The sequence below is a fragment of the Nuphar pumila genome, chromosome 8 (genome assembly GCF_984573655.1).
Source record: "Nuphar pumila chromosome 8, dmNupPumi1.hap1.1, whole genome shotgun sequence".
In the NCBI taxonomy this organism is placed as follows: Eukaryota; Viridiplantae; Streptophyta; class Magnoliopsida; order Nymphaeales; family Nymphaeaceae; genus Nuphar; species Nuphar pumila.
This window is the reverse complement of record NC_143256.1, coordinates 15,176,717-15,248,805: the sequence shown is the minus strand read 5'-3', so window position 1 is coordinate 15,248,805 and position 72,089 is coordinate 15,176,717. Positions and strand designations below refer to the sequence as shown.

Sequence of the window (72,089 nt, the reverse complement as noted above, 5' to 3'; positions counted from 1 at the left end):
CTTCTTAAAAAAAATGGTGCTTCCCAACGCGTTTCGGAAGCACAACATTTCGTGCTTCCACTAGGCTAGGTGCTTTCGGTAACTCTGATATATATACTTTAAAGTTAAGTCAACTTTGGTTGACTTGGACTAGTTGTTTGACTTATGGTCCAATGGTTAGTGTGGTCTCCCTTTTTCTCTCCTTTAATCTCTCTCTTCTTCCTTCTTTTCTCTATAAATATGGGTGGGTGGGTGCCTTTGTAAGGTGAGGGAGTGATGAGTAGTTTTAGGCAGAGTTACTGGAAGCACCTAGCCTAGTGGGGAAGCATGTTTCGGAAGCGTAAAACGTCGCGCTTCCAAAACGCACTGAGAAGCGCCAATTTTTTTGAAAAGCGCATTTCCCATTTATGGGAAGCACGTTTCTCTTTTATGGGAAACATGCTTCCCATTTATAGGAAACACACTTCCCATTTATGGGAAGCACGCTTCTCCTTCGCTTTCCCTGCATTTCCTCCCTTTTTTTGTATTTTTATTTTTATTTTATTTTTCGCTTCCCCCTCGCTTCCTAGGTCGCTTCCAGATTCACTTCTGGTTCGCTTTCGAGACGATTCTTGATTCGCTTTTAAGTCGTCCCATGTTTCCCGCTTCCTAAAATTTTGAAAGTGCCACGCTTCCACTTCACATATCGCTTCCCGCTTCCTCGACTAGCAACCATGGTTTTAGGCTTCTTGTGTGTTTTTTAGTGTATTGTAATGAGGATTAAAATGTATTTTTTTTGTATTTTTACTGTTCTTTATTAATGAAGTTATTTACTCACATTCTATTGTGTTTCATTTTAGTTCTTATGTTTTTGTTCAAATGAATTATGTTTTGACCCTCGGAGTCCATTATGGAGGGTATTGGGATCCGTGCCATTTTGTGACAAATATAACCTCAACCAGGTTTATCCAACTGCACAGAAAATATGAAAGAATTTTCTATCAATACCAAAGTAAAGCAGACTAAAGCACACAATGAAACTTTGGATTAACACTTCCACTCACACCTGTAATACAGACAAGTACAGCCCCATCAGAACCAGTATGGTGCTGGAGACCATTAGAATATAGGTAAACCAGATTGTATAAAACTTTCATTCAACAGATAAATGAATGTGCTTCTTCGATCAACCAAAAAACAAAAAAGTAGAAGAAAAACTCTCCATTAGTCAGGCATTTGATTATATGATTAACATTTAAATTTAATTGTGTTCCAATTAAAATGTTCATATTATCAATCTAAGAATCTGAAAAAGGAAAAAGTAGATATCATTCAATGTAGATATTTGCATCCTAAGTCCACCACTAGAAGTATAATTATTAATCAATAATGAAAATAGCATAGGAATATCATAAATACCTCTTTACTGTCAGGACTCCAACTAACAGCATAGATGCTACCATTGTGACCTTCAGCAGATAGCTCCCCAATCTTTTCTCCTGTCCTCCCATCATATAGTATACCTTTCTTATCTGAACTTACACTGATAAACTTGCTTCCATAAGGAGAAAACCTTACACAATTGACAAAGTTGGAATGTTCCCTGCACTTCAAACAATAATGTTTCCTTTACATACTACCTTTGTTCGGTAAGACACAATCAAGAACATCTTCCTCAGAACATTATATTTTATTATGGCCACAAGCCTACATTGCTACAATGCCATGAATGAGTTTTTTATCATTGACATAAAATTAAAATAATGACTACATTTCTCCTACAAGAAATTTTGAAAAAAAAAAAGAAAAAATACCAAGCACTCGATGTTAATTAATATGAACCCTAGAACATTTTTCCAGAAGTTTTGCATTGGACTCTGCAAATCAAGGACACGACTGTTGCTCCAAAATAAAGAGTATGCTTCAACAATTAATGGGGAAAGGCATCTTGTAAACAATGTAGCCAAATCACACCAATGCACAATATTTGATGGGCCAAACAAGCAATGCAAGGAAACTTGAATAAATGTTATGTTTCTGCGTTCTATCTTGAACCAAGAGGCTACCATGAATTAAAATCTTAGAAGGATGAAGACATCTAACACTCAATCCAATTGCATCGATCAAAAGATGGCAGGTTTAGTGGATACTTAAGGGAAGTTTTCCACTTTTTCACTTTTTCTGTTTTGGTTAGCTTAACTGGAGTGCAGACCAGTGAATTAATGAGGTAACAAAAATAAAGGGTTCATATACATCATGATGACCAGTTTAGAGGTTTATCCCAGGGTTACCGGAAGTACCATAGGACATGGGGAAGCATGCTTCTCCGAAGCGTATTTCGGAGGCGCGAAACGTGGCGCTTCCAAAATGCATCTTTTTTTCCTTTTTTTGTTTTTTCCTTTTTTTGTTTTTTCCTTTTTTCGCTTCCCCCTCACTTCCCGCTTCCGCTACCCGAATCGCTTCCCCAACTGGCAACTCTGGTTTATCCTTTGAAGTACAATATGTTATAAGGAAGCATTACATGAGAGTCAAAATTGATTGGCTAGTGAAGTCCTTTTTTGTATTCAAGACCCAATAGGTCAAAAGATATAGTTATGAAGGGCATTTTTGTAAACTGACTTAAATTACCTTTATAAGGGTCAATATGAGAGGGATAGGGCACGATTCCAGCCCCTATTCTCTTTCTCCCTTGTCTTTTCTCACTTCCTCTCTTTTCCTATATCTTCTTCTTCCTCCTCACTCACTCATTTCTCTTACCTTGTTTCACAGTTCGCACACACCACATATTCTTTCACACATCAAAGGAACATAATCATGTTACCATCAATCTGAAGATGGTATCAGACCAGATGAAGATATGAAGGGCAATTTTGAAGCATACATCAACCACAAAATGACAAGGGGATTCATGACCTGCCACATGGGAGCTCCAATCAGTTTTGGTTGCATTCATGCAGATAATATTTCAGAAGATTTTGGTTAGGGAGCTCCAAAATCCAAAATTCAGTTTTTAAACATTATAACAAAAAGTATTCTTAGGTATTTCCAAAAAATCTATGTAGTATAAACCTCCTTCTTTACAGCCTTCTCCAATCAGCTTCCCTGAGAGACGATCCCGCACTCATAAACCAATAGAAGAGAAAGAAACATTATACCAAAGGTCACATAATTAAGAGACAAATAAAAGATTTAGGCTTAACTTGGGAATATATCTAATTTTTTGAATAAAAAATCTCTTTAAAATATTTTCAAAATTTCTTATTCCCTTTATCTCAAGAGATATTCTATCAACAATAAAAAACATTTGACTCGCTTGAGTTATGACATCCAGATAAAATATCACAATTTAGTGTCATATGAAATGAGGCACATGAGCCAAGAAGCCAAAGAGACTTACTGGGATCAAAGATGCCAACAGAAGAGACCGTAGCTTCGGTTGGTGAAGCTCCTTTGAATAGAGGTTGAAGAGCTTCTACAATTTGAGTCAAGGACATGCTCTCAATAGTTGATTCTTGTGTAGCTTTGAATTCACTTGACTCTTGAGCAACGGAGGCTACCTTCTTCTCATAGGGTATCTTTAGTTTAGGACAATATATCTTGACATACCCCGGTTCACGACAATAATAGCAAATAATTTATTTTTTTTTTCAAACTCATTGTCTTGCTTTCCATAGCTATCATTGTTTGGTCTCTTATAATGTGATAGTTATAATGTAGTAGTTGGTAAGCATGGACATGGTTTCTCAGCCTAGACACGGCTATGACCGAATTATCATCATCTTTAAATGTCTTTTTTTTAGTCTATTTTCTTTTATACTTAGCTCTTCAATAGAGAGAACTTCTCCTTTATGAAGAAAAGCCGATTTAGTAGACTCAAACTCCGGTCTTAGACCATTGATGAATTGATAGAAATGTTTCACATCAATTTGTCTTTGACGGAGTTCTATGTCTTTGGGATAATGTCCTTGTGACTCAAGAAGAGCAAACTCATTCCAAAGGTCGAACAACTTACTAAAATATTCTCTAATACATTTTTCTCCTTGAATCATAGTGTGTACCTTGTCTTACAAGTTGCAAATGTGGGTAATATCTTTAAGACTATGTCACAGGGACTCTTCAACTAGGTGCCGCACTCACATCGCACCCGCACCCGATGCGATCAACCTGACCCTGGGTGCAGTCAATGCACCCAGGGTCATTTATGTCCAACTTTTTGCCGCATCCCCGCACCCAAGTTTTTTTAAAGTGTCGCACCCCTGCCCCTGCACCTGCACCCATGTGACATAGATTTAAGAGAATACATTTTCTTAAGATAGTCTCATGCAAATATTTATTTGCATGTTCAAATTTAGCTAGACTCAAGCACTTCTTGATATCAAGACTACTAATGACCCAAGACATAATCTTGGCATGCCCCATTCTCCATTCTTTCCATTTTTTCTCATATGTGGCCATAGCCATAAAGATTCAAATAGAGATACATGTTTAAATTACTTTGAATAGAAAGCTAATCTAGTTTGATCTAATTTCAAATCTAACAAATATGTTAATCAAATCCTCAAACTGTATGAATCCATATGTATATATGAAACTTAAACCTTTATGAATGTGCAATTAGATTTTCTAGAGAAGCGTCATTTGTTAGTAGCCTTTTCCCTTATCGGTTAACTTACTCTTTTATCATTTATATATCCATAACCTATGTTAACTGTTAAGAAAAAGAAAGTTTGCCAAGCCCCTCATGTTCTTGTCATATTTTCTGCTTTTTGCCATTTTTATAACCTTCCAGCCTTAAACACAGAGGGAGAGAGACCTAAATTAGTAAGTGTTCCTGATGTGCTCAGACTAGATTCATAACTATATCGCTCTCATGAAGGGGGCTTGGCAGTTATAATGTATTTTGAAGCAATATTATCAAGATATGAACTGTGATATGGAAACCAGCAGGGCCCATCCTCTAGGACAGAAAAGCTCTCTAGTTATGGCTTGAAAAATCTGTTTAGATTTTTGGTAGAAAAAGTGGTAGTCCTGTCCCTACAAGAACAAAGATCAATTATATTAAAACATTTACCTAGACGGTGCAGTTAATTTAAACCTGTGTTGGCCATTTTAGGAATAATAGTTTAAATGTTATCTTCAATACCCTGATATATTCCCCTTGGATGTTATTAGTTAATTCTCTTACTAGTTTTAAACAGACTACACATCAGATAAAGGGCAGGTATACATCTCCCTCACTAGAGCACATAATTCCTTACAATTTGGAGAAAATATTATTTACATCATGTGCATTGCTTTTGGAAAATGTCATTCAAGCATGAAGATACTAGGAACACTTATTTATACCATGATTTTATATTCCATTGCAAGTTAAACGTTATAGTAATGTTTCAAGCCAGAGTGCACTCCTAAAGTTTGAGAATGGTCATTATTTACTTAAAAGCTAACACATCATATACTGAATAGCTATTAGAATTTCATTTGCTTCGACAGGCTAACATGTCACGCTTCAGTTCCTGCATTGGATCCTCATACCTTTACCAAAAAAGAAAGACAATGTACCAAAGGATTCTTCATACAAAACAATTATGTTAAAACAGCTGAACCTTTAGCAAATTTGCACTATCCTTGACCTAATATAGTATAAATCAATCTCTTAAAACCATAAACAAGACTAACCTTTGTGACAGTTTGAACCTAAATGGTGGTCCCTCATAGAAATTCACCAAGTAATCTTCTCCACATGTAACAATACGAAAAGGTCTTGTAGGCTTGAATGCACAACTTAAGACACGTCTTGAATGACCGTCAAACTCACCAACAGTTGATCCTGAATCCCACCTACAAACAAAAACAAAAAATACAACAAAGAGAAGGAGATCACCATGACAAAGATGGATTAAACTATAAATTGTGCAAAGCACAAAATACAACCGAAACAAATTTAAATGTAAAATATCAAGGCAATCTCAATCAAACTTCACATATGGTAAATAATGCTAGAAAAAAAAAAGATATTATCTCTATCATAAACAGAATGTCAATGATAGAAAGACAAAAAAATCACCCTTTCCTTACTCTTTGAGGTATCAAAAGAAAATGGAATTAGCAACATTATGCATGCTTGCTTTGTCATTTTTTAATTGTGTGCAAATGATTCAATTATAAATAATAAAAAAACTACATGTGACGTGCACTAAATGGAATTAGCAACATTAAACTGTTTAAGAGAAAAAAGTTTGTTCGGTTCTGAGTGCCAAACGTGTAAGCCTGTTAGGTTATTAGTGGACAGGGTCACACGCATTTACTTTTTTTTTCCCTTTTTTTCGACAGTACCATTGGGATTCGAACTTACAACCAACACAAGTGACGTGCACTAACTGCTCTTGCCAGATAAGCGGATCTCCCGTTGGTATCTATTTTTTTTCTATTATATTTTTTTATAACCCAAAGAAGAATAAAAAATCATCACCGACGGCAGATTGTCGGTCCCTCATATTTTGCTTGCACTCTGAGACTAGGCCATGGGTTAGATTTAGATGGTGCATTCATTTATGTGAATCCATTGGCATTCATAAACGATAGGACGAACTCGGTCTGGATTCAAGTGGGTCCGGCATCCTACTCTGTCCTTGAGGGACCTTTTACCAGACTGGCTTTTGAGAAAGCTACGATTCCGAGTCGACCAGACGTTTGCTGCATGGATTGTCAAAGTTGGGCCGCATTTAAAAAATGTGACGCCTCTTTTTCTAGTCTTTTGGCTACGATGAAACAAACATTTAGCGGCGTTTTCTTGTCAAGGAATAGGGTTCTGCGGCACTTCTTTAGTGGATTCCTCTGCGGCGGAAACTAAATGGGACCCACATGAGAACAGTTTTTCGAGAAAAATGAGAGTTAAGTGTGTAAAATGACACACCCGTCGAGGCATTTTTCCATACGCCATGTTTGTTTTGGCATTGTAAGTTCTGCAGAAACGCACGCCCATCGATGCATTTTTTGCGAAAAAACTTGAATTTTCCATGACACACAAACACCCCCTTAAACATCACAGTTAAAATTGTCATGTTGGCATCGGTGAGTCTCAGTTTTTTTTTTGTTACCTTTTCTTTCTTATTTTTAATAAGCAAGATGGGGTTAGGCCGACTCCACCCGTTACACTACATACCATTGGGTTTTGAACTTGCAACGTTCCATCACATGGTGACTTGCACTAACAGCTCCTACCAAACAAGCAGAGCCCCCGTTGGTTACCTTTTATTAATCCTTTCATACTTCTCTCAATTAAATTGAACTGGCAAGAGCTTTTAAAAATCGATGCCTATTTTTGTATGATAGATCATTCCCATCCATGAAAATGGAACAAACAGGTCTTTGAAATATAAAAAACATTATTTTTTGACAAAATATTATTATGTAATATATACAAATTGGGGTCTCAGGTTCATGGCGTTATCCCTCAACTTGCTCATCAAACAGCAAAAAAAAATAAAAAGAAAAAGACAATTCTCCCTCAATCAACACAGCTTATTTGTCTCTTCTGGTTCATTTTTTATGTTTGTAAATGTAGCTATGAGAAACTCAAAGTTAACCAAGCAATGGGTCAAGTCAAGCTAGATGATGGGTTCAGGGCTAGTCAAACTCTTCCTATTTATTTCTTGTCCTAAGTAAGATTATGTTAAGACATTGCCAAAATACATATTTGCTCCTAATTAAGTGAGTCATTAGTAGCCAAAGCTGTGTTGTTGGTAGGAGCTGTCAGTGCATGTCTCCTTGTAGTGGGAAGTTGCAGGTTCAAAACCCAATGGTAGGTTGAATAACTGATGGGGTCTGCCAAACCCCACCTTGCCTTTCAAAAAAAAGAAGTGAGAGCCATTAGTCTCTTAGCCTAGTTGATCATGTCTCATTAATTTATAACCTTAGGGAGACTGGTCATGCCCTTCAACGGACAAGATGGCGTGGATGCCAATTCCTTGGGTGGTAAGTCATGGATACAAATATAGTAAGTAGCAAGTCATGGAGACGTGGATTGGTATCCCCAAAGGGTTTTGTGTAATGGAAGGGCCCTTGGCTGCTAGGCGGGTGGTTAGAGTTTCTCACAAATGTCAGCCCCTTGCATTATGAAGGGTAAGGGTATCATGCCTTTAGCTCGTGCCGAAGCAAGACGACTCCCTAAAGACAAGGTGTGTCTCAGGGGGTTTACACCGTGGTATCAACGGCTGAATGTGCGATATGCATAGCCAGCGCAGGGTCTGATTTCGCAGGTGGTTTCAACATTCCTCATAAAAAAAAGACTTCTTGATGTTTAATAGAGTCTTCCTTTTATATATATATAGTTAGTTAGTTAGTTAGTTAGTTAGTGGAGATGTGCATACAATATATACATAGTTAGTTAGTTAGTTAGTGGGGATGTGCATACAATATTAATGAGTTGAAATGAGCAATATCTCATAGCTCGTGTTATTTTATGTGAATCTTTATAGATATGATCTACATGGTCTATTTGGTTGGGATCAAATTTTTTGTTTCATGGGAATCCAGTTTATGCAAGTGTTTTTTTTTGGTGATTCAAAAATCAATGGTCACAAATGCTCAATTTTTTCATAGCTTAAAAAAAGTTTCTTTTGTTGAAAAAATGTGATCGATATAAAACTCGGTTGTTAGAAAAAGAACACCGTGGATTATCATGGGTTGTAGATTTTGGACCTTCTTATAGTTGGACGGTCCCTCTTCCTATATATAGAGCACCTACTCCCATCTAGTAAAAGGTTTGGGTTTTCCAAATCTTGTAGTTTTTTTTTTTGTTGATAAGACCTTATAAATGTGATCTATATGCATTTTTAAACAGAAAACAAGTTTTAGATCATGCGATTGTAATCATTGTATAGGTTTTTTAAGACCTTAAAAAAATCAACGGCCTAAAATGTAGCAAAGTTTCATGATTTAAAAAATCTTATTTTATGTCCAAAAACATGATCCGGACATGATTCTTATCAAATAACTATGTTGAACACGGAGTCCGATTGAGAAGATACTACATCTATGATTTTACTATGTGTGTAGGTAATCCCGAAGCAGCTTAGCATTACTTTATATATATATATATAGGAAGATGGATCCGTGCTAAACCGCATGCTAAATGGGTTTTTGGGCTTCTTCGGTGCTTTTTATGCAGTTTTAGCTCTATAAATGTGTTGGGCATGGTGGATTTACTAAGGATCCACACCTGGAATAATGTTTGGAGCCTAAAAATTTTACAAAGATTTTGGACCGTTGTTTTTTTGAACCTTATAAAAACCCACCCATATATTGGAATCAAATGCTTCAAGAGCTGATCCCTATAAATCAAGTACATAGATCACATTACGGTCAGAATTTAAAAGTAAAATGAAAAAAAGGACAAAAAAACCCATTTAGCATGTGGTTTAGCAACAAATGAGTTTAGCACAAACTCATTAATATATATATATATATAACCTTGGTTCCATTCGCAGGTAGATCATAGATCAACCACCAATGGGGTAAAATTCTGAGGTCAAGACTTTCGCCCTCGCGCCTATGCTGGGCTTTGGCTTAAGTAATTCTTGTTTGATTAAATTTCACAATTTATCCCCTACTGTTTGGTGCACTGAAATCTATTGTCAAACAACCGAGGCATAGAAAGTAAGGTCGTAGCTCTAGATCATAGGGTTTTATTGTTGTTGTAACTTGCAATTAATGGGAAAAAATCACAATCACATTAGAAACGGTTGAAGGCATACATGTATACATTATGTTTACACTTTAAAGTGATAATTTCCTACTAAAATTCTAATATATGATACAAAAGGGCAGCCTTTAATTTTGCTCCCAATACATCACTAAGCCATGCCTGCGTATGTCAAATCAACCTCTTTCACTTTCTTACTAATATTATATTTCCATGCCTCTCTCTCTATTTGGTAGATTTTTTTTTCTATAAACTTGAGTAAGGCCCTGTTTGGAAGCTGTCAGTATGTGGCAGGAATGGAAATTTTTGTGTGTATATTGTTGGGGTTAAAACGGATGTACTGGGTCTCCCCACGAGTGTGAATTGATGGAAACAATACGACGATGACACTGGTAGAAAAATAAACCAAAACAAACCAGTAGCGAAAATAAAAACAGCACACAACGATTTACGTGGTTCTCTCTCAACTGAGGTACGTCCACAGCGACCAATAGGTCAACAACTTTTACTATCTTCAAACAAAGATTACAGAGTGGCCAAAAGGCATAAGCCTTACAAATACACAAGGTGTAACGAAATGAACAAGAGGATATACCTCACTGAGGAACAAAGAACGAATGATCTGAAGAATCAGCTTGACAAAGTTGTCCTGAAAGAAGTATCGTAGCACTTCTTGCTTTTTGTTCCCTCCGCACCTTTTCGGTGCCCTAAAAGTGTTTCTCACACTCTCTCCCTAATGTTCTGCCTTTTTTGCTCTCTTCCGCTGCTTTTGTTCTCTCATCCATCCCCTAAATAGAGGACGAGACTCGCATTAAATGTGGAAGACTAAACGTCCTGCATAACTTACGATGTGCCTGAAGTGCCTTATCACAAATCGCTATCCAGTGATAACCACAATTCGTCATCCAGCTGAAGCACATAATGTTAACCACAAATCGCTATGCAGCTGAAGGCACTCACCACAAATTGCCATCGACAACTCGCTGAACCTCAAACTCTGAACAACTAAAGCATCATTCAGCTGAGAGGACTTCTACAAATCACTATCCAACGAATACTCCAAATCGTCCTCGAAAAGATCAAGCATCGTGCTTAGAATTATGCAGCGATACTGAATGTGCATCGAACCAATGGATCCCACAAAGGAGGAAACCGCAACAATTCTCCCCCTTCCCGACTTATGTGGAAGCTTCTTCCATTCCTGCTAGGAATCGACACTTCTCATGCTTGTCCTTGGTCAGCATATCTGATGTATTGTCATCAGTATGCACTTTCTCTAGTTGCAGCAATTTTTTATTCAAGACATATCGAATCCAGTGGTATCAAACATTAATATGTTTCGATCTTGAATGAAACGAGAAATTCTTACTCAAATGAATAGGACTTTGACTATCACAATGAAGAACATACTCTTCTTGCTTCAAGCCCAACTCTTGCAAGAATTTCTTCACCCACAACAATTCTTTACTGGCTTCTATAATGGCAATGAACTCAACTTCTATAGTGGAGAGAGCTAGACATTTCTGTAATTTCGACTGCCATACAACTGCTCCCCTGCAAAAGTAATCAAATACCCAGAAGTAGACTTTCTACTGTCTACATCACCAGCCATATCAGAATCTGTGAATCTATCAAGAATGGGTTCACCCTTTCCAAAACACAGACTCATCTTTAATGTGCCCTGAAGATACCTTAGAATCCATTTCACTGCTGCCCAATGTTCTTTCCCTGAATTTGACAGAAATCGACTAACAACTCCAACAGCATGAGCTATGTCTGGTCGAGTACAGACCATAGCATACATCAACGAACCTACTGCCGAAGCATAGGGAATTTTCTGCATCTTTGTTCCTTCTTCATCATTTGTAGGACATTGTCTTGAGCTAAGTTTGAAATGGCCTGCAAGTGGACAATTAACAGGCTTTGCTTTGTCCATGTTGAACCTCTCAAGAACCTTTCTGATATACTTTTCTTAAGATAACCATATCATCTCATGTGATCTGTCATGAACGATTCTCATCCCAAGAATCTGCTTTGCTGGACCTAAATCCTTCATGGCAAATGTCTCACTTAGCTCCAACTTTAACTTGCTAATCTTGCTGATGTCTTGGCTCACAATCAGTATATCATCCATATAAAGCAAGAGAATGATAAAATTACCATCTGGAAATTTCTTCACAAACACACAATGGTCTGTGGAGGTTCTTGAGTATCCATGCTCATTCATAAAGAAATCAAATTTCTTATACCACTGCCTTGGTCTTGCTTCAATCCATACAAGCTCTTCTTCAACTTGCAAACTAGGTGCTTTTTACCCTTGTCAATGAAACTCTTAGGTTGCTCCATATAAATTTCTTCTTCCAAGTCACCATATAGAAATGCAGTCTTCACATCAAGCTGTTCAACTTCCAAATTCATGCTTGCAGCTATATCGAGCACAGTTCAGATGGAGGGCATCTTCACAAGTGGTGAGAAGATCTCATCAAAGTCAACTCTTTTCTTCTGAGCAAAACCTTTCACAACAAGACGTGCCTTGTATCTAGGTTGAGAGTTGTTTTCATCAGTCTTCTACTTGAAGACCCATTTGTTCTTTAACACCTTCTTCCCTTTAGTTGTCTTTACCAGATCAAAGGTGTGATTCGCATGCAATGAATCCATTTCTTCTTTCATTGCCTTAAACCACTCAGACTTGTTTTCATCCTCCAAAACTTCTTCAAAAGTTTCTGGCTCACCTTGATCTGTAATCATCACATACTCATTTGATGAGTATTTTCTGGATGACTGTTTTTCTCTAGTGGATCTCCTTATCGGAGTCTGAGGAAGTGACTCTTGGGGTGTTGGCTCCCCCTCAATTTCTGACTCAACACTTCCTTCCTTTGCATCATTGCGAGGAGGTGGAATCTCCTCCACGAAATCATGAACAGTTGGCGCATCTAGGGGATCTAAATCAATAAGATCACCTGTACTGGACTTTGATGGCTCAGACTCACCAATGTCTTCAATGGTCTAATCTTCCAATAAGACAACATCTTGACTTCTGACCACCTTTTTATCAATAGGGTCATACAGTCTGTAGCCAAATTCTTCATGTCCATAGCCAATGAATATGCATTGCTTGACTTTTGGATCAAGCTTGGACCTCTCTTCCTTCGGAATGTGAATAAATGCTCTACAGCCGAACACTCTTAAGTGTCCATAGAAAGGTTCTTTTCCTATCCAAACTTTCTCTGGAACATCTCCCTTCAAGGGAATAAAAGGAGACAAGTTGATAAGATCAATTGTTGTCCTCATTGTCTCACCCCAGAAAGATCTTGGCAATTTAGAGTGTGACAGCAAACATCTGACTCTCTTAAGAATGATGTGCTTCATCCTCTCAGCAACCCCATTCTGTTGAGGTGTCATCCTTATAGTTCTTTCATGCTTGATGCCATGATTGGTGCAATACTGATTAAATGGCCCAATGTATTTGCCACCATTATCCGAGCGAACACACTTCAACTGCCTGCCAGTTTCTTATTTAGCCATGGCCTGAAAGTGCTTGAATACATCTAGAACTTGGTCTTTAGTCCTCAGTGTATAAGCCCAGACTTTCCTAGAGTGATCATCAATGAAAGTCATAAAGTACAATGCACCACCAAGTGTCTTGACCTTTAAAGGTCCACACACATCAGAATGTACAAGATTTAGAACATGAGATTTTCTAGATGCAATGCATCTATGGAAAGAAACTCTATTTTGTTTACCATGGAAGCAATGAACACAAGGTTCCAAAGATGTACCTGCTGCACCTGTCAGGAACTCTTTCTTAACTACGACTTGCAGCCCCTTCTTGCTCATATGCCCAAGCCTTCTATGCCATAATTTTGTGGACGAGCCAGTCTCCACAACATTCACAACACTCTTCCAGATCTTCGCTTACAAAGTGTAAAGGGAACGAGCCTTTGTTCCTCTGGCTATCACCAATGAGCCTTTGGTTAGCTTCCACCTTCCATCACTTTAGGTGTTGTTATAGCCCTCATCATCTAACTTTCCAGCAGAGATCAGATTCAGTCGGATGTCTGGTACATGCCTCACATTTTTCAGCAACAACTTACAGCCAACACTTGTTTCCAAGCAAATGTCGTCCATGCCAACAATCTTTGACACATCTTCATTTCCCATTCAGACATTACCGAAATCACCTTGTGAGTAGGAAGTGAAGAAATCAACCCGTGAGGTAACATGAAATGAAGCTCCAGAGTCAATCACCCAATCGGTCTCCTGATCGATCAAATTTATGCTAGTGCCATCACAGACAACCATGAGCTCTCCATCTGTGACTGTGGCACCTTATTTTTCTTCTGAGCTCTTCTCTCTGTTCTACTCCTTAAGCTTGAGCTTCTTGCACTGTCGCTTCATATGCCCCTTCTTGTGGCAATAATAATACTCGACGTCTTTCTTTGAGCTCGAGTGTGAGTGGCCTCTGGATTTGCCATGGTAGTGCAAAGCCCTGCTCTTACTTCTGCTTCTCCCCCTGTTTTCAATCACAAGCGCCTTTGAGGTAGAAGGACCTAATGACTTTCTCCAGGACTCTTCATTCAACAGACTGCTGGTAACTTTGCTCATCGTTACCATTCCATCAGGTGCAGAGTTACTGACTGTGACCACCAAGGTTTCCCAACTCTCAGGAAGGGAAATAAGAGCAACAAAGTTTGTAACTCATCATCAAAAGTGATTTTCATTGTGGCCAACTGATTTACAATGCTTTTGATCTCATTCAAATGCTCTGCAATAGAGCCGCCCTCTTTATACTTGAGGTTCACAAGCTTTCGAAATAGAAAGGCCTTATTCACTGCTGCCTTTCTATCATAAAGGCTCTCTAGTTTGGTTCAAAGACCATGCGTCAAAGTTTCTATGGATACATGATGAAAGACACTATCATCTATCCATTGTCGAATGAAACTGATCGCCTTTCGGTCTAGTTTTTTTCATTCGACATCTTTCATCTCTTCTTGTTTGCCTCTCACACCGTCTATGGGTCCATCCAAATCTTTATAACCCAAGAGGTCTTCTATTTTAGTTTTCTATGCCATCCAGTTTGTGCCATTCAAACTGATCATACGCCCAATGTTATTCTCCATGACTTCACACACAAATATACTAACCAAATCTCTGATACCATGTGTTGGGGTTAAAATGGATGTACCGGGTCTCCCCACAAGTGTGAATTGATGAAAACAATACGATGATGATAGTGGTAGAAAAATAAACCAAAACAAACTAGCTGCAAAAATAAAAATAGCACACAACGATTTATGTGGTTCCCTCTCAACTGAGGTATGTCCACGACGACCAATAGGTCAACAACTTCCACTATCTTCAAATAAAGATTACAAAGTGGCCAAAAGGCATAAGCCTTACAAACACACAAGGTGTAACGAAATGAACAAGAGGATATGCCTCACTGAGGAACAAAGAACGAATGATTTGAAGAACTAGCTTGACGAAGCTGTCTTGAAAGAAGTGTCGCAACACTTCTTGTTTTTTTTTTCCTCCGCACCCTTTCGGTGCCCTAAAAGTGTTTCTCACACTCTCTCCCTAATATTCTGCCTCTTTTGCTCTCTCCCATTGCTTTTGCTCTCTCATCCATCCCTTAAATAGAAGACAAGACTCACATTAAATGCGGAAGACTAAATATCTTGCATAACTTACGATGCGCCTTATCACAAATCGCTATCCAGCGATACCACAAATCGCTATCCAACGATAACCACAAATCGTCATCCGACTGAAACACATAACGCTAACCACAAATCGCTATGCAACTGAAGGCACTCACCACAAATCGTCATCGACAACTCGCTGAACCTCAAACTCTGAACAGTTGAATAGTCATTTAGCTGAGAGGACTTCTACAAATCGCTATCCAGCAAATACTCCAAATCATCTTCGAAAAGATCAAGCATCGTGCTTGAAATTCTGCAGTGATACTGAATGTGCATCGAACCAATGGATCCCACAAAGGAGGGAAACCCAACATATATCTCATCAAAGGGTGTTATTCTATAATATCTGCCCAACAGGTCTCCCGCTAACTCGAGTGAGCATTCAAATATTTGTCCCACATTCGTTCGTGAAGGTACTCTTAATGGATTGAATGCCATATCAACTGGTGTCCCATTTTGCAAATAAGACATATCCGGTCTAGGCAATTTTTTTGAAATGAAACTTTTTTTCCTATGACTTCCGACTACTTTATCGCCCACTTTGATTTTACGGGAGATTTACCACTTCCACATGTGCATCTGTTTGGAATGCAACTAAAAAGTTGGAAATAATACTGAAAGAACGTTAGGAAGGTTGTTGAAGCAGTCACCTGTGTGAGATCTGGTGTAGTATTTGGTAACTACCACCTCATGTAAGTGGGATGTAAAATGTGGAATTGGACGTGTCAAATACCATCTCACTTGCATCATTTCTTACAACTCCATCCATCACCAACAATTCTGGTGTTGGTATTCCCACTCTGGCTACTTCTGACAACTAGTTTCCAAACATCGCCTAAATCTATGAAACCCATCCATTTGGATGGGCAAAATTTCATGTTTATGCATCCGCACAAATATACGTGTGGTGTTGTAGTTTCAGTTTGGGTTACAAACTCTGTAGCGCATGTACAAGAGAGAGAGAGAGAGAGAGAGAGAGAGAGAGAGAACATTCACCATTCAACATTACCAAAATACATCCAACAAAATATTGGATGGGAGAGACAAAAGAGAAACATAAGAGCAAAACAGCCACAATCTAGATGGCGATTGTACATAGTTCAGAGTACAAGTCAATCAGCCCCTCCCCCCTACTATGTAATTTAAGAGCCAGATACACATCAGACATGACCCATTGTCGAAGCCTTCCGAAATCGAATTTGATGCCCCTGAAGAAGATGTCGTTTCTTTCAGTCCATATGACCCACCATGCTGAAAGCAACCAAACCCGCCACAGTAATCTCCATTTTTTTTGTGTCGTACAATCCTGGGACCAAGCAAGAGGTCCCGAATAACGGAGCACGGACGAGTTTGAACAAGTGGCACACCCCAAGTTTGAAAAAATAAGTCTAAAATGACCGAGCAGAGCCAAAATAGGTGAGTCGTGTCCTCTACAACCTTCTCGTAAAGAACACACATGCTTGGAAATTGAATCCCTCGTTTCCTGACATTAATTTGGGTTTGAACACGATCCGCCACAAGTCATGCCAAAGCTTTTGCCCTTGGAGCTGGCTCCTTACCCCACATACAATCACTGGGAAACCAGTTCATCCCGGATGGCAACAAGGAATGGTAAACTTGCTTAATGGAGAACCTATCTCCGCTCGCCATGGCCCAGTGAAGCCATGTCATGCCATGGACAGGCCTAAAATCTCTGCCACTGAAGGATCGAAGTGTCTTCCGCCACTCTAGCCAGAGGGACGAATGACACACTGAACTGGGCGTGGAAAGAAGGGATTCATGTAGACTACCATATTTTTGCCTAACAATCATAGCCCAAGAAGATTGAGATGTAGAAGCTTCCCAAGCCCACTTCAAGACTAAAACGATGCTCCTCTTTCTCATAGTTGGAATCTCTAAGCCACCTTGGTGCCTCGGAAGCACGATCTGTTGACAAGAAACAAGCAGGTACTTTTTCTGCGACACATTCCCAGACCAAAGGAAGTGCGAAAGCAAACGATTGATCGTCTGCTCTACTGTCGTCGGTATAATAGACATGCTCATTCGAAACTCTGGTAATCGGGCTAAAACATGGCGAATGAGCATCACTCGTCCCGCAAAAGATAAATATTGAGCCTTCCAAGCCTGCAATCTTCCTTGCACCCGCTCTATGGTAGACATCCAAGTAGAAGTTCCCGCTGATTGTAGAGAGTGCAACGATGGACCCAAGAAATTGACAGGAAGTCGGATATTGGGCAGTTGAAGATCCTTGCAGCAGCCGATTGGAGAAGAGGGTCAGCATTGAGTAAGACCAGAGCGCACTTACTCTCGTTCAGGCGAAGGTCTGAAATTGCAGCAAAGACTTTAATAATGAAGTACAACCTAGACATTTGATTAACATTCGCATGTCCAAATATTAAAGTATCGTCTGCATATTGAATTGTGTGACCAACAAAACCAGGAATGCCCAAGGATTCCAAGAAGCCTGTTTCTTCTGCCCTTTTCATGAGAATAGGTAAACCATCTACCGCGATATTAAAAATGATAGGTGCTAGAGGACAACCCTGTCGTACACCTCTAGCCAACTTGAATTCTTCCCCTCTCATTCCATTGATGCAAACTGATGATACGGATTTTGTGACCAACTCCTTAACCCATGCTATAAATCGGCTGCCAAGCTTCATATTTGTTAGAGATTCAATCAGAAAATCCCATGCCATTCTGTCATAAGTCTTGTGAAAATCCAATTTTAGCATGAAGTGCGGTGATCCAGTCGACTGTAAAGAGTGAAGAAGCTCAGTTGCACAAATAAAGGATCCTTGCAAACTTCGACCTGGAATAAAAGCACCCTGGTTCGGACAAAACAAGTTGATCAATGACAGCGCGCAACCGATTAGCCAACACCTTAGATATAATGCGATACAGAGCACCCATCACCGAAATCGGCCTAAAGTTGGATATGTCTGATGCCCCTTGCCTCTTAGAAATCAAAGAGATGACTGCCACATAATATGGTTTAGGCAGCCTCGCATTACGATAGAATTCATCGAACAAGTGGAGCAGGTAAGTTTTTACAGTTGACCAAAATGCTTTAAAGAAGTCAATGTGAAAACCATTAAGGCCTGGTGCCTTCCATCCCGATAGTTCGCTAATAGCATTCGAAATCTCCACTTCAGTGAATCTAACCTGCAAAGAAACAAATTGGTTTGCCGCCAACTGCTTATAGCCCATATCGCCGATGACCCCCCTGACGCCTAAGTCGGCCGAATACAACCTGGAGAAATAAGAAGTAATAGCTGGCAGGCAATTGTGCAGACCAAACTGGCATCCATCGATCTCGATCGAGAGTATACAGTTCTTACTGTATTTATTTGATGCGTTCATATGAAAAAATTGTGTATTATCATCGCTATTAGCCAACCATGCAACTCTAGCCCTCAACTTCCATCTAAGCTCATCTCGTGCTCTCCATTCTGCAACGAGAGTAGAGAGTACGACGATACGCTCCTGCAATTGAAGCACTTGACCCTTCGGTACACCAACAAGATCGACCTAACGTTGGGCCAAATCGGAGAGCTCAGCTTCCCACTGGCCGATGAACCTAAACTTGTTCAGGTTATTAAAACTTAGCCATTCCTTAATACGTTTTCGAAGACGAAGAAGCTTAACATGGATGCGGATGGCCACCCAAGATCCCGTAGCAGGTTGAGCCCACGATTGACCTACCAACTGCTGAAAGTCTGGCACCCGAAGCCACCATTCATCAAAGAAGAACCTACGACATGCCTTGAAGCCTGCGCCCCACGAAACAGTCATTTGTCCATGATCGGACATGGTCCGTGGCAGCAGACAAGCAGTGACATCTGGAACTGCGTGAAATAGTTCTGGGAGAGAAAAACGCGATCAAGTATCCGCAAGCAAGGGCGAGACCTCATATTTGACCACGAGAATTGCTCCCCTACAAGAGAGAGAGAGAGATCTAAAATGGTTTACAATTTAAGTACTTGATTGCCAAATTATTCGAGATCTAAAATGGTTTACAATTTAAGTATTTGATTGCCAAATTATTCTAATGGCTGGTTGACATGGTGAGTTGATTCACTTTCTGGGAAGCATATTGATTTTGTCAGTTATCAAGTTTGAACTGAAAAGTTTACTTCAACGATAGGGTCGCGAGATCGAAACTCAGAGGAATTGACAGGGGCCTGCACAAGATTTGAATTGCTTATCCGGTTCGGGCGTCAGGTGTACGGGGGACATAAAAACAATGAAAATATCAGATACAATATAATTGCACCAACATTAAGCACCTGATCACCCTCCATCTTGAGGATAGCCTGTCAGTTGTGGGGCCCAGGGCCTGATGGAGGGCAGTCAAGTGCATAATGCACAAATTTTGTGCCATGTGATTGCACCCGATCAGAATCTACAAAATAGGGTGGTTGTGTCTTAATCTTTGAGGGTCTTATATCGCAGTGGGCCGAGCCCATTAAGCGACCTGGTCTTCGATACGGGTTTTATTGTCATTAGAAAATAAAGTTTAGATTAAAATATTGTTAAATTGTAAAATAGATGCCGTCATTATCCTAAAGAATTAAACATTAAAATTTTTTAAATATTTTCTAAATAGTCACTTTTTAAGCGCACAATGGTGAAATTTGTCCTTAGCGACCTGTTCCAGCACACAGAGACAAGGTCCTACCCCAGAACTACCCAACAATTAAGCGCACACTCTATCCTACTGAGAAAGTGGAAACTCACTATGACACTTTAGTGATTGGATGTCATCCAAGAAAGTTTGCTCACAAAAAAACCAGGACCGTTTTATGGGACAATATTTGCTATCCCTCGTGGGTAAGGAACCCCTCAGTGAAAAACTGTAATATTTTTATTATTTTTTGCACATTTGACACGATCTACATGTTTAGTTTAGTAGAAAAGGACCTTTGAAACATGTTATTATAACATGCATGTGAGATTTTTTCAGTGTTAAAAAATCAACGGCCTACAATGTACCAAACTTTCAACCTTCAAAAAATAATATTTTTACATAAAAAAATATGATCTAAGTGTTCATTCTTACGAATTCGACCATGTTGAATACATTTGCTCAAACCAACCTTCTCCTGTGAGTTCCAATTAGAGGGTCAAATGCTTTCCCCATCTTATATTGCCCTTCGTAATGATGCATCTACTCATTCAGGAATCATGTCAGCCTTTTACATTAATGTTAGATCGTGGTTGTTTTTACTTTAAGCTTACGACATTGTATGTAAGGGTGTCAATAGGTCGGCTTTGGTTCGACCTAGGTGGAACCAAACTTGGATCAGATTTTTGGGTAGGATACCGGGTCTAGACCCAGGTCTAATCGAGCCTACTATAAGATAAATCATACCTAGATCCAATAAGAACTACATGAACCAGACCCAGATCATACCTGATAAAATAATAATTTTTTATCATTTTTACATTGAAAATTTATGGTCTTAATCAAAGCTTGAGTCAAGCTTGGGTCTGGTATAAAATTTCACAAACTATACTCGGGTCCATATATTAATCGGTTCTTCAAGTCGGGACATGATTCTTAATCGGGTATTCTTTTTTGTCACCAAACCCGAACCCTATAGGGTTTGGTCGAAGTAAACCCAACCCGTTGACACCCCTAATTATATAGAGTCAAACATATTACTTTTCCCTAACAATTATGAGGGTGTGCTTGAGTGCCGAGATCTTGTAATATCGTGTATTAAATTTAGAGATATTTGAGGTTTTGGCTAAGTGCCATAAAAAAATCGATAAATCCTCGATTTTAGGTAGCGTCAATTGAGTTTGGGTTTGACCCATGGGTCATTGATAAGACCTAAATGAGCCAAACAAGATATGATAAAAACTTTTATTTTTGACCTTTAAAATCAAGCAAAATTTGAGCAAAATTCAAGTTATACATCATTAGATGTACCTCAAAATGTTGAATTCAACTATATTTTATTTTTCTGAACTCAGGCTATGGTCTGCTCGAAAATCATATTTTTTAAAAAAGGGTCTGTCTCGATGGGACCGGCTCCAGATTGGATCAAACTAAATCCAATCTGTATGATCCAAGTTAATATGGATTTGAACTCAATCCAAAACCCATATTAATTAGGATCTGATCCAGTTCAAGATCCATATAAATATTGGATATGAATTTGCATCTTGGATCTGGACCCAGATCTAAAATCTAGGTCCAACGAAATTAAAGCTTTCAATTCGGTATAAAGGTTTAATTTAAGGAAATTTAAGGTTAAAAAGACTCCAAGATGGATAAGGCACTCTATGAAATTTTCTAGATATTTATTAATTATTAATTAATTAATTAATTCCAAATTTTAGTTATATATGGTAGTTACCAAATAGTGAGGTCTCTAAAAGAGTCCCTTTGATTGCTTTAAAAAAAAATTACTTTTCAATAGGGATGAGTTGGGGTCGCTACAGGTTTGGTATCAGAGTCGACCATAAAATATTATATTTTAATCATTTTTGTGTACCAGAATTTTCTTTTGATAATCAAGCCATACCAAATTTTATCAGAAAGTCATGACTTGTATTCTAGAGCAGTCTCCATCACTAGTAAGGGCTACCTGGTATTTTTTTTTACTAATATCAATTTATTTAAATTTCATATGATAGACTGTGAGAATGGCTTAATTTAATTCCTTTTTATGTGAATTAGGAATTTGATGTGAATATGCAATTATGATTGTTGAGGGGATCAATCCTAAGGGGGTAGGTTTGATAAGGGTGCAAATTTTTTAACTATTTTTCATGTTTTAGATGTATACCCGCTCCCGAGCTTTGACTTCTGGTGCTCCCGCTGATTGACAGGAGCAAAGGGACTTCATGTTGAATGCCCTGAACACCTTGACAACGATAGTGACCACATACGTCCAGGCACAGGTGGCGCAACAGATCATGTGTGTCTATCTTGCCGAGGTCACTCCAAACCCCACCGTGGTGATGTTCAAGAAGTTTCTTAGGTTGAATCTCCAACCTTCTCAGTGAAGGCCGACCCAGAGGCAGCTGAGAGTTGGGTTGAGGAGACTAAAAGGGCGTTTTGTATCCTGCCTGTGCCTGAGGATAGGCAGACTAATTTTGGCATGTTCCAATTGAAGGGTGATGCCAAGAAATTGTGGGACACCCTGTGATGAGTGAAATACGACAGAGTGGAGGTAATTCCTTGAGTGACTTTCAATGAGAATTTCTTAGATGCTTAGTTCCCTGCTTATGCACGAGAACGTATGTAGCAATATTTTTTGGGGTTTGTTCAGGGGAACATGAGTTTGGTGAACTATACCACCAAATTCAGGAGTTTGGAGCGCTACTACTTGAACCTTTTTACTAATGATAAGGCAAGGGCAACGAAGTATGTTCGTGGGCTGAAAGACGAACTCCAGGTTCGTGTGATGACGAGTTGTCCTACTATATTCAGTGATGTGATCAAGTCTGCATCCATCTTGAATGAGGAGTGGAAGAGGTTCAAGGATGAATCACAGAAGAGTGGGGGGTAACCAGGGCATCACCAGTGGCGAAGCGAGGAAGAACCCACCTGTGGGTGGCAGGGGGTAAGGTAAAGAGGCAGAGTACACAACAAGGGCATCAGAAGGGTCGACCCCAACAAAGGAAGCAATAGGGGAAGACTTTGTTCATGTGTCAAAGGTGCAACAAGAGTCATCATTAGGGCTCTTGTCCACTCTTTAAGGGAGTCTGCTACTAGTGCCAACAGCTCGAACATATCGTTATCTATTGTCCGAACAAGCCAACGACTCATGGAGGACAACAATAGTAGCAACATAGGCCTCAACAATAGGCGCAACAGAGGACCAACAGGAGAGTGTACGCTGCAACAACTACCACACAGGGTAATCAAAATGACCTGCTCGAAGGTATTTTCGTAGTCTTTGAACACTATGCTCGTGTGATGTTTGATTTGGGTGCTACCCATTCTTTTTATCCTCCTCCTTTGCGAGTTTGCTTGATCTTGTTACATCTAGCCTCGAGAAGGCTTTTTACGTGATGTCTCCGATGGGTACATCTTCTTCTTGCGAGAAATATTTTCCTACAGTCTGAGTTATCATCGAGGGGCATGAGTTGTTTGCTGACCTGATCATACTGAACATGACTTTCTATGATGTCATTTTGGGTATAGACTGGTTGTCTAAATACAATGCTACTCTTTAGTGTTGGAGAAATGAGGTTCCGTTAGAGCGCCCTGATTTGTCTGTATTGGTGTTTTAGGCGATTTGATCAACGAGCGAGGTGAAGATTGTCTCGACATTGAAGATCTCCAAGTACCATAAGCAAGGTTGTATGGTGTTCTTGGCCAGTGTGTCTGCGACAGACAGTTAGGTGACACATTTGGAGCAGTTGGACGCGGTTCATGAGTTTTTGAACGTCTTTCCCGAGGACTTGCCAGGTTTGCTACCTCACAGGAAGATCAAGTTCTTAATCGAGCTAATGCCTGGCATGACACCAGTTTCCTGAATACCGTATCACATGGCACTTGCAGAGCTGGTTGAGTTGAAGAAGGAGCTGGTTCTGTAAGATAGATCTTTGTTTCGGGTACCATCAGTTGTGAATCAGGGCAGAGGATGTTCTAAAGACCACATTCAGGTCCAGATACGGGGACTATAAGTTTTTGGTGATGTCTTTTAGACTTACCAATGCCCCTGCAACATTCATGGACCTGATGAATCGGGTCTTCAGTTTATGGTTGGATTCTTTTGTCATTATATTCACCGATGGCATTCTTATCTACTCTGAGAGCGTGGAGGAGCACTGAGAGCATCTGTGGATTGTGTTGCAGACACCGAGAGAACATCAACTTTATGTTCAGTTCTTGAAGTGTGAGTTTTGGCTCCACAGGGTGATGTTTTTCAGCCACGTGATCTCTAAGAAGGGCATTGAGGTCAATCCAGCCAAGGTGGAGGCAATGTTGTCTTGGAAGCAACCGAAGACAATTTTAGAGATCAAGAGTTTCTTGGGATTGGTGAGCTACTACTGTCAATTCATTGAGAACTTCTCTCGTATAGCGGCTCCAATGACTCGACTTTTATAGAAGAAGATAAAGTTGGTTTGGTCACCTTGATGTGAGGAGAGCTTTCAGAAGCTGAAGAGGAGGTTAACCACGGCCCCAATATTAACTTTACCTTTTGGGACAGGTAGATTCATTGTGTACAATGATGCTTCAGGGACCGGACTGGACTGTGTCTTGATGCAGCACAGAAAGGTGATCGCGTACGCTTCTCGACAACTAAAGGTGCATGAGAAGAATTACCCCACGTATGACTTGGAGTTAGCGGAAATTGTCTTTGCACTGAAGATCTTGTGTCACTACATGTATGCGAAATAGTTTAAGGTCCTCTCTGATCATAAGAGCCTCAAGTACATATTCACACAATGTGATTTTAATTTGAGGCAACACAAGTGTTTGGAGTTCCCGAAGGACTACAAGTTCTCCATCACCTACCACCCTGGTAAGGCAAATGTAGTGGCAGACACACTTAGCAGAAGGCTTTAGTCATGATACTTAGCTTAATAGGGCATATTTGGGATATGATCAAAGAGTTTGTGAGATGACAACCATTTGCAGATGATTCTGGATGCATCCTTTATGCGGGGATGCAGGCGTAACCTAAGATTATAGACCACATTGAGGAGCTTCAGTCAATCGATCTAGAGTTTGAGAGGTTGTGCATGAGTGCCCAGAAGCATGATGCATAGTTTTGTCGTGAGGAGGATGAAACCATCATGTTCAAAGACAGATGGTGGGTTCCAAAGGCACTGCAGGAGGAGCTGATGAGTGAGGCATACCGGTCGAGGTATTTTGTTCACCCAAGTTCTACTAAGATGTTCATGGACCTCCAACGGATGTATTGGTGGAACAAGATAAAGCAGGACGTAGCAGAGTTTGTGTCTCGGTGTCTACCTACCAGTAGGTGAAGATCAAGCATTAGAGACCTGGTGGACTTCCTCAGTCATTAAACATTCCAGAGTGAAAGTGGGATGACAACTTAATGGACTTCATCATAGGGTTGCCGTGGACCCATTGTCAACACGATGCCATCTAGGTGATAGTGAACATGTTAACGAAGAGTGCCCACTTTCTACCGATCAGGATCAGTCAAAGCTTGGAGAGTCTAGCAGACCTCTATGTGGATGAGATAGTCTGGCTTCACGGGGTGCCACATTCGATCATGTCAGATCGATACCCTCATTTTATGTCTCGTTTTTGGCACCAGTTGTAGAAGGCCCTTGGTGCCACATTGAAGTTCAACACGACTTTTCACCCACAAACTGATGGTCAGACAAAGCGCATGATACAAACACTAGAGGATATGCTTAGAGCATGCGCGTTAGATTGGGCAGGAGAGTGAGATAGGCTGTAAAGCTTGTAGAGTTTTCATACAACAATAGTTACCCTGCTAGCATTGGTATGGCCTCATACGAAGCTCTGTATGGCAGACCATGTAGATCCCCAGTGTGCTGAAATAAGGTTGGAGTGAGAGCAGTGGAGTCACCAGAGGCCATCAAGCACTACTCAGACCAGGTACGGTTGATCCGACAGAGGTTGGTCGCAGCACAAAGCAGGCAGAAGAGCTATGCCAATCAGCGGCGTAGGACGCTCAACTTTGCCATGGGTGACCACGTGTTTGTACAGATCTCGCCCACGAAGAGTGTCTTCCGGTTCGGGAAGAAGGGGAAGTTGAGTCCTCAATATGTTGGACCCTTAGAGATCCTTGAGAGTGTTGGGTAGACCGCATACCGTGTGACACTTCTCCCTTAGTTTTCTTAGATTCATAATGTCTTTCACGTCTCGATCTTGAAGAAGTATGTGACTGACCCCTCACATGTGATCCACTATGAGGCGGTTGATGTACAACCTGACTTGATGACATAGGAGAAGCTGATAAAAATTGTGGATCGCCAGGAGAGGACACTGCACAGTAGGACGATTCTATTCGTGAAGGTGTGTTGGCAACATCACAGATTGGACGAGTGCACTTGGGAGCCCAAGGTCGATATGCATGAGCACTACCCACACCTATTCAGTACGTTCTAATTTTGTGAATGAAATTCTTTTAAGAAGGTAGGGATGTAATATCGTGTGTTTTTACACAGTCAAATTCAAAGATTTTGGTTGTGTTGCAGAAAAATTGATAAATCCTCAATTTTAGGTGGTGTCAATTGAGTTTGGGTTTGGCTCAAGTCTCATTGACAAGACCTGAACGAGCTAAACAAGATATGATAAAAACTTTTATTTTTTACCTTTAAAATCAAGTAAAATTTAAGCAAAATTTGAGTTAAATTCATGTGAAAATCGGAGGCAAAATTCAAGTTATACATCATTGGATGCACCTTGAAATATTGAATTCAATGATATTTTATTTTCCTGAATTCGAACTATAGTTCGCCCAAAAATTACATTTTTTAAAAAAGTGCCCATCTCGATAGGATCGGGTTCAGGTTGGATCAGACTAGATCCGATCCGCATGATCCAAATTAATATAGATCTAGACTCAGTCGAAGACCTATATTAATTAGGATCTAATTCAATTCAAGATCCATATGAATATTGAATATGGATTTGGATCTTGGATCCAAATTCAGATCCAAAATCTAGGTCCAACGAAATCAAAGCTTTAAATTTAGTATAAAGGTTTAATTTAAGAAAATTTAAGGTTAAAAAGACTCCTAGAGGGATAAGACACCCTCTAGATTTTTTGAATAATTATTAATTATTAATTAATTAATTAATTAATTAATTATTAAAAATTAATTAATTTGAAATTTCAGTTAGATATGGTAGTTACCAAATAGTGGGGTCTCTATAAGAGCCCCTTTGGTTGCTTTAAAAAAAAAGTAAGTAATTAGAAAGAGGAAGGAGTTGGAAAAGTCAACAAAAAAAATCTAGAAAGATTAGGAAAGGAGGTTGGAGATAGAATCCCATATGGAAAATTCTATCTCTTGTCCATGTGAGGAAGCCCTAGAGGGGCGTCACCCTCTAGAGGCCCCCTCTGATATAAAACTTGAAAAAGAAAGAAAGAAGAAACAAAGAGAGAGAGAGAGAGAGAAACCGTGGGAGAGAAAGAAAGAGAAGAAAAAATAAGAAGAAAAGAAGAAGGAGAAGAAGGCTCTTTTTCTTTCCGATCATTCGATCTTTCTCCTGGTCTCTTTTGAGCTTCAAAAAAAGGTACAGGCTTCCTTCTTGATTCAAATGCAGAGAAATAGCACAGATGAGGTTTATGTAATGTTTTTGGTGGAATGAAAAAAGAAGAAAAAAATGACAATATGATTTTACTAGGTATATATATATAGAGAGAGATTGATAGATAACATTACATTAGTTATATATATATATATATATATATATATATATATGGTTATAATATATATATATATATGGTTATAATATATATATATATATATATATTATAACCATCCATAAATTTTATTCTTTTAGCCTATGCATGCTGTTTCGATTTTCGGTGCATATAGTTAGATTTGTTCCACTGTTCACAAGGATAAATCTGTCCTACCATGTGTATGGACAAATGTGGATAGATCTGCCTGTTGTAATGGTGGACAGATCTGACAAGCCTCATAAACGTGCAAATTTGGTCCGGATCTACGGATGTCAATGATTGTTTTTTTTTTTTTGGCCTGTTATGCGATAGATTTTCAGCATGTTACATAACTAGATTTTTGGTCTGTTACATGATTAAGATATTGGTCTATTATATGGCTGGTTCTTGGTCTGTACATGATCAGTTCTCGGCCTGTGGCATGATAAGTGTTCAGACTGGTCATATAACATACTAATATAATTGTTTAATGCATTATATAAGACTGTTCATGTTTTACATTATGTCACCAAAACCCAAATTTCGTAAATTATGGTTTTAGGATTGATTTTCAAATTTATTTCATTTTTTTTATGAACTGTGAACAACCTAGCTGACAAAAGTCGGCTGAGCAGTTTCTCTAGTACACAGGCTTATCCAAGTGTTGTTAGCTGAGCAGGGTTCAAAAAATAATACGAGACACTAATATGCCCAACCAACTGCAGTCGACTAAGTATAATTCAAACACTTCTGTGCCCAACCAACTACAGTTGGCTGATCATATTTTATAATCTGTCATGCCCAGCCAACTGTAGTCGGCTGAGCAGTTTCTAAGCCTGTCAAGCCCAACTGACTGTAGTCAGCTGAGCAGATCTCATGTGTTACACTCCAGCTGACTGCAGTCAGCTGGGATAGACTCAAACAAAAAAAATGATGAAATGGAGCTGATGTCAGTGGGTTTTAGCCCAGTCGATTATCATCGTCTAGGACCCATATCCAACTTTGTTTGATGCTGCCATTTAGGCCAGCATCAAAACAACCTTTAAAGTTTTATCTTGAACTCTAAGTTAAGATCAGGTATGCTGCCACTGTTAGATTGAATATGGCTTGTTTTGTTGCTGCCACATGAACTGTAGTAAGTCTGATTTTTTTTGGCCTATTATATAGTTGATTTTTTGCATGTACATTACCGAATTCTTGGCCTGATATATGACATATTTTCAGCCTGTCATATAGCCAATTTATGGCCTGTTACATAATAAAAATTTCAACCTATTATATAGTCAGTTTATGGCCTGTTTCATAACAAAAATTTCAGCCTGTCATATAGTTGATTTTCAGCTGGTTACATGACAAATTATCGGACTGGTTAAATACATAATCATGTGATTGTTCATGTATGTCATGATAAGACTGTTCATGCTTTATAAAACGTTACATAATGTGTGCTTCTATATGACTGTTATGCACACTTTTACAGGATTGTCATGCCTTATGAATATTACTAAAAATATGTTATGTGACTGATTATGCATGCTTTTATGTGACTGTTCTTGTATCAAAAAATGTCACAAAATTTTTATATGGTTGTGTCGTAAAGCGACACCACATACGTGGAGAAATTAATATGAGACTGCATATGGTTATCGGTTGAGGCTGTGATGGTTTTGCCTAAGCCTAACCGATTGCCAATGAGGTCTTAGTGTTATGCCGTGTATGATTAACATACCTTCGGGCTCAGTATGTTTTGATTGGTAACCCGAGCATACTCGAATTTGGTAAAGATGTGGTTGTTTACATATGCTCATGAACTTGAGTTTTGTGTTGGCTTAAATATGCATATAGTGAACACGTGAATTCTGAAATTACATTATTGTTGCATCAGCATGATCATGTGTACGTCTGTATATTATGCATGAGATGAATCATGAAAATAAAAATGTATATTGAAAGCATGTGTTCATATGCATATGTAAATTGTTTATTCATGCACATTCGTATTGTGTGTGAATGAATGTGCATTTGTGAACATGTTTGGATAATTATGTGATCACATGTTCACTTTGCATAAGATGCACCAGTGGTCAGATGTGATCCACTGTAGGCCATGTGGACCATGAGCAGGTGTTGCTCTAAGTTTATTCTATGCATTGCAAAAATCCATTTGAAACTATTGATTTCTGAATTAATTGCACTGTTAAATTTTGTAACGGGCCAAGGTCACATGTTGTATTTTGCATGTTGATTTGTAAAATAAATCTTTTGAAAAGAATGTCTTTTGATAAAAGATAAAAAAGATAAAATAGTGTAATTAATGTTTCTTCTTGAATGTTCCTTTTACATTATGGGAATCCTAGATGGCGGTTTTGGAGAACCGTAAGGATACTAAAACTCTGTGTGCGATTGTGCTCCTAAATATGATATGGTGGTTCACCTCTCAGCCACAATTTAGGGAGTTTCTGTCACTTTGCCTGAGGGTGGTGTGCAGACATAGTTATTATTGGTATACCAAGAAAGTGATATCAGTAGATGTTGATTTTCCTGGTGTTCCGACATTAAATGTTGATTTCTAATGTTCTGATGTATGACATTGATTTTTGATATCGGTCGAGGGCCAAATCTGAAACCCATTAATAAAACACAAATTATGTGTTAAGCTATAACTAGGATATCTTGAACTTCGGGAATTGTTGTGCCCATTTTTTCATATCCGTAGGTTTTAATGAAAAGTGAAACTAAAATTGTGTACATTTAATAGCGACATGCATACAAAAGAAAACTCTGACAAGAATTTAATAAGCTATTCATGCATGTGCATTGATATCATGCATATTTACTATTCTGAAATTAGTTTATGCACCTTTACCTATTTTCATTTCATGTGAGATATTGTTGTTGCATGCTAATTGTTATTAAATGCATGATTGGTTGTTTGGATTATGAGATAGTTGTAGTCATGTTCCTCTAAAAATGTTATATGAATTGATTTATACTTCTCTTGCCTATTTGTATCTTTAGAAAAATTCGTACACAGGATCTTTAATTTTGACCCTGTGCTCTTTATGTTTTTCATAGGTCCTGAAGCCCAATGATGAGGACATCTACTATATGGGGCTTATGAGGCTTCATGACTACTTTCTGATATTTTGTTTGGGACAGTGTGGCTCTATAATTAAGGACATTTATTTGATTATGTTTTTAAACTTTAATTATTGATGAATAAAGTTAATTAGTCGATTGTTGGGTTAATGTAAGATCCCTTGTGGTTTGGATTGTGTTATATCTGTAAGGCTCCGGATCTCTGGGTAGAGTTTCCACAATTATAAAAAAAAAAATCCAATTTTCAATAGGGATGAGTTTGGTTTGTTACAGATCTCTGGATTGAAGTCAAATTAGACAGATGCCAAATCCTTTTTTTTAGAAAGGCAAGATGGGGTTAGGCATAACCCCACCAGTTATTGTTCAATGTACCACTAAGGTTTTTTAACCTGCAACATCCCACCACAAGGAGACGTACACTGATAGCTCTTACCAACCACGCCGAGCCCCATTGGTAACTCATGCCAAATCCTCCAATTACTAAAATGAGAGATCTCAAATCCGTGGATCTAAAATCTTTAAAACTGCCAAAAATGCAAGGCTTTTTGGCAAGGGGGTCAAGCTAAAAATCCTTTGAGGATCCCAATTTCATAAGTTGTTAGAGCAGTATTTCAAAGAATGGCTAAGTGCCATGGCTATTTGACACAGGCAAACACATGACAACATTTCACGTGGGGTCTAAACTTTGTAGTTGTGGGCCCCATGCAATGCTGTCGTGTGATTGGCTAGTGTCATATAGTCATGGTTGTTAGCTGCTCCTTTAATCTCAAACTCAAAGAGACTTGTGCACACTTACATATTTTTATTAGTTTTTTTACACCTAATGGTGGGTTTGACCGATTAGATTGTGCCTTGCTGGTGACTGATTAGATCTTGGTACTAGCCCTTGTGTGTGGATGTAGAATTATTATGGACCAGCAACTCGAAAAATGATTTTGTGGATGTGCAATCATGTTAAGGGGGTGTTTGATTCACCGAAGAATCTCTTGGAGGGACACCACACTCCCTGCTGAGGTGTTGTCCCGCATTTGATTCACCTATCATGTGTGTTCTGTGCTCAATTTAATTGAGGGGATGCAAAAGTCCAAAACATTTGTCTCTCACTCAAGATTCTTATATCCAGAACATTTGTCGCTTTGCTTGTTCGACCGACAAATGTTCTACATGGCAAACACTTTTTAAGAGTGCATTGATGCCAATATGTTTTAAGAGGGGCAGAAAGGGAGATAATAAAAGTATGAAAAATTATCATAAGTATTGTACGACAAAAATGATGCATTTCACGAAAAACCTTATAATTTTCAAAAATTTGTTTGATGTCCAAAATTGCAAATATCTGTCATTAAAAAGACCATTTTAACCTTTGCATGAGTGGTTTTCTTTCAGATATGCAAATTTCCCCCCAAATATGTTCCCAAGTATTGCATCAAAGATTTATGACAGACCTTATCACTGATTTTTTACCTAAAAAATAAATGATTTCAAAAACACACACAAAAGAACAAAGAAATTAGACATAAATACCATTTCAACGATACCTAATTCGCTGAAAAATTGTGAACAAATGTTGAGATACAACCCTTACAACATTTCTAAACATGAGATGAAAAGGCACGACTGTGGTTATCCTTATTATTCTATGCTAATGACCACCTGCAGTAGAAATCTGAAAAAACAACAAAAGGAACAAAGACAAATCGAGGCATTAACTTTACAATACCATAAAGATCACCTTAATCTAATGAGTGGTTGGGGAGAAATATCCTTTGAAAGATAGACTGTTTGGTTATTCTAGTCTGCAGAGCATGTTTTTGTTTCAGTTTTAGTACTCAAAAACGAGAATCCTAAAGGGGTTTTTAGTTGTTACACAAAACAAGAAAGTTACATGCATGTATCTCATTTTCAACAACTATAAAAATGTAAATTTTCAACATCATATCAGAGAGATACATATCAGAGAACAAAGACTGTCATGCAAAAAATATGCAAATTTTCTTTAAAATATGTGATTTTTCTCCGAAATATATGAATTTCCTCCTAAATATGTGATTTTCTCCTACATATGTGATTTTTTTTCTAAATATGTGTCAAAGTATTGCATTTAAGATATGTGTTAGAATTTGCCATTAATTTTTTACTTAGAAAATGAAGGATTTTTGAAAAATACATAAAAAAACAAAGAAACTTGACAAAACACATTTTCAACGATTCCTAATTCGCTAAAAAACAATGAACAAGCATTGAGAAACAACCCTGACATGATTCCTAAAATAAGAGATGAATAGGTGTGATTGTGTTTATCTAGATTATTCTATATTATTTTCTGCCCACCTGCATCAAAAATCCAAAAAAATAATAAAAAGAAAAGAGACAGATTGAGGCCTTAGCTTTCCAACACCACCAAGATCACCTTAATCTGATGAAAGGTTGGAGAAAAATATCCACTAGAAGATAGATTGTTTGGTTGTTTCAGTCTGCAGAATATATTTCTGTTCTGATTAGGAAACTGAGAAAGGGGAACCCTAAAGGGCTTTTCGGTTCTGACTTAAAACAGAAAAGTTACAGTCTTGTGTTTCCGCTTTCCAACTATTATAAAAATATAGGTTTTCAACTTCGGATATGAGAAATAAAGATTTGAGAACAAAAATTATTCAGCAAAAAATATGTGAATATGCGAATTTCATCCTAAATATGTAAATTTCCTTCTAAACATATGAATTTCCTCTTATATATATGATATTTTTCTCTTAAATATACAAATTTCCTTCTAAATATATAAATTTTCTTCCAAATATATGCATTTTTTCTCAAATATACAAATTTTTTTCCAAATATGTGAATTTTCTCTTAAATATGTGATTTCTCCTAAATATTTGAGAAGAAAATCATATATTTAAGCAAAAAATCGCATATTTGAAAGAAACCCACATATTTATGAAGAAATTCACATATTTAGGAGGAAAATCATATATTTGAGAGGACATTCACATATTTGGTAGGAAATTTGCATATTTAGGAAGAAATTCATATATTTGAGAGAAAAAATAAATATTTAGGAGAAAATTTATATATTTGGAAAAAAAATTGCATATATAAGAGAAAATTCACATATTTAAGAGGAATTTCTCATATTTAAGAAGAAATTCACATATTTAGGAGAATATTTTCATATTTGAGAGAAAAAAACACATATATAGGAGAAAATTCACATGTTTAAGAGAAATTTGCATATTCACGTATTTTCTGCAAAACCATTTTTTTTTCATATCTGTATCTCTCTGATCTAATAATGAAAACCTATATTTTTATAGTCGTTAGAAGAAGATATAGGCCTGTAACTTTCCTGTTTTTAGTAAGAACTGAAAACTTTTCTAAGGTTTATGTTTTTGAGTTTAAAAAATAGAACAGAAATATGCCCTACAAACTAGAATAATTGAACAATCTATCTTTCAAAGAATGTTTCTTCCCCACCACTAATCTGATCAAGCTGATCTTAGTGGCATTAAAAAGCGAACAACATGATCTCTCTGCACTTTTTATTATTTTTTTAGATTTTTGGCACGTGGCTAGAAAATAGCATAGAATAATCAGGATAGGCACAATCACATTTGTTCATCTTTTATTTTAAAAATGTTATCAGGGTTGTATCCCTGCATTCGTTTATCATTTTCTAGCAAATCAAGTATCGTTGGTAATGTATTTATGCCTAGTTTGTTTGTTCTTCTTTATATTTTTTCATAATCTTTCATTTTTTGGGTAAAAAATAAGTGGTAAAGTCTGTAGCAAATCTTGGATGCAATACTTAGACACATATTTAAGAGAAAATTTAAATATTTGAGAGAAAAATCACATATTCAGGAGGAATTTTGCATATTTAAGAGGAAGATCGTGTATTTAGGAGAAAATTCGCATATTTACAAATTTTTGTTGAACATTCATTGTTCTCAGATATGTATCTCTCTGATTCAACGTTGAAAACATATATTTTTAAGTTGTTGGAAAGTTAAGATACATGTCAATAAGTTTTCTATTTTGAGTCAGAACTGAAAACCCCTCTAAGGTTCTCGTTGGAGTTACAAAATTGGAAACGAAACATGCTTTGTAGACTGGAACAACCAAATAGTCTAACTTTTAAAGGATGTTTCTCTCCAACCACTCATTAGATCATGGTAACCTTGGTGGCATTGGAAATATAACACCTCGATATGCCTCTATTCTTTTTATTATGTTTTTGGGTTTCTAGTATAAATGGCTAAAAAATAGTATAGAATAATTGGGATAGGAATAACCATGCTTGTTCAGCTCTTGTTTTAAGAATGTTGTCAGGGTTGTATCTCGTTCGTAGTTTTTCTGCAAATCAGGTATCGTTGAAAAGGTATTTTTGTGTAGTTTCTTTATCCTTTTATTTAGTTTTATGGAATATGGTGCACACCGACAATAAGTCAGTTCGTGATCAAGACATCGAAATAAAATTCTATTGCAAAAGCAGTCAAAGTGAAATTTTATGGAATATGACAATGACTGATACTACTAGAATTTGACTTAGTAGGTCACTAAATTTGAAAAAACTGATTAACAGAGAAAACACAGAAAACAAAAATATCTTTCCAACGAATCAATAATTGTAATTTTTTGATATCGGGGTGCCATGATATGGTATGAATAACCGGTCTGAATGATGCACCAGAAATACAGTCACTCAAATGACTGTACTCTTTGTTCAGATCTATTTTTGGTGACTGCAAATACAAAATCTGTCAGCGGACCGAACACTGGAAATATAAGAGAGTTCATTAGATTTTCAACAAATCTAAGTAAGCACAAAATAGACCTATATCTACGAAGATACACTCTGATTATCAGGACTGGGTCAGACAAACCAAAATGCATAAACACACATCAAGCACAAATGCACAAGTTTTGATTTTCGATTTTAATTTTTTGGTGGTTAAAATTTGACCTGCACAAAAAATATACTTCCAATGGTGATTTATCAAATTTTCAACTGCCCTTTCTCTGAAACCCAACTCCGGTTAGACAATGCTCAACTCAAACACGAAAGATAATCAACCACACAAGCTTTCAAGAAAATAACTTAACAAATCTGTATTCATTCAAAAGACATGCATGTTTCAAATATGGTGCAACACAATCCAACTCTAACAATGAGATGACAGATTTAAGAAGCAATAACAACATCCACAACACAAATTTAATAGAGCAATTGGGTTTTAGCCAAACTGATGGAGACAAAAATTGGCCAGTTCAAGCCACAAACATGTTTCTTCAATCCTAGTGGTCACAAGATAAGAAGTGTAATCTAAAATTGCCACCAAGGAACACATGCAACATTATGGGTCACGAACAGTAGCAGAGATGCACTTAAAACAACAATGGTGGATGCCCTTCATGTCCATCACGATACCATGAGGATGGAAGGCATCCTACTCGGTTCCTCCAAGCTCGAATACTCCAAGTTTGGCTCAAAACACAAAAATTGCCATTCTTTCTCCAAGTTTCTTCTCAAAACTTTTGCAAAATTCTTCAAATTGTTGTACATATATTGTATTTGAATCGTTATACCAGATAATGTCCTTAAGTGATTTACACAATGACATCTATGTCGGAGACAACGATTTACCTTTGCTACAAATAACAGTCCAACTTATTGACGTGTTTAGTAAAATTAATTTTTATTTCAACCTAGAGAGATTTACATAATTTGTCTGTTATATGTTCAAACCACAAACTCATCATTTATAAAAGAAATGTCACTTCGTCTATTCTTTACTGACGAAGCAAAGCGAAGCGACACCCTCCTAAACTTGTGCGACCTGTCATTCATTTATAAAGGAAACATCGTTTCACATACCGCTCATTTTAAAAAAGCGCACACAAATAAATTGCATTGCACATTAATTAAAAAACATCATTTCATTTGCCTTTTGCAAAAATGAATTATAATTGATTGCAAGTCAATCAATATCAAGCAACAATATGCCTTTGTTTGTCTTTCTCAATGAAATCGATTTGTATTTATGAAGTTACCTCGATTTGTATCGCTGAAGTTACCTCAATTTATACTTTACTAAGTCTAAACATTGTGTTGATTTGTTTGTTGTTTTTCTTTTCTGCCTTTTATGAATCAGTCATTTTGTAAATCGCGATAGGACATATCATTCATATAGACAAAGCTCTTAAAGGCAAATCGTAATAGGATATTCAAATGGATTTAGTGGGATGAGATGTATTTGATTGTCAGATGGGTTTAGGTAGGGGAGTGATTGGATTGGGTTGGATGTGAGACCTATTTAGCTCTCATCAAATTTAAACCCAATCTAAACTATTATATATAGAGAGAGATACAAATTTACATATATATATTTTAATTAAATTTATTTGGGTCTCAAATGAACCCAAAAGTTATTATATTTAAGTATGATCCATTTGGAATTTAGATAGATCAAAAACTTATTATATTTTAGTAAAATTCACAGTACACTAAAATGATTCATTTAGATCATAAGTGAATCCAATTCTTTTTTTCTTAAGTAGGAGTTATTTGGACCTCGAATTGAATTCAGATTTAAACAAATTCATTTTACCTTCATGAGAACCATTTAGGTCTCAGGTAGATCCAAAAGCCTTATTTACTTACTGGAATCCAATTGGATCTCCAAATGGGTCTAAATGTTAATATACATAATGAGATCAAATTGAGTCTTTAAGTAGATTCGATATCTTATTTTCTTAGTAGGATCCAATTTGGTCTCTAAATGGATCTAAAATACTTTTACATTAGATTAGATTTATTTGGGTCTTAAACGGATCCAAATCTCTTATAGGTCCAGTCCAAACCCTGATCTGAGTCTAAACTATTTCCATATCCATGATGGTCATGTATTGTATCTAAGCCAAACCATTGATTATGATGTATTATAACTAAATACTCATATTTTTTGTAAATGAATGTGGTTGTAAATCACATCGATTTGTAGTTATGAAGTTACCGCGACAATGATATGTCTTTGTGAACGAAATCAATTTGTATTTATAAAGTTACATTGATTTGTATCATTGAAGTTAACTCGATTTGTTCTTTACTAAGTCTAAACATCGTCTCGATTTGTTTATTGTTTTTCTTTTTTTACCTTTTATGAATCAGTCATTGTGTAAATCGCGATATGACGTGTCGTTCACTTAGACAAAGCTCGTAAAGGCAAACCCAATCTAAACTATTATATATATATATATACACATTTACATATATATTTTTTAATTAAATTTATTTGGGTATCAAATAAACCCAATTTTTTTTTATTTAAGATGATCCATTTGAAATATAGATAGATCCAAAACTTAAACCATAAACCCCAAACCCCAAACCCCAAACCCCAAACCCCAAACCCTAAAGCCTAAAGCCTAAACTACAAACCCTAAAACCTAAAACCCTAAACCCTAAAACACTAAACACCAAACCCTAAACCCTAGACCCTAAACCCTAAACCTTAAATTCTAAAACCCTAAACCCTTAAAACACAAAAACCTAAACCCTAATCGTGATAGGGCATATCATTCTTATAGACAAAGCTCGTAAACACAAATCATGATAGGACAAATCATTTTTGCTTTATGTTCATGGGTGTACAGATCGTGATAGAACACTTCTTCTATAAAAAACAAATCGCGATCTCTTATAGAACTGATTGCAAGCCAATCGGTATCAAGCAAATCGCGATAACATGTAGCCTTTATACGTACAAATCCTTTCAGCCTTTTATCATTTTTTGTGTAAATCACGATAGGAAGAAAGGTCGTAAAAGTAAATCATAATTTCTGTAGTACACAACGCTAAATGCTTCTTCAATTTTTTTTTATGAAGGCCGAACATTACAACAATTTATTCAGTAGCACTTGTGTGTTGAACTTATTAAAAAAAGAATTATATATTTATAGAATGTCACATTACAAAAAAGAATTATAGAATTACAACAAAGAATTATAGAATTACAATAAATAATTATCGGGATACAAAAATCACATAATGTTTATTCAGTAGCACTTGACGACTCAGATGGACTATGATATACAAATCGTCTCTTTCTTTTTCTTGGTGGACTCTCTTTTCTCGGTGGCCTCTTGGTTTCCTCGAACTTATTCAAACCACTGGTAATCATCTCTACCAGTGTACCATATTGTGATCGCATTTATCTCTCCAAATTCTGCACCTACTTCCGTAACTCCTTATTCTCTCTCTCCAACATCTCTAACCTTGTGACAGAGACTACCTTCTTTTTTGTGAGTTGTGTTTGCTCCTCACCGTGTACTACAACTGAGGGAATCGTTGTTGTAGGCAGAGGGACACAATGAACATTTTTTCTATGCTGGGAGATGACATGTTGGGGGACGGGAGGGATGCATGGGTTCCCAATATTTTCACGTTGCTTCTTCTCAATCTCCAGATTTTGATGCATGGGTTCCTAATATTTTTTAAAATAGTTGAGGTCATATTGTCGTTCTTTATAATCATATGCTATGTTACAAACACCTCATTTGTTCCAGCTATCCAATTGTTTCCTAAAGTGTTCATGCTAATTCTCGTTCCTGACCCCACCACTATTCATCTTCCTTCTCACTTCCACAAGCTGCTTTGGGGTAGACTATCCCAAGCCAGCTTACAGGAGAACTTGACTACCATGCTGCAACTTGGCTTCAGATTTGCTAAATAGCCAAATATTGCAGCCAGACAGTCTCGCAGCCTCAGCAATAACCTCTTGGTCCTCGTCCTCCCCATCTTCATACAGTCTCCACACAACCTGTACATTGGAGATTATGGTTTAGGTATAGGCATAATTATTCATGCTAATGAATGCTAAATATTAAAATGATTTATAATAACGAGTGCTAAATATATTACAACGATTGTTGCTAATGAATGTTTTGTATTAAAATGATTTACACTAATGAATGCTAAAACGATACCGCTTTGTACTAACGAAGACAAAATCATTCAACGATCATTACTTAAGAATGCTAAAGATTATAACGATTTACACTAATAAAAGTTAAATACTAAAGCGATAACGATTTATACTAAGGAATACAAAATCCTGCAACGATCATTACTTAATAATGTTAAACATTAGAACGATTTATACTAATGAATGCTAAATGCTAATACGATAATGATTTGTACTAACGAAGACAAAATCCTACAGTGATGATTACTTAAAAATGCTAAACATTTCAAAGATTTACACTAATAAAAGTTAAATGCTAAAGCAATAACGATTTGTACTAAGGAATACAAAATCTTATAAGCAATCATTACTTTAGAATGTTAAACATTAGAACGATTTATACTAATGAATGCTAAATGCTAATGCGATAATGATTTGTACTAACGAAGACAAATTCTTGCAGCGATGATTACTTAAGAATGCTAAACATTTCAACAATTTATACTAATGAATGATAAATGCTGAAACGATTATAAACGATTTTAAACCATTTACCTCATTTAATTGCAGACCATCTAAAATGAACTTAGCATTATCCTCCTTGACATTTATTGTAGCCTATCGGTCGATCTTGGAAAAACCATAAATCGCAGGGCCACACTGAGGACAAAAGGCGACAATATGCTCTCATGCTCAGGCCTACAAAAATAATATATTAGTAAGACTATAACCTTCAACGACATTAGTCTATAACTACCAAATATGTAATAAATAATTACCTTAACAAATGGCTAAAACCCTTCGACGGTTTTTGTACCCTTACTCACACTGTAAAGTTGACTGCATAAGAATGCAAGAATAGTAGCACCCCCTGCATAGTTGTCTACTTCATCGAAGTCTTTCAAGAACTGCAGCCACAGGTAACTTAACCTCGAACCAGACAAATCCGAAAATAGAGTAAGTCCAAAAAAATAAAGAAGGAAGCTGCGCAACTCTTGGTCAGCTCTTTCAGATGCACATGTAGCAGACCGGCCTTCCCATTTATTACGAAAAGAAGAAACTTTCATTAATGTGAAATTGCTTTCACCAAAAATACATTGACCCCAATCCTCCATCGACATTCCTAGAAGGGTCGTGCACTTGTCCCTTGCATTATAGTTTGAATCTCATGCTAGGACAACAATTCTATGGCACTTAAGACCCGTAATTTGTGGCACATCTTCTAGGGTCATGGTGATCTCAAAAGAATCAAACTGGAATGTGTTCATCTTATGATTTCACTTATTGACCGGGTGGGTCATAGTGTTCCAACACGAGAAAGCCACTGAAGTGCATATTTCATAATTGATCATTCTGATATTCACTCAGATGTCCATATTACGACAGAACTGCAGGCCACTGACACCGCCCTTTGAGCTTTTCACCTGGCGCTCTACTTATCTTCTGACCTCTGTGTAGCACAAAATAACATATTATTTGTACCAAATCAAAATTACTCTCATTTGTACTTTTACATGTCGCTATACACAGTAATTCCTATATATAATAATCGTTGCACACTCGCTATCACTGTAATCATATACACAATAATCAATATCAAAGTAATCGCTATACGTACTAATCGCTATACATAGGTCACAATAATCACTATACATAGTAATCGCTATCACAGTAATCACTGTACATAATAATACCTATCACAATAAATCATTACGTAATCGTTATATGTTACATATAAACAGATTCAGATATCCTTCAAATTTGGATATTTATCAGATTTGATAGCAAAATCAGAATCGAATTATACTCGAATAGTTTTAGCTTATCAAATGCAACTGAACAATCAAATTTGGTCGGATATAGGATCAAAAATATGATTCACTGAGTGGCAGTTGTGCCAGAGAATGATGTTAAGGCACTTTGTGCATTTGAGAAAGGAGGTGAGACGGCCTTTGTATTTGCATTGAAAACTGGATTTAGCAACTACCACCTCATAAAATGGTAGATGCCAAATCCAGAAATGGACTGCTGCCACTTTGTCAAATGCATAAACTCCCTCCAACTACCAGTTCCCATATGGAGACTTATTTCACATTCTTAAGATCGAAATATCATCAAGAGGGCATTTATTGCATCCCCACCCAAGGGAAGCCACTTCTTGAAGGGACGCATGAGAAAAAGTTCTTTCCCATGGGGGGAAGGTGTGAACCAGTGTTGTCGATATTGGCCTGAATGTCGATGCACCAGAAAATATTGACCTGAATTGGCTATTTTTTAATAAAATGTAAAAAATAGATTAAAATTAATTTTTTTTATTATTTTAATGGCTTTAACATGTGTCACGTTCTGATTGACACAATATTTTTTAATTATTTTTTGGCCAATTCAGAATAATTCACTTGAGAATGGATATTGGAGGATTCACCTGAATCATTGGGCCAAACGATACAAGTCCGATTCCGATACAGACAACAGTGGTGTGAACCCATTTTGACAGGAAAGATGCTTGTTTGCCTTTATTATGTAAACACCACCACATGTTTTCCATGGAGATGTTTGTTTCACCTCCCTTAGTAAAAGTTCTCTTTCCTACGAAAGAATGTCTCTTTCATCCCCCCCCCGAAAAGAAAGCAATATCCATGCTTGAACAAAGAAGAGAGTGCGAATAGGCCAAGGGATTAAGCTTTCTATTATTTCATCACAATTCCAGCAATGAACATTGCATACACAAATATGATCATGGAAAATATTTAGGTGTATGCATGGCTGATCAGACCGACAAAAGGAGAAGGAAAAAAAAAACACCCAATATAACCCAAAAAAGGCGAAAAACTCACATCAGCAAAATCATATCAAAACACGAGCCATTCTGCTATGTTCTTCTAGTCTTCAATCAAAGACAAACTGGAAAGGGTTTTCCTACAAACAAAACAGAGAATTCTTTTGACGAAGACTGCACAGAGCAAGAAATGTAAGGCCACACAACTTGCTTCCAAAACCAAATCAACCATCAATTGCAATTACGATCCCGTTACTGCTGCACTAATCTCCACACACGAATGCATGCATCTTCACCAGAGCTTACAACAGTGCAATCATCATTGAAAACTAATCCATAAACACCTCCCAAGTGAGCACCCTTTATGGTTATACGACTTGAAGCTGGCTTATCAACTTCATATATAATTATGCTTGTGTCTAGAGATCCCGTAGCAACCATTGTGCTATCAGGAGACCAAGCCACACAATTTATACGAGCAGTATGGTACAACATGTTCTTAAGCTTAACCTGCAGAAGATAGTCAACTGGTTAGTGAGACAAATGTTCAGGAAGTTAAAAATCAAACCTTGGTAATTAACATTACATTTCTAAAAAGGATTAATGCGGAAGGGAAAGGAAGAAAGAGAGATGGACTGTGCAAATGGGAACCAAAAAGTTAGAAGTATGAACAACTTAAATATAGTGACAAAATCTATCAAAAATAAAGAAAAAAAAAACATGGATGAAGCATGACAGCCTTCCACTACTTTAATGTGTGTAAAAAGAATTTAGGAAACAAAAAGAAAATTAAAAAACCATATAGGATTTACATTGTGCCTGATAAATTGAACCATGGCATTTTGCTATGTCACATGGGTGCGGGTGCGGGTGCGGGTGCGACACGGGTGCGGCACAATTTCAAAAATTTTGGACACGGGGACTCGGCTATATATATATATAATTCTAGTAAACAATTAAAATTAAGTAGCCAAAACTATGACCTTAATTTTTTCGAAAGTTTCAATTTGGCATTCCCATTTCTTTATGGTAGTTCTTAAGCTAGCTTTTCTAATACTTGTGAAACCAGTATTTTTTTAAACTGGAAAAGCATTTATTTAGCTATCTCAAATGGTTGGGTTACCTTTTATCGTGTTTTATACATATTTTTACATAAGTTGTGACTTGTGAAACAGTCACACAGACTGTGCACACAGTCTGTGCAATGCAGTCTGTGACTGTGCAGACTGTGCACAGTCACACAGACTGTGCACAGTCACACAGACTGTGTGCAATGACTGTGCAGTTGCAGTTGCACAGTCTGTGACTGTGCAACTGCATGCATTGCACAGTCTGGTTATATATTAAAAAAAAGATATATAAAAATTGTTTTTTTTTGTTTTTTGTCTTAAAAATGGACATTTTTGGACTCGGTCAAAGTTGACCGAGTCCAAAATGTGGACGGACGCGGCCTGGACTCGTTGACCGAGTCTGACTCGGCGTTGACCGAGTCCGGGCCGAGTCCGAAGCCGCACCCGTGTCGGGGCGTGTCGACTCGGGTGCGGCACCTCCCTAGCCGAGTCTGTGTGACATAGGCATTTTGTAGTCTAGGAAAACAAGGGTAATTATAATACCGCACACAAGGCCGTAAATGCTTAAGAATTTTCAAGGTTTTTGGATCTAGAATGCCATTGACATACAATAGAATGAATGTCTACTACATTTTTCATAACAGGGATATTACGCCGAATCAATTCATTCTAGGTCTTGATTGCTTTGTCACCTTCTCATAAAAATCCAGAACATGCAATTAATAGCAAAGTACACCATTATTATCAAAACTAGTATTTGTCTTATGCACCACAATTTGCTTTGTAATCCCATTGTTGCTTAAAGCTAAACTTATGGTCCCCAATAGTAATATTCCTGCTTATTGCTGATCTCCAATCTTTACTGAGCTCCTCCTTTTCCCAGTTCCTTCAACTTGCTTCATGTCAAATTTTTTGTGTTCTGTAATTTCAAACAGCTTGTAACATGCCCATTCTATCCCTGACAATGCTCATCTTTCTGTTTAATTAACTCTTAAGGACAAGATGTAAGGATACGTGGCATTTCTTCAATATGTGTTTTTATTTTTGCTTTACGTAACATGCATTAGTATTGTATCATTGTCATCAATGACTCGTGTAATTGATTTGTAGTACCAGTTGGAGTCACACTATCTCAACCGGGCCATATTCAGGCAAACCTAGCTTGACTAATAAAAAAAAATTAACTCAATCCTAGTGAGGATTAATCTATTATGAGAGATCATCCCATGTGATTAATGAGTTGGGACATCAACCTGTTGTAGTTAGAATATTCATTTTCTCTTTCCTATTTCATTGAGTCAAATTGAAATGACAAAAATTGACACAGAATTAGAGCAGCCATGACGAAGTGATCTATTAATCTCATCTTCATGCTTTTTCCTCTAATCTTCTAACCTCTTTCTTCTCTATGGATTTAATATTTTTCAGAAGATTTCTTTGTTTTGAATGTTAAATTTTAAAACACTTACTGGAATCATAGGCAGATCTGACTGTTAGCTTTGAACAAATCTGGAATCTAACTTGTTTTTTGGTCCCATAGGCTTGGGTGAAGGGGATAAATGGATTGGTACGTGGAAATGGTAGCTCTATCTCAGCTGGTGGTGTGGTTGGCTGGAACCAAATAATCAAATCTTCAAGGAAGTACGACCTTGCAAAGGGGGGTGATTGAATTGGTAATTAAGTTTATGGTTCAAATCAAGCTTGCAAAGGGGTCAAGCTGAGGTTCCAGACAGACTTATGGTCCAGGGATGTAACTCTTGCTGAAAGATATCCACCGTTTTTTCACATAAACAGAGATAACAGCATACTTGTAAGTGAATGTTGGAAAGGAAGAGCTAGTTAGTTCACTGAATTCAGAAGGAATTTCAAGGAGCAAGAGGTAGAAGATTGGTTTTGGTTATGGCTATTGGATTTTTAGGCCCATGGAAAATTTCTGACAGCGAGAATTCCTTATATGGAAATGTGACGGATGTGTTATGTTCTCTATAGCTTCATTTAGCCATGCTTTTGGCTGTAAAGATGTAGACCACTTTCCAAATGACACCGTCCAGGGTTTCCATCCCTCTCCTACAGCCAAGATATTTGTGTGGCTCTTAGCACTTGATAAGGTTAATAACCAGTGCAAATTGAAAGACAAAAGTTTCCAGCTTGCAAGTACTTGCTACTTCTGTTTCGATGAGAACGAAACAATTGAGCATTTGTTTTGGTTTTATCCAGCATTTCAGTGGTTGTTCAAACAAGCTTTGGATTGTGCCAATAAAATGGCCAGATGGGGATTTAGCTTGGATTGGTCGGAATAGGACTGGTGGTTAAGAATCTTAATTTGATCTATTCTGTAAGCTTGTTGAAATATTTCTTATCCCCTGGCTTAAATTATTTCTCTTAGACAAAAAAAAAGGATTTACATGGTTTGCAAAGTGTTATAATGTGCATCTCCCTCGCATACTGTCTGTAGACTCTGTACATACACCAATTCTTGTTTTCTTTTTGTTATGTGTGTGTGCTTGTGTTCAAGGATTGATACACACACACACACACACACACACACACACACACATATATATATATATATATATATATATATAGAGAGAGAGAGAGAGAGATGGTACCTCTCGAGTGACATGGTCCCATACAACAGCTTCTCGATTGAGATCACCAGAAATAAACATAGAGGCATCTGGGGAGAAACGAATGATGTTAATAGCACCACGATGCTTCTCAAGGACTGACTCTTCAGTGAGAGTGTCCCCATTGACAGAATAGACGTGGAGTTTCCCATCTTGGCCACCAACAATGGCCTCACTTCCATCAGGTGAAATTGCAGATGCCGTCACAGCAAACCCAAGATTCAGAGTTGACAACACTTTGGATCCACGAAGCATGATTACTCCTGAATCAGTTGAAAGCAATGCCAGCTCGGGCTTATCAAGTGCAATATTTAAGTCCTTTGGTTGTGCACCAATATCAATTTGTTCTTCATCACCACACTGATCAGCATGCAGCGGAATTCTCCTTACCTGTAAAATTTTGGGAAAAGGATCATCTCTTGTAGCAAAAGCAAGTTGAACATATTGTACATAGCTACAGTTGTTGTACAGTCAGCAAAATATAAGCCCCACAGCAGGATATCATCAATTGGAATTTGGCAGGTAGATTAAGAAATTGTTCCTTATTAAAGGAATATGCTATTCATCAGACTTGGTGAGCAATACTACCGTGTATTGAACTTTTATAATTGGCTGGAAAGCTTTCCAGACAAGAATATATGGACTATCCCTGATATTTACTATCCGAACATCAAAGAAGAGGACCAAATATTTGGAGAACACCTGATAAAATCATCAAATTGGACTAGGACAATATAACTTAAAAACGAGGAGAAAATCTCCAACCGAATAGCCTTTGGAAATCTTTCACATGTTATTGCCATTAGACATACTAGCGAGCACAGACATGCTCCCAGTCTATGCCACAGGGACTCACCAAAGAGGCCTCTGCACCCACGTCGACGCGACGCGGGTGTGGCACCCAATTCGGTCAACCCGCACCCAAGGTTATCATTGTCCAAAATGGACTTGGTTAACTTTGTCCATTAAAAAAAGGGACAGGGCTCGATAATGGGTAAGGGTACCTCGAGCACCCCCCTCCCCCCCCAATTAAAAAAATAAGGGGGTACCTCGAGAAGGGGTAAAGAGGGATGGGGCTTGAGAATGGGGTACCACGAGAAAGGGTAAAGGGGTGGTGTTAAAATATATATATATATATATATATACCCTCTTGTGTGACAATCAAAGTGCTATCAACATGTGATTCAATCCTATCTACCACAGTCGTGCCAAACATATTGAAATTGATCAACATTTTGTAAGACAAAAGGTTGAAGAGAAGGAAATTGAACCAGAATACGTGCGGACTGCTGATCAAGTTGTTGACTTGTTTACAAAAGGACTTATCAAGGACAGATTTTGGATGTTCATGGTCCAAAACCATGTACAACTGGAGGGGGGGTGAAAAGATACTGTCATTTAGTATAAGGTCTGGAACTCAGAATCCAGACCCAATTCCTTTCATTTTAAACACATGCTCATTAGTGTTTTATTAATGGCATGCTGTAATTTTATCATAACATGTAATGGGTATTTTCATACCCTAGCTATTGTATTTGTGTGTATTTAATCAGAGAAGCAAAAATGAATACCCTGATTAGGGATTTTTGCTGCAGCCACGTTCTCTCTCCCCATGTTGTGCTGTTGCTTGTAGATGAAGAAAGGAACCCATGATTTCTATCAAGGCGGGTTGACCCGTTTATTAAACGGGTTAGTTTAAGCCCAACCTAAACCCGCCTAAAAGGCGGGTTGGCGGGTCGGGTTGGGAGGTCGTGTCAGGTTTTGCCACCCCTAATCTCAATATTTGTCATATTTTATGACAAAATCTTTGCAGTTTGTAGTTCTACTTTTAAAGGCAGTGACATTTTTTATTGATAAAAATATAATTTACAATCAAGCTCCTTTACCACCAGAGAAAATTATTAACACTATCACAGTTCACTATACATGGAGTTCACAAAACTATACTAGTCATCAATAACTTCACTTTTCATATTCTTTATATATTTTATATTTTTCACTCCATTGTTCTCTAAAATGCCAAAATTACTTCTGTAATATCACATAAGGGCATTTTATGAAGCACATTCTTGTGCCATTTCTATATTGAGGGATCTAACATTTCTCCATCAACGCAAGATTTCATTTTCTTGTTATTCAATTGCAATGAACATCTAGTCAGTCTTTTCCCTCAAGACATGTTTTATTTAGAACACAAGATCTTGTTGGCTTACTATGCCTGACTCAACATTGAGTAGTAATTTTAGCTAGTGTGTAAATTGCCTACCCCATCAAGGTGCAAGATTGAATTGAAATATATTCATTTCAGTGATCATATTGGATAATAGAAAGACACATCATCATGTTCTCCAGCCTAGTTGCAATCATAAGTCATCAAGAAAATCAGCTTCAAAAAGATGGTGCAAGCACACAAACCACAAGATATAAAAATAAAGGCAACTACTACATGTACATGAAGAAATGGTGCTACCTTGTTATCAAAGGCAAATGTGGTGAGCTCTCCTTCCACCACTGCAAAACATTTAATTTGAGAGTTCTCCCTTCTCTGTAACCTTCCTGCACATCCAACTCCTTGCATCCATCGGACAATCACCCCATCATAACTGCTAGATAGAATAATATTCTGGCTGCCTTCAGAGGTGACTGCCAAACCAGTGACGCTCTTCATGTGCCCAGAAAATGATACTGGCATCTTTTCTAGGTCATTGGCTGAATATATACTAATAGTGCCACCAAGGGAAACAGTGACAAGATGATTATTCTGCCACAGGCAACCAACTAGCATTCCATCCAGTCCAGAATCAGATGAAGTAAGTGTCTTCTTCACCTTACCGTTTCCATTTTCATCAATCTCCCACACTTTTGCACTTTTATTTGCAGACACTGTTAGCACCTGAAACAGCAGGATAAGCTTTCGCAGTAAGATATGAGAGTTGGCTACTAGAGAAATAAATATATAAAACAAATAATGAATAGGTATCTTTCTGTTGAGTCACACCAAAAGAAAAAATCATAATCAGCAAGTGCATTCTCTTTGAAGACCTAAAAATAAGAAAAAACAATGTATCAAATATTGCATTAACACTTTCCTTTAATACACCTGTAAAATTGCAACAGGCAATTCAGTCAAAACCAGAAATCCAGCAGTAGCCGATGTGATTCGAAGCTAACAAGGAAAATGAAGGGCTTTTCACCATCTCTATTTCTCATAGTGACATAATCACTTCAACAGATTAAGTTTGCAAACTAAAGGCTATTAAGATACAGCATACAATGCAAACTACTTGTCTTAGATGTTCAAATGATATAACCCAAATATTGTTAAGATATATATATATACATATATATATATACTTGTATATATATTATGTACTTTAAAGTTAAGTCAACTGTGGTTGACTTAGACTAGTTGTTGGACTGCTGGTCCAACGGCTAGAAATCTAGCCATTGGACTAGGTCCAACAGCTAGTCAAACTAATGTGGACTCCCTTTTTCTCTCCTTTAATCTCTTTTCTTCCTCCGTTTCTCTATAAATATGGGTGCCTTTGTAAGGTAAGAGAGTGATGGGTAGTTTTAAGCTTCTTGTGTGTTTTTTAGTGTATTGTAATGATGATTAAAATGTATTTTTCTTTGTATTTTTAATGTTCTTTATTAATGAAGTTATTCATTCACATTCTATTGTGTTTTATTTTAGTTATTACGTTTTTATCCAAATGCATTGTGTTTTTATTCTTGGAGTTCATTATAGAGTGCATTGAGGTCCATGCCATTTTGTGACATGGTATCAGAGCAAGGCATCATGGTCTTGAAAAAGATTCGTATTAATGAATAGCATGGATTCGAGGATTTTGCATTCCGGTATGTATCTTTAGCTTTTCTATCTTCATATGTATGGTAGGTGTTTTGAAAGGGTTATATTAAAAATGAATGTCTTCTTTTGAAATTAGAATATGTAGAAATTGTTAGAAGTCAAGCACCTTCGACCAAATCTTCATCCACAGCAGAAGAGAAAGGGATTTGCAAGAAGGAGAGGCGGCAATGACTGACATGATTCTCAATGAGAGGTTGTGCCCTATATTCAATGTTATATATATGATACAAGTTGGATTGGGTCTGTCAACCCAGACCCGATAATACCAACCATGTAAATACAATACAAAAGAATCATTTTGGGTCTAGAACTAGACCTGTACACTACATTCTCAATACCCTCCTTCAAGTTGTGCATGGTTTTGCAACATGGACAACTTGTTCTTCAAGAACCAAAAACGCATATTGGTACGGCCCTTAGTGAACAAATCTGCCACTTGGTCAGCCGTAGGAACATAAGTAGGTGCAACTTCTCTATCTTCAATCTTTTGCCGAATGAAGTATTGATCAATCTCTATATGCTTTGTGCGACTATGGTGAATAGGATTAAAAGCAATTTGTATGACACCTTGATTATCGTGCAAGAGAGTGGTGGGTAGCATAGATTCTCCAACTTCAGTCAAAAGATGTCTCAGCCATGTGGCCTTTATTGTAGGAGCCACCATAGATCGATACTCAGCTTCAATACTAGATCGTGCAAATGCACGTTGTTTCTTGTTACTCTACGCCATCAAGTTCCCATCAAGAAAAGCACAATATCCAGAAACCGACTGCCTGTCATCTGGAACTCCAGCCCAATCTGCATTTGTGTATACATCCAGTCGATGTTGCTCCCCTTTAGTCTTGGATTGATGATAAACTAGACCATCTCCAAGAGTTCCTTTTAAATATTGAAGGATTCTCTTGACAACATTCATATGCTTTGTTCGTGGGTCATGCATGAATTGTGAAACTTGATTCACTGCATACACAATGTCTGGTCTAGTGAAGGTGAGATATTGGAACATACCCACAAGACTCCGATATTTCTTGGAATCTTCATATGCTTCCCCATCCCGGGATCCGAGTTTATGATTAAGGACACTAGGGGTGGATAGAGGTTTATAATCCTTCATGCCTGCCTTATCCAACAAATCCAAAGTATATTTGTGTTGGGTTAGTGAAGTGTTTCATCCTGTCGATCCACCTCAACCCCTAAGAAATAACGCAAAACCCCCAAATCTTTCATCTTAAACTGTCGACTCAATAAGATCTTGGTAGCTTCTATGTGTTCATCGGAGTTCCCAGTAATAATAATATCATCCACATATATAAGAATTAAGGTGCGTGCCTGACAATCTCGAAAAATAAAAAGCGAATGATCAAGATGAGATCGAACCCATGTCTCTGAACTTCAATAGAGAAACTATCAAACCATGAGCGGGAGGCCTGCTTTAGCCCATAGATGGCTCTTCGTAGCTTGCAAACATGTGTGTTGGGGCTATGTTTGGTATAACTAGAGGGTTGCTCCATATACACCTCTTCCTTGAGAGTGCCATGCAAAAAATACATTTTTGACATCAAGTTGACTTAGAGTCCATCCATACTGAACTGACAAGGACAGAACTAATCGAATAGTTTCCATCTTGATCACAGAACTAAATGTTTCGGCATAATCTTGCCCGTATTCTTGAGTGAACCCTTTCGCTACTAGCCTCACCTTATAGCGTTCAATGGATTCATCGAGTTTATACTTGATTTTATAGACCTATTTAGATCCTACAACATTCTTGTTCGATGGTCTAGGAACAATCTCCCAAGGCCCACACTCATGTAAAGCTTTCATTTCCTCATTCATGACCTCAACCCATTTGATTGACGTAGATGCTTGTGAGAAACTGATAGGTTCATCATGCTTTTCAATCTGGGAGATGAACAGTTGTAAGTCTGTAGAGAAGTTGTCATAACTTACCCATCTTTCAATAGGATGGTGAATCCTCTCAAGCCTCCTGGGTTGCACAATAGGTCGTTGAACTTTGTCTTTGTTTCACTGCACATAGGTAATCCCTTAAAACTTTGTAACATCTGAAATGACAGGCATAGTAATATCTTGTGTGTTTGTCGACATTTCCTTTTCTGGGTGTACAACTGTACTATTTTGTTCTGCAGATAGTGTATGACATGAGGGTACGTCATGCATCACCATTTGATCAAGCACCTCAGCAACAAGCCATGGCTGATAACTTTTAGCATCCTTACAGTGTCCCTCTGTACTTCCTGAATCATCAGTATGAGTCTCGTCAAACACGACATTCCATGAAACTCTGATGCGACTGGTAGTGGAGTCATAGCAGTGATATCCTCTATATTGATCAACATATCCAACAAACCTACACCTGCATGCCTTTTTCTGAAACTTATCACGTTAAGAACTGTCAATATGAACATAGCATATGCAGCCAAACACTCGCAACTCATTATAGTCAGGATGAACCCCAAATAGTGTAAATAGCGTAAAATAAGGGGATTGATCTGCTAACAATTTCATTGGCAGTCGATTTATGACATAGACAGCTGAATGAAAAACTTTCATCCACAAGTTTAAAGGAATGTGAGTGTTATGCAACATACTCAGCGCACTCTCTACAATGTGCCAGTATTTTCTTTCAGCCGCACCATTTTGTTGTGGTGTGTGTGGACAAGATATTCGACGACCTATTCCATTATCTTAGAGAAATTCAGTAAATTCCTTTGATAAGTACTCTCATCCACCGTCACAATGAAAATATTGAATTTTAGTTGAAAATTGATTACAAACTAAAGCACAGAATGAGCAAAAAAGCTTGAAAACTTCAGATTTATATTTGATAAAATAAATACAGGTGTATCTAGAGTAACTATCAATGAAAGTAATGTAATAATGATTGCCCAATAAAGAAGACTGCGGGGCATGTCTCCAGACATCAGAATAGACAATTTCAAAAAGCACAAAATCTCTTTGATTTATTGAATGAAATGGAAGAACATGACTTTTACATAATTGACAACGGAAACAAAGAAGAAAATCAGCCTCGACATTCAAACTAGACTGCGGAACAAGTCCACTAGACACAAGCTTCTCAATAAATGAATGATTACAATGACTAAGACGACGATGCCAAATCTCTGGCTTATTACATTGAGATAGACTAAAACAAACTTTTAATGACACTGGACGAACTGGTTGTGAATTTATTGATGCATCATGAACTAGAAGAGACTCCTTGAAGACATACATGTTTCCCTGTCGTTCTCCTTCAACGAGTGTCTTCTTCGTGAGAAGATCCTTGACACATACAGAAAGAGTAAATTCGACAAAAGAATTAGTATCATCGACAAGTTTAGAAACAGAAACAATGTTTTTAACAATACTAGGAAAATGGTAAACATCAGATAAAGGTAATGAGGAATTGGGGAGTAGAAGGAAAATATTTCCAACATGAGAGATAGGATGAAGAACACCATCTCCGGTTTTAATAAATCTTACCAATATCACATGTCACATGTGCAGCAGCCCGGAGTTAATGTACCAAGTCTCCTACTCAGTTTGCTTAAAGCTCAATTCTGAAAGAGCGAAAATCAAAAGATTCTTCACATTTTTCTTTTCATCTCCTTTACGGTCGTCTTCTGCTTGTCCCCTAGTAGAAGGCCCAGCACCATTAAACTTGCCTTTGTTTTGCGGATTATGCCAGCAATTTGCTTTAATGTGCTCCATTTTATTACACTGAAAACATGTCGGGATGTTTATAGGGTTTCCTGGATACAAGTTAGGTGACATGTAGGGTATGGGAAAAAGCCCATGGCCTCCTTGATTACCTCTTCTATGTCCACGCCCGCCTCAAAAGCCCCCACGTCCTCGCCCTAATACTACTCATGTGACAAGTACCTCATGGTTGTTGGAATTCAGGGTCATCTTCTCGCCCCTAATGGTAACTTCATATTGTAGTAGCTTAGTCCGTAGATCTTCAAAACTGGACAATGAAGGGAGGCATAGAAGAGAGGTGACTAACATGTGGTAGTCAGAACCCAGACCATTCAGTGCCTGTTGAACCTTTTCTTTGTTAAGAATTACGCAACCCACCATGGCTAGTTGATATGTAATACTCTTGATTTTGTTCATGTATTATGTCACTGATAAACTCTATTTCTTCAAAAGCTGAAATTCTCTCTTTAAATGCAAAATCCTAGCTTATGAAATCTGTGAATAAGTCTGCGCCAATATTTGCCACAACTCTCTGGCTGAACATTCATCTAGGATGGCCACTAATATCTCATGGGAAAGCATAGAGGTAATGTAAGCCACAACTGCCTGATCTTTTCTTCTTCATGTTACAAATTTTGAATTATGAATCAATTTGTTGGAAACCTCCCCTTTATCATCTCGCTCTTCTTGCAGGATGAATTCTAGTGGTGCATGGATCGTTCCATCAAGATATCCAGAGAGATCCAGACTCTTAATAAAAGGAAAACTTTGTCGCTTCCAGGTCAAGTAGTTATATGAGTTGTCCAAGGAAACTGGAAGGGAGAATCCATGTGAAAGGACAACAAAAGAACACTCTGACCAGCAGTTTGATTTACCAGCAATGTAAATTTGTTTTTTTTTTCTTTTTGCTACGAAAATAATATTGCAGGGAAACAAATAATCAGTAGAACACGACAAATTAATGATCTGAATTTTTTTTTGTATGGACCGAAACTTTGATTTGGTTTTGGAGAATAAGATTTGACTTGAAAGACAAAAGAGAGATCTAAGTTTAAATGGAAACACAAATCTGATCTGATACGATCAGATTTGATTTAACGCTGCTGAAGGGAAGAATCAATATGCCATGGCCAGATCTAATTTAGTCTGGCTTGGAACGAAAACACTAGATCTGGAACGATCCGATCCAGCATCAAAGAGGAAAAAAAATAATCAAGATTTAAGAAAACAGATCTGGTTTGACGTGACCAGACTGTTTGACGTGAACAGATTCAGTTTTAAGAGATCGAAAACTTAGAGAGGAAGAAAGATGTTTAAAAATTTTAAGAGAGAGATTTTTAACCCAATATGATAAGATCAATTTTCAGGACAGAAGGAGAATAGAATCTGATCTGATAAGATCAGATCTTGGATCAAAGAAAGGAAGAAGAGAACTCGACCTAGTATTTACTTCTCAGCCTGCTCTGATACCATGTTAGAAGTCACGCACCTTCGACCAGATCTTCATCCACAGCAGAAGAGAAAGGGATTTGCAAGAAGGAGAGGCAGCAATGACTGGCACGATTCTCAATGAGAGGTTGTGCCCTATATTCAATGTAATATATATGATACAAGTTGGATCGGGTCTGTCAACCCAGACCCGATAACACCAACCATGTAAATACAATACAAAAGAATCATTTTGGGTCTAGAACCAGACCCGTACCCTACATTCTCAATAGAAATTATTGTCTTTTAATATATTTTTTAGATTATGGATATGTATATTGAAAAAATTATATTTTGCAAAAATATGTGGTTTCTTAAAATCTTATGTGTTTCATGTTTTGCAAAATATTAATTTTTTACATTTTTTTTTGTGTCTCTTAATGTATGTATTTACATAGATTATCTTTGGGATTTTTAATATATAGTGATATTTCTTTGGTGATTCTAACTATGTGACCATGCATGATTTTAATTATGTAGCCTTTGTGATTATTATTGGATGGCATAAGCATGATTTGTCATCATGAACTCGAATGCATATTTTAATTTCTCTATTATGCATTATATTTTTTAGTGGGTTCTTGTGTATGCTTCTTGAGCATTTTATGAATAAAACTTATATTTTTTAAAAGACTCTTGTATGATTGTTGCTTAGCCCTTAGTAGTTTTATGTGCTTTTTGGTAGCTTAGTGACTTGAGTGTTTGTGCACTTTTGTAACCCTTAGTGGTTTCTTTCTTGTGCATTGATACTTCATTGCATGTTTCTTAAAGATTTTATATTTGTTACATTGTGATAAAATTCTTTGTATGATATATATGAGTTCATGGTTGTTGATAGTTATATAGCTCTTTGTGAATCTCTATATGTTTGTCATCAATTGTCTAATAGTAGACTAATGATTTAGATCTAGCTTCTTAGAAGCTTTTCTTTAATAAAATCATATACTTTTGTCTTTTTATTGAGATTTATTGGATCTTTTGTATATGATGTGCCTTAGTGCACTTGTTTCTTGATTGGTGGATTCATGATTCCATTATCTTTTGAAAGATACTCTAACATCATAATTTCATCACACCTATGTAGATTATTTATATTGGGCATGATTCTTGTCCATTATTTGCTTGTCAAAGTTTGTAAAATTTGTCATGAGACATCTTGTGTTGGAAGTGATTGCATCAATTGACATATTGTTGTGCATATGATTGAACTATATTCATTCTAAGTCTTCATCTACCTTTATTGGATTTGATTTAAAACTTTGTTTTTTCAAATCGGTACTTTTATATATGAACTCACTTATTTGAAAATCAATTTCCGTGAGTATTTTTTGCCTTCTTTTGGCATTGTTTTTTGTCCATCATAGATTTTTCTAGGATGCGCCATTTATTTTTGGCCTTGTTGTTGGGTCAGAGTTAGCCGTTGAGGTGAGTTATGTGTGCACCTCATGTCATCTTACTAGTCTAGATTCCCAAAGGTTATGAGTGATGTGTTGTCACTTGTCTTGGGTTTGATTGGTATCTACATCCATGTTGCTTTTGTTGAACAAGAGATGCTTGTTGGGGTGAGTTGTGTGCACCTTGGTTTTCTTATCAGTATAGATTGTCGCCTTATAGTTTGGCTCTAATTGACGGTTGTTTGATCTCTAGTTCTATGAGTGTGTTATATCACTCATTTGTTTATTTGGACAATGTTATTATGAATACTTATAATTATGTTTATCTGTGATGGTTATCTATTTTGAAAATATGGTGTTTGAAAGATTGTTAAAATTGATACATTTATCCTTCTTGATGACATTAGTTTGTTTTTATTACAAGCTCTCTTACTTTGTGTCTTCTCCTATTATGTCTCTTATTTAAAAGATATTTTTGTGGTGAGTTATATGCACCCATTGGTTATTCACATTTTGTGTGTTTGTATTATACTCTTATTTTAGTAGCTGATGCACTTGAATATTGAGGTTTGTCTCTTATTTAAGTGTCATTTTACGTAGACAAGAAAGATTTGTTTGCAATGAGTTAGGTGCACCCATTGGTTATTCATACTTTTTGTGTGTTTGTATTATGCTCTTTTTCTAGTAGCTGAAACATTGAGGTTTGTCTCTTATTTAAGTGTTATTTTATATAGATGAGATGTTCACACTTTTTGTGTGTTTGTTAAGCTCATAAGTGGCATTGTCATTGATCTCTTGTTCTAGCAGCTATTACACTTGAATTTTGAGGTTTGAAGGTCAAGCGAGGTAAATTGCTTATGGTGGTCGAACTATTGTGAAGGTTTGCAAAATATCATTTCTTGATATTTGTGGGATTTTCAAATCTCTCCACAAAATTTCTAAAAAAGATTCACTCATTTACCCTTGTCTGGGAAATGGTTATTGAAAATTCTTCATGCATTTTGCATTGAATATGTTTTAATTGCATGCTTAAAGATATTTTAAATGTGTTCCATGATTAGTTATCTTGGGTGATTTACATCATGATATGCCTTGGTTGCATAGGATGCAATATTTTGAGTGTATTTATAGATATTGTTTCTATTGTTGAGATTTAAATTGTTATTAATATTTGTCATTATTACAAAATATCTCTTGTTATGATTTGTACGTGGGATTTTGAACTTCCCCATTATTTCTGTTGTACATTTAATATGGCTACTTGTTTTGAAAAACCCTGCTTTATGAATATTTTTTATGTGGGTTAAACTCTTTTGTGAGTTATTTATTCATGGTATTGATGTTGTTTGAAAATTCATATTTCATGCATTAATGTGCTTTTCGAGATAGATGTGTGTATTGACTTTCAATAATGCATGTTTTCATGAATGTTTAAAGTGATGAATGATTTATACGTTTATCTTTGAGATATTTTATGCATGCATCTCTTCTTTTGATAATATGCAATTGTGTTCTCTTATAAATCAAGAACTATGATTTCGTAAAATTATCTATTGAGGTGAGACTCTCAATGAATATTGTGTATAAAAATTTAATGACTTTCAAAATTGATGTTGAAAAATTTTCTTACTATTAAAAGATTTTGAAAATTATTAAAATGTCTTATTAAATATGTATTGTATTTTTGGCGTGTTTGGTCATTTATATATATATATATATATATATATATATATATAGAGAGAGAGAGAGAGAGAGAGAGAGAGAGACAAAGAGATGGGTGTGTACGAAATGAAATATGCGAATGAAATGTGCTAAATGGGTTTTTCTGCTCTTTTGGTGTGGGTTTTTTTTTTGCAGTTCTGACCCCATAAATGTGTTGGGCATGGTCAATTTACGAGGAATCCACACTTGGATCATGTGTTTTCGATGAAAAAAATGATATTTGGAGCCTAAAAATTAACAAAGATTTTGGAATGGTGATTTTTTAAACGTTATAAAAATCCGCTCATGTGTCAGAATCGAACACTTAAAGAGTTGAACCCTATAAAATCAAGTACATAGATCACATTTGTACGATTAGAATTTAAAAATAAAACAAAAAAACCCTGAAAAACTCATTTAGCATGTTTCATCTAGCATATTTTATTTAGCACATACCCATTACTCTCTCTCTCTCTCTCTCTCTCTCTATATATATATATATATATATATATATATATATATAGTTATTTTTAATTGGATTGCTCCTTTTGCACTCTTTAAAATATTGGCATTATTGATGATTCTAGAGAACTTTCAAGCATATCAAGGAAGATCTAGAAGCTCCTTCAAGAATTTGTATTATAGAAGAACATGTCGATATCTTGTGTAATGGGATTCCTTTTGTAATTGCAAACTTATAGTGAGTCAATGTAAGTTTGAGCGGGGGCGTTAACATATATCATGGTTGCCAGTCGAGGAAGCAGGAGCAGGAAGCGTGGCACTTTCAAAATTTTAGGAAGCGAGAAACGTGAGACTACTTAAAAGTGAATCAAGAATCATCTTGGAAGCGACCTAGGAAGTGAACCGGAAGCAACCTACGAAGCGAGGGGGAAGCGAAAAAATAAAAATAAAAAAAAATGAAAAAAGGGAGGAAGCGCAGGAGAAGCGCGGGGTAAGCAACGGGAAAGCACGCTTCTCAAAAAAAATGGCGCTTCCCAACGCGTTTCGGAAGCACAACATTTCGTGCTTCCACTAGGCTAGGTGCTTTCGGTAACTCTGATATATATACTTTAAAGTTAAGTCAACTTTGGTTGACTTGGACTAGTTGTTTGACTTATGGTCCAATGGTTAGTGTGGTCTCCCTTTTTCTCTCCTTTAATCTCTCTCTTCTTCCTTCTTTTCTCTATAAATATGGGTGGGTGGGTGCCTTTGTAAGGTGAGGGAGTGATGAGTAGTTTTAGGCAGAGTTACTGGAAGCACCTAGCCTAGTGGGGAAGCATGTTTCGGAAGCGTAAAAGGTCGCACTTCCAAAACGCACTGAGAAGCGCCAATTTTTTTGAAAAGCGCATTTCCCATTTATGGGAAGCGCGTTTCTCTTTTATGGGAAACATGCTTCCCATTTATAGGAAACACACTTCCCATTTATGGGAAGCACGCTTCTCCTTCGCTTTCCCTGCATTTCCTCTCTTTTTTTGTATTTTTATTTTTATTTTATTTTTCGCTTCCCCCTCGCTTCCTAGGTCGCTTCCAGATTCGCTTCTGGTTCGCTTTCGAGACGATTCTTGATTCGCTTTTAAGTCGTCCCATGCTTCCCGCTTCCTAAAATTTTGAAAGTGCCACGCTTCCCGCTTCCACTTCACATATCGCTTCCCGCTTCCTCGACTAGCAACCATGGTTTTAGGCTTCTTGTGTGTTTTTTAGTGTATTGTAATGAGGATTAAAATGTATTTTTTTTGTATTTTTACTGTTCTTTATTAATGAAGTTATTTACTCACATTCTATTGTGTTTCATTTTAGTTCTTATGTTTTTGTTCAAATGCATTATGTTTTGACCCTCGGAGTCCATTATGGACGGTATTGGGATCCGTGCCATTTTGTGACAAATATAACCTCAACCAGGTTTATCCAACTACACAGAAAATATGAAAGAATTTTCTATCAATACCAAAGTAAAGCAGACTAAAGCACACAATGAAACTTTGGATTAACACTTCCACTCACACCTGTAATACAGACAAGTACAGCCCCATCAGAACCAGTATGGTGCTGGAGACCATTAGAATATAGGTAAACCAGATTGTATAAAACTTTCATTCAACAGATAAATGAATGTGCTTCTTCGATCAACCAAAAAACAAAAAAGTAGAAGAAAAACTCTCCATTAGTCAGGCATTTGATTATATGAGTAACATTTAAATTTAATTGTGTTCCAATTAAAATGTTCATATTATCAATCTAAGAATCTGAAAAAGGAAAAAGTAGATATCATTCAATGTAGATATTTGCATACTAAGTCCACCACTGGAAGTATAATTATTAATCAATAATGAAAATAGCATAGGAATATCATAAATACCTCTTTACTGTCAGGACTCCAACTAACAGCATAGATGCTACCATTGTGACCTTCAGCAGATAGCTCCCCAATCTTTTCTCCTGTCCTCCCATCATATAGTATACCTTTCTTATCTGAACTTACACTGATAAACTTGCTTCCATCAGGAGAAAACCTTACACAATTGACAAAGTTGGAATGTTCCCTGCACTTCAAACAATAATGTTTCCTTTACATACTACCTCTGTTCGGTAAGACACAATCAAGAACATCTTCCTCAGCACATTATATTTTATTATGGCCACAAGCCTACATTGCTACAATGCCATGAATGAGTTTTTTATCATTGACATAAAATTAAAATAATGACTACATTTCTCCTACAAGAAATTTTGAAAAAAAAAAAGAAAAAATACCAAGCACTCGATGTTAATTAATATGAACCCTAGAACATTTTTCCAGAAGTTTTGCATTGGACTCTGCAAATCAAGGACACGACTGTTGCTCCAAAATAAAGAGTATGCTTCAACAATTAATGGGGAAAGGCATCTTGTAAACAATGTAGCCAAATCACACCAATGCACAATATTTGATGGGCCAAACAAGCAATGCAAGGAAACTTGAATAAATGTTATGTTTCTGCGTTCTATCTTGAACCAAGAGGCTACCATGAATTAAAATCTTAGAAGGATGAAGACATCTAACACTCAATCCAATTGCATCGATCAGAAGATGGCAGGTTTAGTGGATACTTAAGGGAAGTTTTCCACTTTTTCACTTTTTCTGTTTTGGTTAGCCTAACTGGAGTGCAGACCAGTGAATTAATGAGGTAACAAAAATAAAGGGTTCATATACATCATGATGACCACTTTAGAGGTTTATCCCAGGGTTACCGGAAGTACCATAGGACATGGGGAAGCATGCTTCTCCGAAGCATATTTCGGAGGCGCGAAACGTGGCGCTTCCAAAATGTATCTTTTTTTCCTTTTTTTGTTTTTTCCTTTTTTTGTTTTTTCCTTTTTTCGCTTCCCCCTCACTTCCCGCTTCCACTACCCGAATCGCTTCCCCAACTGGCAACTCCGGTTTATCCTTTGAAGTACAATATGTTATAAGGAAGCATTACATGAGAGTCAAAATTGATTGGCTAGTGAAGTCCTTTTTTGTATTCAAGACCCAATAGGTCAAAAGATATAGTTATGAAGGGCATTTTTGTAAACTGACTTAAATTACCTTTATAAGGGTCAATATGAGAGGGATAGGGCACGATTCCAGCCCCTATTCTCTTTCTCCCTTGTCTTTTCTCACTTCCTCTCTTTTCCTATATCTTCTTCTTCCTCCTCACTCACTCATTTCTCTCACCTTGTTTCACAGTTCGCACACACCACATATTCTTTCACACATCAAAGGAACATAATCATGTTACCATCAATCTGAAGATGGTATCAGACCAGATGAAGATATGAAGGGAAATTTTGAAGCATACATCAACCACAAAATGACAAGGGGATTCATGACCTGCCACATGGGAGCTCCAATCAGTTTTGGTTGCATTCATGCAGATAATATTTCAGAAGATTTTGGTTAGGGAGCTCCAAAATCCAAAATTCAGTTTTTAAACATTATAACAAAAAGTATTCTTAGGTATTTCCAAAAAATCTATGTAGTATAAACCTCCTTCTTTACAGCCTTCTCCAATCAGCTTCCCTGAGAGACGATCCCGCACTCATAAACCAATAGAAGAGAAAGAAACATTATACCAAAGGTCACATAATTAAGAGACAAATAAAAGATTTAGGCTTACCTTGGGAATATATCTAATTTTTTGAATAAAAAATCTCTTTAAAATATTTTCAAAATTTCTTATTCCCTTTATCTCAAGAGATATTCTATCAACAATAAAAAACATTTGACTCGCTTGAGTTATGACATCCAGATAAAATATCACAATTTAGTGTCATATGAAATGAGGCACATGAGCCAAGAAGCCAAAGAGACTTACTGGGATCAAAGATGCCAACAGAAGAGACCGTAGCTTCGGTTGGTGAAGCTCCTTTGAATAGAGGTTGAAGAGCTTCTACAATTTGAGTCAAGGACATGCTCTCAATAGTTGATTCTTGTGTAGCTTTGAATTCACTTGACTCTTGAGCAACGGAGGCTACCTTCTTCTCATAGGGTATCTTTAGTTTAGGACAATATATCTTGACATACCCCGGTTCACGACAATAATAGCAAATAATTTATTTTTTTTTCAAACTCATTGTCTTGCTTTCCATAGCTATCATTGTTTGGTCTCTTATAATGTGATAGTTATAATGTAGTAGTTGGTAAGCATGGACATGGTTTCTCAGCCTAGACACGGCTATGACCGAATTATCATCATCTTTAAATGTCTTTTTTTTAGTCTATTTTCTTTCATACTTAGCTCTTCAATAGAGAGAACTTCTCCTTTATGAAGAAAAGCCGATTTAGTAGACTCAAACTCCGGTCTTAGACCATTGATGAATTGATAGAAATGTTTCACATCAATTTGTCTTTGACGGAGTTCTATGTCTTTGGGATAATGTCATTGTGACTCAAGAAGAGCAAACTCATTCCAAAGGTCGAACAACTTACTAAAATATTCTCTAATACATTTTTCTCCTTGAATCATAGTGTGTACCTTGTCTTACAAGTTGCAAATGTGGGTAATATCTTTAAGACTATGTCACAGGGACTCTTCAACTAGGTGCCGCACTCACATCGCACCCGCACCCGATGCGATCAACCTGACCCTGGGTGCAGTCAATGCACCCAGGGTCATTTATGTCCAACTTTTTGCCGCATCCCCGCACCCAAGTTTTTTTAAAGTGTCGCACCCCTGCCCCTGCACCTGCACCCATGTGACATAGATTTAAGAGAATACATTTTCTTAAGATAGTCTCATGCAAATATTTATTTGCATGTTCAAATTTAGCTAGACTCAAGCACTTCTTGATATCAAGACTACTAATGACCCAAGACATAATCTTGGCATGCCCCATTCTCCATTCTTTCCATTTTTTCTCATATGTGGCCATAGCCATAAAGATTCAAATAGAGATACATGTTTAAATTACTTTGAATAGAAAGCTAATCTAGTTTGATCTAATTTCAAATCTAACAAATATGTTAATCAAATCCTCAAACTGTATGAATCCATATGTATATATGAAACTTAAACCTTTATGAATGTGCAATTAGATTTTCTAGAGAAGCGTCATTTGTTAGTAGCCTTTTCCCTTATCGGTTAACTTACTCTTTTATCATTTATATATCCATAACCTATGTTAACTGTTAAGAAAAAGAAAGTTTGCCAAGCCCCTCATGTTCTTGTCATATTTTCTGCTTTTTGCCATTTTTATAACCTTCCAGCCTTAAACACAGAGGGAGAGAGACCTAAATTAGTAAGTGTTCCTGATGTGCTCAGACTAGATTCATAACTATATCGCTCTCATGAAGGGGGCTTGGCAGTTATAATGTATTTTGAAGCAATATTATCAAGATATGAACTGTGATCTGGAAACCAGCAGGGCCCATCCTCTAGGACAGAAAAGCTCTCTAGTTATGGCTTGAAAAATCTGTTTAGATTTTTGGTAGAAAAAGTGGTAGTCCTGTCCCTACAAGAACAAAGATCAATTATATTAAAACATTTACCTAGACGGTGCAGTTAATTTAAACCTGTGTTGGCCATTTTAGGAATAATAGTTTAAATGTTATCTTCAATACCCTGATATATTCCCCTTGGATGTTATTAGTTAATTCTCTTACTAGTTTTAAACAGACTACACATCAGATAAAGGGCAGGTATACATCTCCCTCACTAGAGCACATAATTCCTTACAATTTGGAGAAAATATTATTTACATCATGTGCATTGCTTTTGGAAAATGTCATTCAAGCATGAAGATACTAGGAACACTTATTTATACCATGATTTTATATTCCATTGCAAGTTAAACGTTATAGTAATGTTTCAAGCCAGAGTGCACTCCTAAAGTTTGAGAATGGTCATTATTTACTTAAAAGCTAACACATCATATACTGAATAGCTATTAGAATTTCATTTGCTTCGACAGGCTAACATGTCACGCTTCAGTTCCTGCATTGGATCCTCATACCTTTACCAAAAAAGAAAGACAATGTACCAAAGGATTCTTCATACAAAACAATTATGTTAAAACAGCTGAACCTTTAGCAAATTTGCACTATCCTTGACCTAATATAGTATAAATCAATCTCTTAAAACCATAAACAAGACTAACCTTTGTGACAGTTTGAACCTAAATGGTGGTCCCTCATAGAAATTCACCAAGTAATCTTCTCCACATGTAACAATACGAAAAGGTCTTGTAGGCTTGAATGCACAACTTAAGACACGTCTTGAATGACCGTCAAACTCACCAACAGTTGATCCGGAATCCCACCTACAAACAAAAACAAAAAATACAACAAAGAGAAGGAGATCACCATGACAAAGATGGATTAAACTATAAATTGTGCAAAGCACAAAATACAACCGAAACAAATTTAAATGTAAAATATCAAGGCAATCTCAATCAAACTTCACATATGGTAAATAATGCTAGAAAAAAAAAAGATATTATCTCTATCATAAACAGAATGTCAATGATAGAAAGACAAAAAAATCACCCTTTCCTTACTCTTTGAGGTATCAAAAGAAAATGGAATTAGCAACATTATGCATGCTTGCTTTGTCATTTTTTAATTGTGTGCAAATGATTCAATTATAAATAATAAAAAAACTACATGTGACGTGCACTAAATGGAATTAGCAACATTAAACTGTTTAAGAGAAAAAAGTTTGTTCGGTTCTGAGTGCCAAACGTGTAAGCCTGTTAGGTTATTAGTGGACAGGGTCACACGCATTTACTTTTTTTTTCCCTTTTTTTCGACAGTACCATTGGGATTCGAACTTACAACCAACACAAGTGACGTGCACTAACTGCTCTTGCCAGATAAGCGGATCTCCCGTTGGTATCTATTTTTTTTCTATTATATTTTTTTATAATCCAAAGAAGAATAAAAAATCATCACCGACGGCAGATTGTCGGTCCCTCATATTTTGCTTGCACTCTGAGACTAGGCCATGGGTTAGATTTAGATGGTGCATTCATTTATGTGAATCCATTGGCATTCATAAACGATAGGACGAACTCGGTCTGGATTCAAGTGGGTCTGGCGTCCTACTCTGTCCTTGAGGGACCTTTTACCAGACTGGCTTTTGAGAAAGCTACGATTCCGAGTCGACCAGACGTTTGCTGCATGGATTGTCAAAGTTGGGCCGCATTTAAAAAATGTGACGCCTCTTTTTCTAGTCTTTTGGCTACGATGAAACAAACATTTAGCGGCGTTTTCTTGTCAAGGAATAGGGTTCTGCGGCACTTCTTTAGTGGATTCCTCTGCGGCGGAAACTAAATGGGACCCACATGAGAACAGTTTTTCGAGAAAAATGAGAGTTAAGTGTGTAAAATGACACACCCGTCGAGGCATTTTTCCATACGCCATGTTTGTTTTGGCATTGTAAGTTCTGCAAAAACGCACGCCCATCGATGCATTTTTTGCGAAAAAACTTGAATTTTCCATGACACACAAACACCCCCTTAAACATCACAGTTAAAATTGTCATGTTGGCATCGGTGAGTCTCAGTTTTTTTTTTGTTACCTTTTCTTTCTTATTTTTAATAAGCAAGATGGGGTTAGGCCGACTCCACCCGTTACACTACATACCATTGGGTTTTGAACTTGCAACGTTCCATCACATGGTGACTTGCACTAACAGCTCCTACCAAACAAGCAGAGCCCCCGTTGGTTACCTTTTATTAATCCTTTCATACTTCTCTCAATTAAATTGAACTGGCAAGAGCTTTTAAAAATCGATGCCTATTTTTGTATGATAGATCATTCCCATCCATGAAAATGGAACAAACAGGTCTTTGAAATATAAAAAACATTATTTTTTGACAAAATATTATTATGTAATATATACAAATTGGGGTCTCAGGTTCATGGCGTTATCCCTCAACTTGCTCATCAAACAGCAAAAAAAAATAAAAAGAAAAAGACAATTCTCCCTCAATCAACACAGCTTATTTGTCTCTTCTGGTTCATTTTTTATGTTTGTAAATGTAGCTATGAGAAACTCAAAGTTAACCAAGCAATGGGTCAAGTCAAGCTAGATGATGGGTTCAGGACTAGTCAAACTCTTCCTATTTATTTCTTGTCCTAAGTAAGATTATGTTAAGACGTTGCCAAAATACATATTTGCTCCTAATTAAGTGAGTCATTAGTAGCCAAAGCTGTGTTGTTGGTAGGAGCTGTCAGTGCATGTCTCCTTGTAGTGGGAAGTTGCAGGTTCAAAACCCAATGGTAGGTTGAATAACTGATGGGGTCTGCCAAACCCCACCTTGCCTTTCAAAAAAAAGAAGTGAGAGCCATTAGTCTCTTAGCCTAGTTGATCATGTCTCATTAATTTATAACCTTAGGGAGACTGGTCATGCCCTTCAACGGACAAGATGGCGTGGATGCCAATTCCTTGGGTGGTAAGTCATGGATACAAATATAGTAAGTAGCAAGTCATGGAGACGTGGATTGGTAGCCCCAAAGGGTTTTGTGTAATGGAAGGGCCCTTGGCTGCTAGGCGGGTGGTTAGAGTTTCTCACAAATGTCAGCCCCTTGCATTATGAAGGGTAAGGGTTTCATGCCTTTAGCTCGTGCCGAAGCAAGACGACTCCCTAAAGACAAGGTGTGTCTCAGGGGGTTTACACCGTGGTATCAACGGCTGAATGTGCGATATGCATAGCCAGCGCAGGGTCTGATTTCGCAGGTGGTTTCAACATTCCTCATAAAAAAAAGACTTCTTGATGTTTAATAGAGTCTTCCTTTTATATATATATAGTTAGCTAGTTAGTTAGTTAGTTAGTGGAGATGTGCATACAATATATACATAGTTAGTTAGTTAGTTAGTGGGGATGTGCATACAATATTAATGAGTTGAAATGAGCAATATCTCATAGCTCGTGTTATTTTATGTGAATCTTTATAGATATGATCTACATGGTCTATTTGGTTGGGATCAAATTTTTTGTTTCATGGGAATCCAGTTTATGCAAGTGTTTTTTTTTGGTGATTCAAAAATCAATGGTCACAAATGCTCAATTTTTTCATAGCTTAAAAAAAGTTTCTTTTGTTGAAAAAATGTGATCGATATAAAACTCGGTTGTTAGAAAAAGAACACCGTGGATTATCATGGGTTGTAGATTTTGAACCTTCTTTTAGTTGGACGGTCCCTCTTCCTATATATAGAGCACCTACTCCCATCTAGTAAAAGGTTTGGGTTTTCCAAATCTTGTAGTTTTTTTTTTTGTTGATAAGACCTTATAAATGTGATCTATATGCATTTTTAAACAGAAAACAAGTTTTAGATCATGCGATTGTAATCATTGTATAGGTTTTTTAAGACCTTAAAAAAATCAACGGCCTAAAATGTAGCAAAGTTTCATGATTTAAAAAATCTTATTTTATGTCCAAAAACATGATCCGGACATGATTCTTATCAAATAACTATGTTGAACACGGAGTCCGATTGAGAAGATACTACATCTATGATTTTACTATGTGTGTAGGTAATCCCGAAGCAGCTTAGCATTACTTTATATATATATATATATATATATATATATAGGAAGATGGGTCCGTGCTAAACCCATTTGGTGCTAAACCGCATGCTAAATGGGTTTTTGGGCTTCTTCGGTGCTTTTTATGCAGTTTTAGCTCTATAAATGTGTTGGGCATGGTGGATTTACTAAGGATCCACACCTGGCTCTTGTGTTTTCAATAATGTTTGGAGCCTAAAAATTTTACAAAGATTTTGGACCGTTGTTTTTTTGAACCTTATAAAAACCCACCCATATATTGGAATCAAATGCTTCAAGAGCTGATCCCTATAAATCAAGTACATAGATCACATTACGGTCAGAATTTAAAAGTAAAATGAAAAAAAGGATGAAAAAACCCATTTAGCATGTGGTTTAGCATCAAATGAGTTTAGCACAAACTCATTAATATATATATATATATAACCTTGGTTCCATTCGCAGGTAGATCATAGATCAACCACCAATGGGGTAAAATTCTAAGGTCAAGACTTTCGCCCTCGCGCCTATGCTGGGCTTTGGCTTAAGTAATTCTTGTTTGATTAAATTTCACAATTTATCCCCTACTGTTTGGTGCACTGAAATCTATTGTCAAACAACCGAGGCATAGAAAGTAAGGTCGTAGCTCTAGATCATAGGGTTTTATTGTTGTTGTAACTTGCAATTAATGGGAAAAAATCACAATCACATTAGAAACGGTTGAAGGCATACATGTATACATTATGTTTACACTTTAAAGTGATAATTTCCTACTAAAATTCTAATATATGATACAAAAGGGCAGCCCTTAATTTTGCTCCCAATACATCACTAAGCCATGCCTGCGTATGTCAAATCGACTTCTTTCACTTTCTTACTAATATTATATTTCCATGCCTCTCTCTCTATTTGGTAGATTTTTTTTTCTATAAACTTGAGTAAGGCCCTGTTTGGAAGCTGTCAGTATGTGGCAGGAATGGAAATTTTTGTGTGTATATTGTTGGGGTTAAAACGGATGTACTGGGTCTCCCCATGAGTGTGAATTGATGGAAACAATACGACGATGACACTGGTAGAAAAATAAACCAAAACAAACCAGTAGCGAAAATAAAAACAGCACACAACGATTTACGTGGTTCTCTCTCAACTGAGGTACGTCCACAGCGACCAATAGGTCAACAACTTTTACTATCTTCAAACAAAGATTACAGAGTGGCCAAAAGGCATAAGCCTTACAAATACACAAGGTGTAACGAAATGAACAAGAGGATATACCTCACTGAGGAACAAAGAACGAATGATCTGAAGAATCAGCTTGACAAAGTTGTCCTGAAAGAAGTATCGTAGCACTTCTTGCTTTTTGTTCCCTCCGCACCTTTTCGGTGCCCTAAAAGTGTTTCTCACACTCTCTCCCTAATGTTCTGCCTTTTTTGCTCTCTTCCGCTGCTTTTGTTCTCTCATCCATCCCCTAAATAGAGGACGAGACTCGCATTAAATGTGGAAGACTAAACGTCCTGCATAACTTACGATGTGCCTGAAGTGCCTTATCACAAATCGCTATCCAGTGATAACCACAATTCGTCATCCAGCTGAAGCACATAACGTTAACCACAAATCGCTATGCAGCTGAAGGCACTCACCACAAATTGCCATCGACAACTCGCTGAACCTCAAACTCTGAACAACTAAAGCATCATTCAGCTGAGAGGACTTCTACAAATCACTATCCAACGAATACTCCAAATCGTCCTCGAAAAGATCAAGCATCGTGCTTAGAATTATGCAGCGATACTGAATGTGCATCGAACCAATGGATCCCACAAAGGAGGAAACCGCAACAATTCTCCCCCTTCCCGACTTATGTGGAAGCTTCTTCCATTCCTGCTAGGAATCGACACTTCTCATGCTTGTCCTTGGTCAGCATATCTGATGTATTGTCATCAGTATGCACTTTCTCTAGTTGCAGCAATTTTTTATTCAAGACATATCGAATCCAGTGGTATCAAACATTAATATGTTTCGATCTTGAATGAAACGAGAAATTCTAACTCAAATGAATAGCACTTTGACTATCACAATGAAGAACATACTCTTCTTGCTTCAAGCCCAACTCTTGCAAGAATTTCTTCACCCACAACAATTCTTTACTGGCTTCTATAATGGCAATGAACTCAACTTCTATAGTGGAGAGAGCTAGACATTTCTGTAATTTCGACTGCCATACAACTGCTCCCCTGCAAAAGTAATCAAATACCCAGAAGTAGACTTTCTACTGTCTACATCACCAGCCATATCAGAATTTGTGAATCTATCAAGAATGGGTTCACCCTTTCCAAAACACAGACTCATCTTTAATGTGCCCTGAAGATACCTTAGAATCCATTTCACTGCTGCCCAATGTTCTTTCCCTGAATTTGACAGAAATCGACTAACAACTCCAACAGCATGAGCTATGTCTGGTCGAGTACAGACCATAGCATATATCAACGAACCTACTGCCGAAGCATAGGGAATTTTCTGCATCTTTGTTCCTTCTTCATCATTTATAGGACATTGTCTTGAGCTAAGTTTGAAATGGCCTGCAAGTGGACAATTAACAGGCTTTGCTTTGTCCATGTTGAACCTCTCAAGAACCTTTCTGATATACTTTTCTTAAGATAACCATATCATCTCATGTGATCTGTCATGAACGATTCTCATCCCAAGAATCTGCTTTGCTGGACCTAAATCCTTCATGGCAAATGTCTCACTTAGCTCCAACTTTAACTTGCTAATCTTGCTGATGTCTTGGCTCACAATCAGTATATCATCCATATAAAGCAAGAGAATGATAAAATTACCATCTGGAAATTTCTTCACAAACACACAATGGTCTGTGGAGGTTCTTGAGTATCCATGCTCATTCATAAAGAAATCAAATTTCTTATACCACTGCCTTGGTCTTGCTTCAATCCATACAAGCTCTTCTTCAACTTGCAAACTAGGTGCTTTTTACCCTTGTCGATGAAACTCTCAGGTTGTTCCATATAAATTTCTTCTTCCAAGTCACCATATAGAAATGCAGTCTTCACATCAAGCTGCTCAACTTCCAAATTCATGCTTGCAGCTATATCGAGCACAGTTCAGATGGAGGGCATCTTCACAAGTGGTGAGAAGATCTCATCAAAGTCAACTCTTTTCTTCTGAGCAAAACCTTTCACAACAAGACGTGCCTTGTATCTAGGTTGAGAGTTGTTTTCATCAGTCTTCTACTTGAAGACCCATTTGTTCTTTAACACCTTCTTCCCTTTAGTTGTCTTTACCAGATCAAAGGTGTGATTCGCATGCAATGAATCCATTTCTTCTTTCATTGCCTTAAACCACTCAGACTTGTTTTCATCCTCCAAAACTTCTTCAAAAGTTTCTGGCTCACCTTGATCTGTAATCATCACATACTCATTTGATGAGTATTTTCTGGATGACTGCTTTTCTCTAGTGGATCTCCTTATCGGAGTCTGAGGAAGTGACTCTTGGGGTGTTGGCTCCCCCTCAATTTCTGACTCAACACTTCCTTCCTTTGCATCATTGCGAGGAGGTGGAATCTCCTCCACGAAATCATGAACAGTCGGCGCATCTAGGGGATCTAAATCAATAAGATCACCTGTACT

General features: G+C 37.1%; 1 protein-coding gene across 1 annotated transcript; it reads right to left on the bottom strand.

Annotated features, from left to right (window-relative positions):
- Positions 1 to 42,818: 42,818 nt before the first annotated feature.
- On the bottom strand, positions 42,819 to 66,316 carry LOC149829663 (actin-interacting protein 1-2-like). Its single transcript, XM_090015226.1, has 6 exons — positions 66,312 to 66,316; positions 65,053 to 65,214; positions 60,794 to 60,977; positions 48,734 to 49,156; positions 46,246 to 46,653; positions 42,819 to 43,076 (listed from the first exon to the last, which is right to left on the bottom strand). Exons 1-6 carry the CDS (start codon positions 66,314 to 66,316, stop codon positions 42,819 to 42,821), a joined length of 1,440 nt encoding a protein of 479 aa, XP_089871352.1.
- Positions 66,317 to 72,089: the final 5,773 nt, after the last annotated feature.

Excerpts from the sequence above, each read along its gene's own strand:
- LOC149829663 (XM_090015226.1), bottom strand. Across the intron at positions 60,978-65,052 it reads AGGTTCAAACTGTCACAAAG|GGAACATTCCAACTTTGTCA; the intron begins GTTAGTCTTGTT and ends TTTGAAGTGCAG. Across the intron at positions 46,654-48,733 it reads CATTTGCCTTTGATAACAAG|GTAAGGAGAATTCCGCTGCA; the intron begins GTAGCACCATTT and ends AAAATTTTACAG.